The sequence below is a fragment of the Papaver somniferum genome, unplaced genomic scaffold (genome assembly GCF_003573695.1).
Source record: "Papaver somniferum cultivar HN1 unplaced genomic scaffold, ASM357369v1 unplaced-scaffold_133, whole genome shotgun sequence".
NCBI lineage: Eukaryota > Viridiplantae > Streptophyta > Magnoliopsida > Ranunculales > Papaveraceae > Papaver > Papaver somniferum.
The window spans coordinates 3,413,916-3,486,004 of NW_020622492.1; the positions used below are offsets into that span (position 1 = coordinate 3,413,916).

General features: G+C 37.2%; 3 protein-coding genes and 1 pseudogene across 3 annotated transcripts; 2 read left to right on the forward strand and 2 right to left on the reverse strand.

Moving 5' to 3' along the window:
- Positions 1-19,022: 19,022 nt before the first annotated feature.
- On the reverse strand, positions 19,023-19,824 carry LOC113333812 (bromodomain and WD repeat-containing protein 3-like). Its single transcript, XM_026580214.1, has 3 exons — positions 19,627-19,824; positions 19,471-19,536; positions 19,023-19,346 (listed from the first exon to the last, which is right to left on the reverse strand). The coding sequence occupies exons 1-3, from the start codon at positions 19,822-19,824 to the stop codon at positions 19,023-19,025; spliced, it is 588 nt and encodes a 195-aa protein (XP_026435999.1).
- Positions 19,825-23,481: 3,657 nt separating this feature from the next.
- Positions 23,482-25,301, reverse strand: LOC113333495 (40S ribosomal protein S25-2-like). The gene is made up of 4 exons (XM_026579948.1): positions 25,172-25,301; positions 25,002-25,076; positions 24,786-24,920; positions 23,482-23,771 (listed from the first exon to the last, which is right to left on the reverse strand). Exons 1-4 carry the CDS (start codon positions 25,172-25,174, stop codon positions 23,658-23,660), a joined length of 327 nt encoding a protein of 108 aa, XP_026435733.1. The 5' UTR covers positions 25,175-25,301; the 3' UTR covers positions 23,482-23,657.
- Positions 25,302-25,425: 124 nt separating this feature from the next.
- Positions 25,426-26,249, forward strand: LOC113333467 (50S ribosomal protein L31, chloroplastic-like). The gene is made up of 2 exons (XM_026579935.1): positions 25,426-25,550; positions 25,631-26,249. Exons 1-2 carry the CDS (start codon positions 25,482-25,484, stop codon positions 25,985-25,987), a joined length of 426 nt encoding a protein of 141 aa, XP_026435720.1. The 5' UTR covers positions 25,426-25,481; the 3' UTR covers positions 25,988-26,249.
- Positions 26,250-68,500: 42,251 nt separating this feature from the next.
- Positions 68,501-68,600, forward strand: LOC113333826 (annotated as a pseudogene).
- The last annotated feature ends 3,489 nt before the right edge of the window (positions 68,601-72,089 follow it).

Below are 72,089 nucleotides of genomic sequence, written 5' to 3' on the forward strand. Positions count from 1 at the left end.
TCCCTAATCTTATATTATTATTTTTCATGAATCCATGAAGTTACCGAGAATTCATGAGTTTTGCTCAAACAAGGAAAGTTGCTAAAATCAAGGAGTTTTCATGAGTTCATGAAAATAACAAAATATGGAAAAATAATGGAAGAGGCATGGGACCGGCCACGGCTAGGGCACGCCCGGCCAGCCGGTGGGCCCGACCCATGGCGCCTCTTATTATTTTATTATTATTTATTGTTTTCTCCTGTTTTGCGTAGGATTCATCATTTGTCCATATTTTTGAATGCTCGTTTGTGCATCCGGGTGCTCAGTCGTGCATCATTGTCGAGTACGCTTGCACCATTTTTGTGGGGCTTACTCAGTGATGGTTCAGATGCCCGGTTGTTGAGTATTTATTATTAGTTTGTGAAAGTGGAGAATAATTCATGAAACTGAATAATAAAATGAGTAGTTGTTTTATTATCAATTCATAGGATCAGCTGTGGATTCGACCATGAATTCGGAATAATAAAATTACCTATTACCATTCCATGAGATCAGTCGTGGATTCGATCATGAAATCGAAGTAACGAGATAATATAGTTGTTTATTGTCATTCCATGGATCAAGTCGTGGATTCGATCATGAAATCGGAGCAAAAGATAATTGTTTATTTCCATTCCATGGAATCAGGCCGTGGATTCGACCATGGAATAGGATCAAAAATAGATCATTCTGGGAATTCAGTGGTGAATGTCACGACAGAATTAATCTATTGCAGAAAGGATATTAGCCAGTTAAAGTGTCACGACCAGCGTTAATGCTCTCAATCTACGGAGAACCGCCTGAGTCTATACACGGTCTCTCCACATAGTCAGGGAACAGTGAGTGTCACCGACGTCCTGAAGGCGTTAATGCTCTCAATCTACAGAGAACCGCCCAATCGTTCTTCTATGTGAAGGGGGGGGGGGGGTCTCTCTCATGTATTCAGGGAACAGTGAGTGTCACCGAAGTCCTGAAGGCGTTAAGCTCTCAATATACGGAGAACCGCCGAATTATGTTATTCTACACAGAGGGCACGATGAAATGTCAGGGATCGAATGCTCAGCTAGTGGAGGCTTTTCGAAACATATTCATCATGGTCTCGTATATGAATCATCACATGCCTGAAAGCCGTGTCAGAAGCATGCAGTATCATGATTTTATGGTTTTGACCTTTGTCGAAAATCCACTATCAACACCAATATGAATTACGATGCCGGTACCTGTTTCCGGTATTGGTGACTGTTACCAATCAATGCCGGGACTTGACATTTTCTTTACAGATATTGATCCAAATCTGCAGTTTATGCCGGCACCGATACAACAACATCGTACAACGCCGGGACAAACTACCGGCAGTGAGTGTTATTCTGCGACTATGCCGGTACCTGTGAATTTCACAAAAAAACGGCTAGTTTTTTGAAAAATAAGACCGTTGGAACTTCATTCTATATAAAAACCCCTCATTCCTTTGGAAAAATTTACACAGAGCACCCACCAAATAACAAAATCCTTCTCTCAAGAAAGCAAGCCTCAAAAAATAGATCAAGCAAGCATGGTTCAAGCTTCACAAGCGATGGGAGATTCATCAACAAGCTCTATTTTCAAACCAGCATCAAGCTTTACCTGCAAAGTAAGTATACTCAACATTATTAACTATATATGGACAGTTAAAATCTTCTCTACTATGATGTATCACTAGTATAATCTTCTCTTACAGAGTCATCATTGCAGCTGTCAAATTTGCAAGTCACCTTCTCATCTAGCCATGAACTGTCCTTTCATAAGTGTGGAAGTTGTGATGGGACACGCCGGTTTTGGATTGCAAAAACTGATGATGCTGAAAATGGAATAATGTTTCTCAGGTGTTTGAATTACCCAAAGTGCGATGAATTTCAATGGTTTGACAAGGCTGTTGAACTAGCAGAATCAAGAGAAAACCACAAGGGTCAATGCAAGCCTATTGATGGGTGTGATGGGTGCTATATGAAGGGAAAGGAATATGTTGAAAGTGAAGATGAACCAATGAAGATGGTCCTTGACACCGAGATTCCATACGATGTATTCGAAGATATTCGCGAAAGGCTCGAAGGTTCTGCAATTGTTGAAAAGGGATGGCTTACTAAGTAGGAGATCATCTTAAACCAAAAGTGCTCCATTACCATGTTTTAGTATGTTTTAATTTAAAGTTTGAAATCTAATGTAATAGATTATCTAGGAATGAAATAAATAGAGAATTCGTAACCTATTTATAAACAATACCGGCACAGTATATTTATCAAAATCCAATGCCGGAATTATGCAAAACTATGCAAGAGTAAGAAAATCAGAATTCCGACATAGATTCAATAATTTCTTTAATGTCGGCACTACCCATAATCTACACAAAAACTTGGTCATTTTCATTCATTATGCCCGGCATGGTTTTAAAGAATATATTCTGTGCCGGTACAGGTGACGGCATAGAATTATAATTGCTTTTATTGTCGGAACCAATATCGGTGTTGTGGAACTTAAACATTTTAATGCCGGAACTACCCATAATATACACAGAAACTTGGTTATTTTCATCCATTGTACCCGGCATGGTTTTGGAGAAAATTGTTCCGTGCCGGTACAAATGGCGGCATAGTATTTAAATTTATTTTATTGCCGGAACCAATACCGGTGCTGTGGAACTTGAATGCCGGCGCTTCTCGTGTAAAGAAAACTTACAAAGACAAAATTTTACTAGAAATCTAAACATGTTCAACATAAACCAAACAGCTGAATCGTGTTTAAATGTTCTTCATCAAAGTATCATAAAACAAAAGTAAACCAAACAACTAAATAGTTCAACCAAAAACAAGTTAGAAATTGTACAAAACATAACAACCACCATCCAAATAAAGAAACACAACTATAGAGTTTATCACTTGGTCTTTTGCTTCTTGCCAACGGGCGCCCTCCTCGTTTCCCCAAATAAAGCTCTTGCACTTGGGTCTTCAATTTTATCAAGCTTTTCCACGACTTCCTTCATTTATTCAATGGATAGCACCTCTCCTTCGTCGTACTTGCAACCAAGCATCTTCTTCAACTTGCCAAGCCGACGCCGCTAGTTTCATTCATACAACACATAATTAGTATATATATGATAATATAAAATTATGTGTAAATTAAACGACTAAGCAATTAACAATACTTACTAGCAATCCAACGGTCTTATTAAGTTGGGCCATCGTAGGTGGTGCCTCTGTAGGAGTTGGAACGGGAGGGTTTTTATGGGGTGGAACTTCGACGTCGTCCGGGCGCACGACAAAAGGATGTGACCATTCCAAGTAATTATGAATGTAGGTGGGATCGGATTCATCACCATTATTCACAAGCTCCCAATTACTAGCATCTACCAAACGACGTGGTTCCCTATCTCTCCAATGTGTTGGTTCTGTAATTGGATCATACTCTACCCTCAACTTTGTGGAACTTATCATGCACTCAGAACGGTCAAGAGTGTACCTTTCAGTAGAGGTTGTCATGAATCTAGGTAATTATTTATATCCAAGTTACCACATCACACGCGAGGATCAGCCATAATGTATCCCTTTGGGTGGAACAAAGGCACATTGTGTAAAATGCAACGTTATAAAACCTCAAATATTGGTCGTTCTCTCTAGCCTCCCGGTAAGGGTCGAACACAACATCTTTGGTAGTCATCGCGTCCAGAGCTAATCTCATATCTGTCAGTCGACGATTGTTACCGGGCTTCGGATGGCTGTTGAACTGGTATCTCTTGGCTCTAGGCTCCTCGGGGTCATCAATAAGTATAATCTTCAAGAAGAGGTTTTCCTTGAACAATGTCGGGAAATGTTCATAAGCCCATACCTATACAAATATGAAATGATACATATAAAAATCAGTAAAAAAATTTTCTAAGTTCATGATAAGGGTACATGTGAACAATATAAATAAGAACATAAGTTTAAAAACAAAATTACCTGGAGTAGAGTGAAATTCCCGACAAATTAGTTTGTAACCGCCTTAGAGGACCTTCTCATCTCCGTCATCAAATGTGCCATTACCACGGTGCCCCAAGAATAGTTATAGACGTCTTCCAACGGATCCAAGTATTCAAGGTAGTTTGCACTAACCCTGTTGCCACTATTGTTAGGGAATACCCTAGTTCCCAAGATGAATAACAGGTACGCACCGGTTGTATAACGAATCTGTGTGGGGTCCCATCTATCTTTGTCTTTACTCTGCACCGCGTTTTCAAACTTCTTCTTAAGCAGCGTCAGCTTGATGGTCTTTGTCCTACTAGTCTTAGATACATAGAAGCTTTCCACAGAAGTTTTGTAGTCCCAACCAAATAGCTTGTTAGTAAGAGCGTGCAACTTAGACCTTTCTAGCTCCGAAAAATGATCTCCTTCTGCAATTGATTTTCCGGTAACACTCAAGCCTAGAATGTTCTGAGCATCATCAGGGATCAAGGTCATCTCTCCAAATGGGAAGTGCATGGTATCTGATTCACCATGATACCTTTCGACGAAGAAATTGACTGTCACAATATCTGGCTTCACATAATTTTCAACCAAAGGATATAAAACAGAATCTTTTACTAATGATTGGACCTCTTCACATTCCATGAACAAATTCCAATGAAACGCGGCTTAGTTTCGGAAAACACGCACAACCTTCTTATGATCCTACAATTAGGAGATAATACGATTAAGAGATTTTGCATAAATACCAAAAAATACATATGCACGAGATAAAAATTCTTACATAGGTCTGATATATAGTACGAGCCCACGAGTCCTTGTACCAAATAGATACCCCGGATCATAAGAAGCTGCACCCTAAATTCTACCACGATCAAGGTTAGGTATCATGTCATCAATATGAGGAAGGTGCGAACCTTTAACTTTTACTTTGCCCTTGCCTTGTGTCGGTTTGACTTGGCCCACCTTGTTCCACTACTGCTTGGATTTGGGTAGCTAATTCACTTGGTTCAATCTCATTATCTTCCTAAATTTCCTCTTCATCATGCTCATCTTCCTCCCCATATACTCCGGTAGGTTCACGGATTACGAGTTTACTACGGTCACGACCACTCTCCCAAACTTCACCTCTTGTATCAGCCCCCAAACGGATTTTGCAACCTTGGTCTTTCCCTCCAGGAGGCAGAGACTGAGGAGTACCAAGACCGTCCTTCCTTCTTTTCTTAATGACAACATCTTTAGTTTTTCCTTTGTTAGCTTCCTTATCTCTAGCCCTATTTCGAAAGAAGCACGAAATAAATATAAGACAACTAACTTGCATTTCTAATACCGGCATAGATAGACCACATAACGGCATAGAATCATCACTACCGACATACGTTAACAAAGTATCGACTATGCCGTGACCAAAAACCGGCATAGTAAATTAAAACCACCACATGCCGGGAACTAATACCGGCATTGCCATATAATTTTCGAGGATGCCGGTAATTCCTAAAAAGTTCCTGGATACCAAAACACCATTGTCGGCACATACGTTAAATTCAAACACATGCCGTAACATGGTACCGGCATGGAATCTAACCTAAAACCAGTGCCGGTACCCATAACAAAATCCTAAAGTTTTCTGTTTATTAGAAGCTCACTGCCGGCGTAACCGAATAAATTCAAATTAATGTCGTGACTGAATACCGGCATGGTATTCAACCTAATTTCAACGCCGGTACAAAATATTCAGTTTCAGGTTATTCACTAACTATGTGACGGCATAGTATTCATATAAAAATTAATGCCGTGACAGGGTTCCGGTGTGGTCTACATCCTAAATTGAATGCCGTAACGTGGTTCCGGTGTGGTCTTCATCCTAAATCGAATGTCGTTACACGGTCTCGGTGTGGTATTCATACTAAATTGAATGTCGGAAGTTACTGAAACTCAACTATTTGAGTTAGGGGTTTGCAATTTTGACCTAAATCCATAGCTACGAATCGATTGAAACATTAATAAAACGGTTCAAAATCACTGACCTTCTCACTGAAGCCATGTTTACGAGAAGTTGGTTGTCTGAAGCCTCTTGTTCTTCTTGTTCTTGCTCTTCAGCAATCAAAGCAATTCTTTTTTGTTGTTTTTGTTGAGCAATCGATTTTGATTTCGATTGGGCATCTAATTTCTTTCGTGGAGGCATTCTTATGGATTCGGGTAGGTTAATCGACGAAGAAAATTTTGAATTAACGATTAATCGTCGATGAAGAACGGAAGAAGAGGATGAAGAAAAAAAAATTCAAAACCTAACCCTAACCTACGAGTATGTCGGCACACAAATGGGGGATACTGATTTTGTGTTTGATTTTGATTTTAAGTTTTTTATTTTGTGGGGAGGGTATAACAGTCTTTTCATAATGTTTTTTAATTAATCAAAGGGTGTTTTAGTATTTTCGCCCCAAAAATCACCTCTTAACAGACACTTTTGGTTGGGGAAGTAATTCATATCCCCAAATTGATATCTCCCAATTGCGCGTTCAAGAAAATTTACACCCAAGTTATTTGGGTAACTAAAACTCACTATAATCATCATCTTTATCAAGTTATTTCTTTTCAATATTTAATTACAAATCAGGTTCAACAACAACTGCAAGTTCGATTTGTTTCTATGGATATGCATCTGCGCCCCTTCATATTAACACAACAATATCAAACCAAAATTAAAAATTCTTAATATTTAATTGTGAAATAAAATTAGATAATCAAATTTAGGGTTTGCTTAAATAAACCATGATACAATACAAGCATCATTAAAACCCTTGAAAACTTTAACCGGTAATCTTCCCCCAACATAAATCAAAAAACTCATGTTTTTGATGATGTAAATTCAAGTCTATTCCAAATCCCGTTCCTAACTTAAAGATGTTTTAATTAGTCATGGCATTGGCGATATTATGTGCACTAAACTTTGGAAACGAAAATAATCATGTTCTCAATTGCACCTAGTCACTTTTACCAATCCATTTTGATAATATTGATGGTAGTTGTTCGAGTAGTGACAACCGGAAAGCTCGAAATCTCCTTAACATCATGAATCAAATTTAAAAGAAAAGGAAGAGGATGGTGATTAATGGTGGGTTTTGTTTACCCACGTAATTTGGGTTTACAAATATTTTAACTTTTGGATTTAGATTGTAATTAACTTTAATGTGGATTGTATTTAATCAGTGCCAATAATTATATATACTCCCTCCGTTTCAAAATAATAGGCTTATTTATGTGTGAATTTACACACAAGCAAGCCTTTTATTTTAAAACGGAGGGAATATACAACACATTCTCTATATAAAAATAGAGTTTTTTCGAGCGACGTGGTTAATCAGAGCTTCTGGTTGATTCTGGCCCCACCATTTTTGTTTTTATGGTAATTGAAAAAATTCTGGAAAAGAAAATCCAAGAATATATTTTTTGCCCAACAAAATATTTTATAGACAATCACATTCCACAAAAATTATTTCCGAAAACAGCTAAATCTTGAAAAAGCCTTATAAAATTACCAAAAATATATTGAAAAATTAATTATAATATATTTTATTTTAATTTAATCTAACATAGAATTTCACAAACAAATTAAAATAAAATCACATAGAAATATGCACTATTAATCATGATTACATCACAAATTAAATCAATCATACAAAAAAAAGTCCAATGTCCATTGTTCAATTACATTTATTCCAATAAAACTAATTATAATTATAGTTCCAAACTACTAATAAATTCTAAGTCTAATTGCAATTGCAATTTACAATTACAACTCCAAATGAAATTACAAAAACGATTCAGCAATGAAGCTAAATCATGCTTGAGCCAAATATGAGTCAATGCCCAAATTAAAAATAAAAATGTTTAGAATCGTGGATACATACCAATAATTCGAATTTGCCTCTCCTTTGCTAGAACATTTAATTGTTGGTCCTGTAGAATATTAAAGATACAAAATAATTAATAGAAAATCGTGATGATCAATACATGATATACAAAAAGTTTAGAATAGAAAAACAAAAGCTTTAGTAGAAAAATGCAATAATAATAATGATTTTAAAATTAATTTTATTCATTCCTTAAATATAAAGCAAAAAAAGATTCTATTATGAGATGTAGAATATGCCAAATATCTTTTAGACACAAAAATTGCAACAAGTACATGCAAGTATCCAAAAATAGTGGTTATCCGAAGTATAAAAAAAAAAAATTGCACACAAGTGCGGAAATAATATCTATTTTCTTCCGAATATCCTGATTTTATTACTATACTTTTTAATATTGCTTATTCAGAAAAATATTAAATTAAATGCACTAATAAAGATACTTTCAACTACGATTGGAAAAAAAATATACTTCAATAGGTAAATTTGTGATTTTCTTTGCTTGAAGTTGCCAAAAATATTATAATAGATGGATATAATCGGGAAAAATGTAGATATTGCTTAATATTATGTTCAAAATAAAAAGGAAATTCCAGATAATCTTAGATATTAATTAATATTATATCAAAAATAAAATCATTTTATTTTTGGGTTTGGTGTCTCTATATAAAACATTCAAACAAACCCAAACTCCATTTTTAACCAAAACCCTTTTGTTTCCGCATTGCTTTTTAAGATTTTGTTGTTATTTCTTTTCTTTTTCCTGCGATTTAGGATTTTTTGTGACATTTGTCGTTTTATTTTGCAGGTATCCTCGATCATGCACCTGTTATAGTTGTTCCAAAAGAAGCAACATCAAGGTATACCCCTATTAATTCTTACGAATATTTCTGCGATATCAAACCAAACTCCGTATGTTTTAGGCATAAAACATGTTTTGCAACTCTTGCCATTGTTTATTTAAGGTTGTTACTTATTCATCTGTTGCTAAATCATCAGGAAATTAAGTTTTTTTCATCAATTTTATTATCGATCGTGTATACATGATTGTTCTTTGTTTATTTTCCCGTTTCTTATGTTATTACAGATAACTAAATAGATCTTGATTGATGTAAGAAAGATAGAAGGATCTAGCAGTGAAGAAGACTCATCTATTATGATTGCAAAATTTAGTTTTCCCGTTTATAATTATATATCTAGCATATACATTATCTCCGTGCGATAATGGCTGGTAATATGTACATACGTGCATATTCTTCTCATCTATTATTTTGTTAAGTTTTAATGATTTTGCGGTAATAAAAATATGAAGTCATTCTTTCTTTTTTGCAATTCTTGATGATATTTTCAGCGTGTGGAGGACCAAGGGTATAATTTAAGTTGGATTTCATCTGGTGCTAAGTTGTTTTGTATGTTAACCGAATCATCCACGGCTATGGCACTTAGTCGGGCCGTTTTCCCTTTCCCTGGTATATGCTTAATTAGTTGTTTGTTCAATGCTTTGTATCATCGATGTTTGTTGGAAATTTAATTAATTATGAAAAAAATGGAACTGCGGTATTGGTTAAGTTTGCAGAGGGGCATGTATTTGGGTTCGTAGACTGCCGCATTTGCATACTCGTGATTGACTTTCGGAGGGAGGTAGTGTGCGTGGTTTTTTTGTTCTTCCCTTCCACTCATAAGAAAATCCATCATTTTCTTTTGAAAATAAGAATTTTAGCTGTATTTTTTTTCTTTACATATAATTAGATTGAAAAACAAAAAGACCACTCATATAATTGTACCCCCAAAAAAAACAAAAAACTAAAGTTAAAGCTAACTTGTAGGATAGGGTATCTCAAGAGCAACAAAAATTTGAGACGCCACAACCAAATACAAAAACAAAATGCAAGTCCACAAATTAACGCTAGACATGAGAAAAAGATTCACATTAAATTTTCCTAATGTTAGTCTCCTTGTGATTATCTGCAAGATTTTTAGAAATATCTTGCCCCTCTTCCTTTGAAGAGGGAATCATTCTCATTGCATAGAGAGAATCTATCAGGCCTACAGCAGAACCCTTATTAGAATATTTTATAGTTTTTGACGTACTAAGTGCCATTACACTTTCAGTTGCTATTTTAAAGAAGATACAAAATTTATATTGATCATTAAAAGAAAATACCTGATTTGTGGATATCACAAATGAGTCAAGAAATCTTCTTTTGAGAGTTTACAAAAGGGTTTGTTAATCCTGTACAGATAAAAATAATACAACATCATTAGGAGTAAAAATCACCATAAAATAAAATTCGCAGAGAGAAAGAAAAAAGCAAAACAGACGGCTAAAGGATTTTCGATCCCACAAATTAGGAAAGTTGTTTCGTCAACTTTATCAGGAAAAATGAAATTTAGGCAAGTTGCATTTTTTGGGTAAGATAGAATCTGATAAGTATAGAATTTTGGATGTCTAGAAGATACTCAAAATTGGAAAAAAATAGTCCAACCAATTGATATAACTATCCAAAAATAACTATCCAGCTTGTGGCTAGGCTACCAACCAAAAGCTCTGTAAGAATTCCTTCCTTTATCCCAATAAATAATTTATTAATGGATGAAAAAAAGTTATGGAAATAAAACATTACATAAATTAGGTAATCATTGATTTTTATAGCCTGAACTTGCCAAATGTAATCCAAAGTACGCAATATGGGAAAAAGAACAGCTAGCCAAAGATAAAAAAAACTCAAATATATTTAGATATTGATTAGTATTCTTTTCAAAACAAAATCTTTTTATTTATGGGAAGTTTCTTTATATAAATTATTAGAACCTAAGCCAAGCAGCGTCTTCAAAGCCGCTTCTCACTTCCCATAAATAAAACTAATTTATATAAAGAATCTGGTAATTTGCAGGTATCCTTGAAACCTTGGCGCTGCAAATGTCATTCTAATGGGATTCTTAATATATTTTCACGCATGGTACTCTTTCTGTTTTGTGTCGGTTCTCGCTTACTTTTTTTTATATATATTTTGTTTTACCGTTTTGTCATCTGATTTTTAGTTTTGAAGCAATTTTTTTTGTCATCTGATGTTTGTTACTATTTTTTAGCAGGTATCACTAAAAAATGTAATCGATTTCTTCTTCTTTTTTTTCTCTCCAGCTGGTGTTGCTTCATTTTTGGCCGCTGCTGCTATCGGGTATGTAATCTATTAGAAATATTTTGATTTCTGTTGATTTTTAAGCTTTTTGGTTTTTCTCGTTCCACTGTACGTTTATTTTTCTGAAATCTACTGCAAATCAATTCAAGAATTTGGCGTTGTTTTGTAGAATGCAAATAGAAGAAAACTTTGCTTCGCTAGTGGCAGGGACAGAAGAGAGCAAGTAGCGTGTAACTGGTGATAGCAGTCTGTGAAGGAGAGATGGTGATAAAAATGTTATTAGGTGGTAGCAGACCAACAGGCTACAAATGATGTAGGATGTCTAACAACTGGTGGTGCGTAAGAACAGGTAATTTTATCAACGATCCGTAAATATTTTGACTTTTTCTGGGGGGTTTATTCGTGACTATTATGTGAAATTTGCATCGGTAAAAAGTGCATTCGACAAGTTGAAAGAGTATTAGTTGTGCGGGTGATCCATTGTTATATGTTATTGAGGCATGTAAAACAAAAAGGAAAAAAGTCTTTGTGGATTTTATAATGATCGCTGAATATGAGTTTTGATTAGTTTCTTCGCTGGACAAGATTAGGATTATCAATCAACTATTAAACAATAGTCCATAAGAGTATTTAGGGTAGAGTTGTGTAGCAGAATACGGTGTCTTGCAGTGTGTGTAATTGTATAATCTGAATTTACTTTATTTAAGAAATATGGCGGTTCTCAAATCAAGCAAGGATACGAGGTATAGATCGGATCTATTCAGAGAAAATCTGCGAGATATTCAGAGAAAATCTGCGATGGAAATAACTATCCGACATACATTGACATTTCAAATACAACTATGGAACCATCAACATCAAAAATCACCACCATCAGAAAGAATGATTTACAAGATGTATATACCAAAACTATTGTCTATCAACACATTCGTGAAAATACTGGGTCTATAGACCGTATTATTCTTCAAGCAGTGACCTATAGGAATGAGAATCATGAATAGAAGGTTAAAGTGATTTAGGTACTTAATTAGATATTTTCTTTTGTTTTTTCTTAGGAATGAGTTTTGCTTTTATTTTTATTTGGAATACATTTTCTTAAATGGGATTTTTAGAAATCACAAACAATTTCAACTTTGTTATGGTTTCCCTTTTTGTAAATGTTATAGTTCTTATAGTTTCTCTCTTATGCTACCATTTTCAGAACAGAGAATAAATTATTTTACTTGAAACGTTATTGTTAAGTAGTTTTTCGTGTAATAGAAGATATTCTCTGTTATTTATGGACTGAATTGACCTTTAATTTATTAGTTTTGTCCAGAATATTTACAAACTGATCGTAGGGTAATCAATCTTCCCATCATCCTTTACATGGTGTGGGATAATTACCATATGAATTTAGATCTTTGTTGCCGTAAATTTCAAGTAGTAAATCAAGTAGTAAATTAATTTCAATAGCTATATTCTAGATTAGGGTAAAATAAACCACGTGTAAAACGAAATCTTTCTTACCCTAAATAAACCACGTCTGTTTAGAAACTCTAAATAAACAGGAAATATATCTTTTTCGTGTAATGAAGATATCTTTAGAATTTAACCAAAATTTAGATAAAATTAAGGAAACAAAATATGGAGAGAAAAAAAACATTAAACCCGAATTATCCTCTATATATAAAAACCAAGTGTAAGTGATCTTTAGCCCAAAAAAAAAATAATACGATAAAGCTAGAAGAGCTTCGTAATATATATACAAGTACGAGTATCACTACCTACACGCGGTAATCAAAGAGAACAACAAAAAATGGTAGAAAACAACAAATTCACAAAAAGAAGAACAGAGAAGACTTGCGGAACAGTATGAAAAGGCAAAGTAAACTTATCTCTACCTTGAAGAGCTCACATCGACAAAAAAAGAAGAAGAGACATACAAAGACAACAAAGAAACCATAGGCAAAAGGGGTGTGAATCTTCGATTTGATACGAATGGTATGCTTTTATTCAATTAACCAAAAGAAGTTTAATCCCGACTAAATAGTTTAAATTTACCTTGCTTGCTATTTTCAATCAATTTTTTGTTATTTGCAGAGCTAAAAATAAAATAATTTTTTTACTATCAAGAATTTTGAATTGTGCTTTAAAGTTTGTTTTTGTTTAACAATCGATTATAATAAAGATAACTCTGATCAGAACTTATGTAATTTTGTTTATTTTATTTTCTTGCACAATTTGGTTGTGTAATATACTCTCTATATAAAAAGGGCATTAAATATTCCATAAACAATAAACAGACCCTGCATCGCACGGGTGAGAAACTAGTATTTTGAAATTAAAAAGTTTCTCTCTCCAGCACCTTTAGATCGAGGCCCCCACACTATAGATTTGAATTCAAGTCTCATCCCATGCATTTGATTAGGTATATTTATATATTTATTTTATTTAAACGGGGTCATGTTAACTTGTGTACCCATGCACAAATTAAGGAGGGTATAAATGGTATTTTTCGTTATTGTTTTCATACCTCATTATTAAATCTCGATAGAATAATAATTGCATAAATAATAGAAACCGATTTCCATAAATACCCATGGGTTTTATAGAAATTAATTTTGCCATAGTAAATAGTCGAGCACAAAAATATGTATTTATTTTTGCTATTGTCTTCTTCCTGTCTCTTCCTCTTCCTTTAAACTTTCGTTTCTTAGTTTCTCAAGAGATTGTAAAGAAAGCAAATTAGACATACAGTTAATAAAAGGGAGACCATACACACAACTGGTTTTTGTATACAAACGAGATCTTAGAGAATAGGCAGTGGATTTTGTATGTAGGGTTTAACAAATTAGATTTTGTGTTTTTATTTTTACTCTCTATTTTTGTAAATATGGATTCTAATTAAACCCTTATCATATTTTTGCAAATCTGGATTTGTTGTTTTTCAAATTTGGATTCTGATTAAACCCTTGATGATTTTCGTTTTAAATGGTAGTGGTGATATTGACTTTTCAAAAACTAATTAAACCTAAAAATCTATTAATCATTTGACCTATCATGCTCTGATGGATCACGAAAGAACATGTGAATATTGAAATCAATTGTTATAAAAACATGATTTTTGTTTTGTTTGACTGGAGAAACAGTGTAATAACGATTCAAGATAAGAAGATGAAGACGTAATTGACGATGTGTTCTATGCAGTGAAGTTAAATATTTTTTTAAAAAGAGGATAAAACAGGAAATATATTTTCTTTGATATGTTAATTTCATTAACCAAGATATATGTTATTCCAAAAATATTTAGAAATACAAGGTAAAAATAATAATATTTAAAGGGTCGTAACTTGTGTGTCCATGCACAGTTAACAAAATAAATCCGGGAGAGCGGGGTTTTAGGAGGTCTGCTGATCCAGAAACTTATTTTTTTTTGCTGTTTTAACTCTTGTTTTCCGAAACGGTTTTTCAACTTAATATTCCCTAATTAATTCTATTAATTTTTGGTAATTATAATGTTGCCGTTTTATGACTGTCGTGGAAGACTTTCAGTGGGCACTTACTGCGAAATTTATTTTCATTAAAACCGTATTGAATTCTTTTGAGTTATAAAAGAAAAGTTTCTGGAAAAGATGAAGATATTGTTTTTCATCTATTTTGAGTTCTGAACAAGTGTTAGAGTGAGTATTTGTTAGTTCGATTTCTCATAGTGCAAAGAAATCGAATAAGAGAGTTATCAGCTGTTTTATCCCATAGGGTTTTCGACAAAAGTTGACTGCTAGCACAATCAAGAGGCAGAGTCGCGAAACACCTTAAAGATAGCGACCTAGTACGCGACTCAGCTGTTTGAGATTTATTTTTTGTGTGAATTTTTTGTATTGTTTCCAACATTATTTGCCCAAACTTTTGATGACTTTGAAACAAATGAACAATATAGTTTTGAATCCTGATATTTAGAAATACAAGGTAAAAATAATAATATTTAAAGGGTCGTAACTTGTGTGCCCATGCACAGTTAACAAAATAAATCCGGGAAAGCGAGGTCTTGGGAGGTCTGCTGATCCAGAAACTTATTTTTTTGCTGTTTTAACTCTTGATTTCCGAAACGGTTTTTCAACTTAATATTCCTTAATTAATTCTAATTTTTGGTAATTATAATTTTTCCGTTTTATGACTGTTGTGGAGGACTTTCAGTGGGCACTTACGGCGAAATTTATTTTCATTAAAACCGTATTGAATTCTTTTGAGTTATAAAAGAAAAGTTTCTGGAGAAGATGAAGATATTGTTTTTCATCTATTTTGAGTTCTGAACAAGTTTTAGAGTGAGTATTTGTTAGTTCGATTTCTCATAGTGCAAAGAAATCGAATAAGAGAGTTATCAGCTGTTTTATCCCATAGAGTTTTCGATAAAAATTGACTGCTAGCACAATCAAGAGGCAGAGTCGCGAAATAACTTAAAGATAGCGACCTAATACGCGACTCAGCTGTTTGAGATTTATTTTTTGTGTGAATTTTTTGTATTGTTTCCAACATTATTTGCTCAAACTTTTGATGACTTTGAAACAAAAGAACAATATAGTTTTGAATCCTGATACAATCTAATATCCGTTCTCCAAAACAAGTTTGAGAAGATAGAAAGAAGGAAAATGAATAGACAAATAATTGTACAAGGATATATGAAACCCACCTTTCAACAGTGGTATAAAACCAGAAATCCAAGAAATTAATTGAAGGGAAAATCTTGGAAGACATTTCTCAGTTAAAATTCTTTTACCCAAATTACTTTAAGTGATTCCGACAAAAGAATTCACTTAATTTTTTTTTTTTTGAAAATAGAAATCACTTACTTAAATCACTAGTATCTCTATAACTACGGTGACGGTGGTGGTCGCACTGATTTTGATAGCATTTGATAGCATAAATTGCAAAGATGAACTAATAGTTAGTTTGCTTGATGATGATTTTTTATTTGATCTCTTTTAAGACTTTCGAATTTCTCTAGAAATCAAAAAAATGCTTGGGATATCTTCATGGATTTTTTCATACACTCCTTCGATCTCGGACTCAGAGTTTTCAGATGGAAACTCAGAGAAAGAATCTGCACCCCGGTTAAACAGGGGTGCACATAGTCACACTCAAAGTTAGGTCAAAGACAATCAACAATTCACGTTAATTTTGAGTACCAACCCATAAGTTGGACAAATGACCTCAAACTATCTGAAGGCCCCCTGAATACTTGATTGACAAATTTAGCCCCATGAGATAATCAAATTCAGCTGCCCACTTATCTAGAAACGAGAAACAATTAATGTTGTTGAGGTTAAACAGGCTCAGAGATATTTTAGAGCAGTGTTATCCCACGCAGCTGCGTGGGAAAGCAGTATAAGCAAACAGTTTATAGACTGTCGGATCAAATCATGTACTGTTAGATTAAATTTATGTGATCTTTCTCAAAAAGCTACAGATGGCAAATTTAATGTATTAAAAAAAAATCCTTCTAATTTATTTTCAATTCATTTTGTGTCTTTTTATTTCATCGCCAACATCATTTATGAATAAATAAATCTTAGGAAGAGGAAGAAGATGATAGAGTGTTTCACTATTATCTGAAGTTTCAAGAACTCCATATTCTGCTACTGCAACTAGAGAAATAAATGAATGGATCTGCTCAATCCATGTTCTAGTCCTAGAAATTTGTGGTGTTACCATTTTTAAGCTTGCATCATTAATTCACCACCACATAAAATCAGTCTCCATCTTTAAAACTCCGATAACTCCATTTGTTAATCAATCTCCTTTATCAAAGTTCTTAAAATAATAATGATTCACATCCTGAATCAAGGTTTTGAGTTCTTCAAAAAAAAACCATGGGAGGAACCAAATATCTGCAACCGCAAATCCAAAACCCCATTGAAAATCAACTAATTCTGAATGAACCCACGCATTGATTTTCACCATTAAATAACATAAGAGATCGAAAGAATTCTCATCACACCCATTATCAGATTATCAATCTTTTACTTGCATACCTAGCTACCCATCCTTGCGAACCCATCTATCCTAAAAACTCTATCTTAATCCTTTTATTTTGATAATGAAATGAACACAACAATTTCTTAACTCTATTATTGGGGCTTAAAAAGGGTAGGTTTTTTGGGGCTTAATGGGGTCATGAAATAACAACCCATAGAACCCTTTATCTATCCTTTTTTGTAATTTCTAATCTACCCTTAATTTGATTAGTGCTAATTAAATTGATTAATCTAATTAATCAGTCTCAGTGAATCGATTTGACTAATTAAATCATTAATCTTTTACAAATCAAAACTTGATTTTTTTGAGTTTTGAAGAAGGAAAAATGGTGATTTTGGTGAAATTTTTTTGAAAAAATTTGAAGAAAAATGATGGGTAAATGTGTCGACTCAGCCGTAAATACGACTACGCGGTTAGGATATTAGGAACTCCCAGCCCGTGAACATATATAACGGATGGGAGGTTAAGAACTTAGGCCGTTATGCTTCCCAGAATAACCTGAGTCTGTATTACGGCTGGGTTTGCGTAATATTCCCATCCGTAATTAAATTTGAAAATTAAGAAATTTTTTGTTTCAACATGAATTCTTAATACGATTTAAAATTACTAATACTTTCATTAACTAGACCACAATAAAACTCATTACATGTTTAATATATCCCTATTATAAAGTTGATTTTAATAACATCCCTTTCGATGTATCAAGAAATCTTTGATGATGGTCATTTGAGCTTCGAAGTTGAAATTATAACCTTTCCATTTTCTCCATTCCTTGTTAGCTTGAGCTACGACTTCTTCATCAGTCTCACCTCTAAGTCGAAGTTGCTTGCACATACGAAGTAAAGCCATATATTCTTCCACTTTTTTGCGTACGTCTGCAAATCGGAGATACAACTCAACCTCATCGCGGTTGTTAGTGTTACCTGTTTCACTATAAAAATCGTCAAAAATCTTACTCCAATGCGATTGGCTGGGTAAACCACCTTTCCTTCATTCTTCTCCCTTCTTTGTATAGCATAATACAAAAATTTTGCAAAGAGATATGTCTTCTTCCAAAGTAAAGCTGGGTTTATCTTTTGAGTAAATTGCATTGAGTTTGTAGGGGTTTTGATGGAGATTATTGAGGTAGAAAATGTGATTTTGATTTGGAATGGGTGGTTATATGGAGATGGAGTTATTTCAATTTTAAATAAGTGGTTGAACAACTAGAACCTTCTATAGATCAGTCTTCAAACGGATCTATTTTTCAAAATTCAAAAAACTAGCCGATTTAATGTGGTACAAAAGGAAATTATAGGTAGTTACGGCTAAGTCGACCAAGCCATAATTCTGTATAACCTGCAGAGTTTGTGGTCTGTCAGATTTATGGTTGGGATTCCTGGCCGTAAACTAGATTCATTACTTTCTGTCAGAATCACGACTGGGACTCCAAACCGTAAAAAAAGATTACATCCTAGATATGTAGTCATAACCAGGAGCCCTTTTTTTTGGGTTATAGAATAATATACAACTAGGACATTCCCAACCGCAAATTGGTTATGGACGGTTTTCCAAACCGTTGAAGAAAAGACGGCCAGAAAATATAGCCGTAAATAGGACTCATTTTATTTTGAGTAACCAGAGCTTAAAACGGCTAGGTTTTTCCCAACCGTAAAGCAATCACGGCTGCTTTTCCCAGCCGTTTCCTGATTTACAGCCGGGAATTTCTAACCATTTTATTGTTTAATTATATGCATTTTCGTCTAGGTTCTGTGAAGCATCGACCTAGCCAAAAGTGCACAAAAAACTTAACAATGTTGATTTTTTCCTCATTTTTCTTATATTAGACAAATGGAAATACTAACATTCATTCATACATGCAAACCTCCAAATCCATAACCAAACAACGAAAACAGTAAATAGCCAAAGTCTTAGATAATAAAAAATCCATGAAGTAAAATCCTAAAAAGCGAGTAAATAGTCATTCATTCACTTGATTCCTCCTCATCCGAAGACGTGCGCAAAAAAGTATCCAAATCGTCGTCCTCTTTCTCCTGTTCAACAACTTGTTCTACCACTCTAGCCTTTTTACCTCTTTTTCCCCTGCCAACTTGAGTTGAAGTATTTTTACCTCCACCACATCCACCTCGAGCACTTGTTCCACCTCGAGCACATGTTCCAACTCGGCCTCTTTTTTCACCTCGATCACGACCACCTTTTTCACCTCCACCTCGACAGCCTCGACTGCCTCGACCGCCTTTTCCTTGCTTTGATTGAGCTTGCTCACCGAGGGAGTATCTGAGTCGTCGCTAGAAGAATTAGACCTAACCCTCTTATCTCTCCTTAATCGGACCTCTTCATAAACATATAAACCTGCTTTCTCAGGAATTATTATGCCTTTAACTCGATTCCGGAGTAATTTTTTTCAAGGACCGTCAACTTCTCACCCAAATCAATCATACGGCTCATGTCCTTGACCACCCAATTAACTCGTTCAACCTATTTTTTCATATCAAATACACATACTGTAATTATTCATAGATAATTAACAAAAACAACATATACAAACATAATTAGTAGTATACGTACCACCATCTTCTCCCAATCATCTTCTTCATTCATTGATTCCTTTGATTTTAAACTCTCTTTCTCTGCCTTCTTCAAATATCTCTGCGCCTCCGGATCCAAATTTTCCACATAAGGATGAGCCCACTCTTGATACCAGTCCATGTAATTCGCATCCGCTTCGGATGTCCCATGAGAAGCTTCAAGCAATCTTCTACTCATTTGGTTTTCTCTTTCGGAACGAGCATTCCACTAATCAATCAACGATGTTGGTTCATACTTCAATTTGACATCTTTGTCCTTAAACAGTGTCAGTGTAAAACGAGAGTCTTCAAGTACAATTTTCTGGACAATACCAATTTGTCCGAGCGTTCTATGAGGATCCAAAATGACGAACCCAGTTGAATGAAACAAAGGTCCCACATAGGTCGCCACATTAGAAAATTATCTATCACCAACTTCCTCATTTCCATCCTCATCAAGCTTCAAATATGGATCAAACACCACATCATCAATTGTCAAAGCATCCAACTTTTTCCTCATTTCGACCATTTCCGTCTCTTTAGCCTTGTGTTGGGTCCCTTCAAAGGGGTATTTTCCTCCTGTAGGTTTCCCTAGAGGTCATTTTGTATCCCGAGTAGGCCTCAAGGATTTAAAATGGTCGTAAACTCATGACTACGGAAAAAAATATCGATTATAAATAAGATATTACACACAAACCAATATATAAAAGCAAAATAAATAAACATTTGTTATATTAACACAAAACGATACCTGGATAAGAGAAACACATCCTGCAATTTGTGTTTCGTTCCACCTAGTAGCTTTGGAAAGACTTTGATCACACTGGCAAGTAAGGCGGTGGCCCACGAGTACTTGGGTACCTCGTTTGTTACGGATCGAGACTGAGAGTCTTCAACCACTGAAAATAACAAGCATTTACCTTATTTCATGAGAAATCGGGAAAGAATACGGTCCCAAGAGTGTGCAACAAATAAGCTATAGCCGTATGTCTAGCTCTTTCTGCGTCCATCACGATCTCTTCACTATCGGTCTTGCGAGCAGATTCCTCAAACTTCTCCCTCAGACGAACCAAATTAATCTTCCTTGACATATTAATTGTTTCACTAAGTTCACCGGTTGACTAAATGCCCTTTTAGCTCTAGGCACGGCTCCATACCCTATCTCAAACTCTTCTTCCGCTTCATCTTTGCCCCATCCAAGACATAAAGCTCATCAAAAGGAAGAGAATTGTTGAAACCCTCAAACACAGCCTTTCCTTCCAAAGCAAGACCGGTGATTTCCTTTGCATCTTCCGGAGTCATAGTCATCTCGCCGAATGGGAGTAAAAAAGTCATGGTTTCAGTCCAGAATCTTTCTCGAAAACCACAAACTGTCACAACATCATATGTCTTCTACAAAGCATCGATTCCATACCATAACCCCGAAGCTTTTACCAAATCTACCACATCTGGATGCTCATTGTCCAATGGCCAAAACTTTCCTTGTTGGTGCTTTAGTTTAGGGACCGCTTTATTCGGGAACTACAAAAACAAAAAAATTGGTTGTTATAATTAATAATCTATAATAAAATGAAAATAACATATATGTAATTTGATTTATTACCTTTGTGCCACAAAGCCTAGCAGCCCATGAAGACGGCTAACCAATCAAGACGGAACGATCTTTTGGCGTACCCCAAGGTCTCTCATTCCTCTTGGGAGGTAAAGGCACCATAACATCAATTACTTGTCTTGCCGTTTCTTTTAGTGGATACTTCTTCTTTCCCTCCTTCTTGTCTTCCTCAACTACGGATTTACCTTTATCAATAGCGACACCACTAGAAGTGCCAACTTCAGTTCCTCCAGTAAAAACAAGTACACCTTCATTTCTTCCAGCAACTCCAACTTCATTTCCTATAGTAATAACAACTCCAATTTCACTTCCTCCACCAACTCCAACTTCAGTTCCTCCACTAACAGCAACTCCAATCTCACTTCCTCCACCAACTCCAACTTCAGTTCCTCCAGTAACAACACCTCCACCTTCATTTTCTCCAGCAGTCACAAACTTCACTTGCATTCCTTGTGTTTGCACCCAATGGTTTTGCGTGACGAGGTTGAGGAGTCGGGTCACTACGAGGTGTTACTTCTTGTGATCTTTTCTTGTTCTTTTATTTTCTTCCGTTCAAAGACAAACAAGTCCAAAAACCAAAAGTAGATAAGCAAAAACGACTGGGAAATTTTGACAAAACTGAACCATGACAGTCAAAACGGCTAGGAAAATTGGATAGTCCAAGACGCAACAATAATTACGGATGGGAAATTTAGTATTGACCTAGACGAACACCAAATAACGGATAGGAAAACCTATACATGGAAATAAAGCTGGTTTAATATTCAGCACGGTACCACATACTGCTAGGAAATTCCAAGCCGTAATCTATAAACGACTAGGAAACTAAATATAGCAGTCAGGAAACAATGTTACGGATAGAAAGACCGAGACGTAAACTAAACTACCGCTGAAAAAAAATCGAACACAGGAGAATATACGGCTTGGAATAACCTAGTCGTATACAACTTGTTGCGGATAGGATTTCTCCATCTCGTACGCATCGACTATATTACGGTTGGGAGTTCTTAGATATCCCATCCGTAAAACTTAAAAACGGCTGGGAGTTCTTAGATATCCCAACCGTGTAACATATAAACGGCTGGGAAAACAACCGTGACACTTATTTACGGCTGGGAACACAAGAACTCCCACCCGTAAGCATTTTCAGAAACTGTTTTTTCATACCTAAAATTTTCGAAACCAACAGAATAATCAACAAAACGCTTAAATAAAGAGTGGGTTTTGAAATTCATACCTTATTGTTGTCATATCAGGACTCTCGGCGGCCGGTGCATCTCCTTCATTCACTTCTTCTTGATCTTCACTTTCTACCTCATTTGATGAAGTTGGTTTCTCTGCTTCAGGAGGGGGTTGATTCGACGAAGAATGACCTAGATTTTTCTTTGCTTTCATGGTTTTATAGAATGGGTTTAATCGACCACGAATTTTTTTTGAATCGACGATTAATCGTTGATAAACGAAGAGAACTGGAAAAAGAAAAGAAGAAGAAAAACTAGAAAAAGAAGAAGAAGAATGGGAACGAATAGGGGTGGGGGGCGAAGGGTTTTTTTCTTTTTATAAATTTTCCGTTTTTTGTTTTTTCCTAACTAGATTAGGTAGTTAATAGGAGGGTGGAAAGGTAATAAATAAAAATGATTGAGGGTATTTTTGAACTTTTAAAATAACATGATCTCCCCCTGTTCCTTTTGGTCTCCACTTAGTCATTTAAGCCCCCAAAGTGCCACCCGTCCCACCCCTACTGCCCCAATAATAGAGTTCCAATTTTTTTGAGCGAACCCAAAGCCCAAAGAATGCATGCTCGGTGGTGTATAGAATTTAAAATCTCAGAAGACTTGAAGGGGTATGCAAGTACAAACAGTTCAACATGACATAAACATAAAAAATGGAAGGACATAACATTAATTAATAGAAAATAAACTTAAAAGGACTTGGGTCTAATAGGTTAATTTTGCCAGCTGTTGCTTATTAAAGAAAATGACACCAATTCAGTCCAACCTCGCATCATACGATCAAACGGCCTATTAACTGCCTGCTTACACTGCTTTCTAGCTCAGCTATCCCATACTGCCTGCTTATGCTGCTTTCTAGCGCAGCTGCGTGGGATAGCGCTCTATGTTCAAGACATAGTTCTTACGCATATTCACATGTGTAGTGACCAATGTCAAAGACTAGGGGATTTGATAGAAGCCATGAAACCGGAACTTAACCAAGCTTCAGCAACATAGGAGCAGAAGTTAGAGATGTTTGAACAAGGAACATTTAAAATAAAATAATCCCAGAAAACATATTACCTAGTCAGAAAATAGTCTTAATAACAAAAGCAGCAGTAGCTAGAATTCTGCCTATTACAAAACTGCACTGATCCAAAATTTGTCATAAGAATGCATTCCTAAAGGAACAACATAGATAACAAAGAATTAGGTATTGGTTGCCCTTGTGTAAATCCGTTGGCTGGAATGGGCAGATACAAGTCTGACCAAACCTTTGGCCACCAAATCCCTGATAGCTCTCCTTGCAAGCGACCCATTGATCTACATAATAAGAGGAAAAAATGAAGATATTAGCTGGGCAGAAATACGGGAACCAAAACAGATGATTAACAGACAAAAGTGTAAAACAAAATAGTGCTTTATCTAATTCAAGTGAGCACACACATTCCTGCTGTCTAATTGACAACTGTTTCTTCGAAGGTTATTAGTATGCTTAAAAGTGTTTCAACTTTCAAACTATTCCATAACTGTACTTTGAAAACCCCTTAATAATTTGTGGAAAAATGTGCCATGGTTTGCAAACAAAACACCATAATTTTCTAACACAATCACTAATGGCATTTACAAATACATTGCAAATATCAGGAAACCGCTTTAATACAGTGTATCATTTCAAAGATCATAAGAGGTGCTACAACTTATATCATACTGATCAAACTTATTATGCTCAAGGTCACTCTACTCATTTTCTATAACAATATTGACATGTTGACTAGTACTGCCTCAGTTATTTCCAAAAGGTATGATTGTCTTAATCACAATATCTTAGATGAGGAGCTTTCAAGTAAACTTTAAGAAACAATAAAAGCATGTACTGGCCTACCAAAATTGCTCCAAATCTAGTTATGAAATGCACATAAGAGGTGGTAGAAGCTGCTTTAGTTGGTTTTTATACAACCATACTAAAGAACAAAACTTATATCACACTATATTAGTAGCAGTGTCCCTAGTTAAAAAGGGAGAGGGATACTAATGAACCAATTCACAAAAAAAAATAGTTAGGTTACAAAACAATGTTCAAAATACCGGCAACAAGCAGAACAATTCTAAATTCTGGTTTCACAATTCTATCTTTCTATCTTTTTGAATAATAATAGTTCAAACATACCATTGCAGATGATTAGGAATAGACATGTTAAAGGTCCTGAAAGCTAGAATCATAGAACAAACAGTAATATTATATTGTCATTTTCTTTTAAGCATATTATTATTACATTGTCATACTTGAAATACAAATCTTAAGAAACTAAAGAGAAAAAAAAAAAAAAAACTTACTCTCAATCTGTCAGAAATAACAGAGGGAGTGATGAGTTTGTATTTTGGTGCTTCAGAGATAAGCTTGTCATAACTAGCTTGATCAAACAACACCATGTTGTTAACCTTCTCCTTTTGCTTTCCTTTGCTCCACTTCTGTATAAATCACAAAACAACTCATTAGCAAAACACCCATTTTCGAAACCATATTTAAGTTTTGTGGATCATGAAATTGACCTTCTTCTTTTGTTTACCACCACCAGATTTAGCTGGCTTTGAAGATGGTGGGGGAGCTTTCTCCTTCTTTGGTGCCTAAAATAAAAATAAAATAAAAAATCATACGAGTCAGTAACATAAAACCAAGAAGACGAACAAACTGAAAAGATGAACAGATTCACGATACCAACCATTTTCAGTGATGCTGTACTCTGAGAACCAAACCCTAAGGAAGAAATCAGCAGTAGAGGAGAGAAATAAAAACCCTAGAATGAGATTTTCTTTCGTTATAATATAAGGGAGAGGTATATTATGGTTTCCACCGTTGGAATAACTCGTGGCGATAAAACAAGAAACGGATTGGGCTTTGGTCATCTCACTTAAACCCAAGGGTATATTTGTAAATGTAATCATCATCTCACCGATTATCTTGCTGCATATGATAGAGGCCGAGTAGAAAAAAGGGATAAGAAATTAGAGTTCGCGAGACCAGAGAAAAAAATGGCGCTAACCCTAACGAACACCTTCTTGCAGGCTAGAATCTCTCCTTCCACCACTCTCCCATCCAAGGTAATAGAACACATGATTTCAATTTGTAAGTGATGAATTTGATGTTATGTTTTAACTGAAACTAGATGTGAATTTCCCAGGTGAGAGTGGGAAGAGTGAAAGTGGGGAATGCACGAGCACCCCAATGGAGTTGTAGAAAGAAAGAAATACATCCAGAGTTTCATGAAGATGCTAAAATTTATTGTAACAATGAATTGGTATTAACTACAGGAGGAACACAAAAAGAGTATGTGGTTGATGTATGGTCAGGTAATCATCCATTTTATTTAGGTAATAGATCTGGTGTACTTAATGATGCTGATCAAGTTGAGAAATTCAGAAAGAAATATGGTGGTCTTGGTGGACTTGATAGTAAGTTAATGGAAATTCCTAATCTTAAAGGTGAGATCATTCTTCCTACTAAGAAGAAAGCACCTGGTAAAGGCAAGAAGAAATAGGACAATGTGGGGACTGGTACAAATTAGGGTTCTGTTTTTATGAGTATTTGTTGTTGTTGTTTTCTTGGATGATTAAACCTGAATTCATGTTAATTTGATATGTTGAACTGTTGATATGCTCACAAGTATTAGTTCAAATGTTCTCTTTTTGATGAATCAGTTGAGCATGTCGTTGGTATCAACAGCCAACAATGTTTCTGTGCTACCAGAGCGATGTTTGGTTTTATTAATTCTTGTTTAAATGATTTCTTGCATTTCTGAATTGCAGTTTCTTTAGTGATAAAAAAAAGTTAGAACTTTGAACAAATTAATAAGGCTGATTTCATGTCGAATGCAAATAGAATTGCATGTCAATATTTGTCTATAAAACTGTTGTATGGGACATAAACAGCAATTGATGTGTAAATTTTAGGTAGGTGTTTTTAGTTTCCTTCATTTTCTTCTGCCGTTTGTTTTCTTCACTTGTTCACAACATGAATACCAGGCATGTTAGTTTGGTACAATTCAAGGGAGACCCAGAAAGTCCATAATTTTGATACAATTCAAGGGAGACCCAGAAAGTCCATAATGTTATTGTTGAGTGTTGGTTAACTAGCCTGGTATACCTAGAATGTAGCTAGAACTTCATTCCTTGAATGTGTCTTGTATCTTTGTAAATTGGACCAGTTAGCAAGGTTAAGCTTGTTTCTCTTCAGCAGTAGTTTCCATCATATTTATGGGTAGTGACTGACACTGGTGAGGTGTGATCTTTACCTTGTCAGATTCTTGTCAGTTTCAAGTTAACTCATCATGAGTACAGTACTGAGATGGACTTCATTCCTTGAATATATCTTGAATCTTTGTAATTTTTGTTTCATTGGATCACTTCTCAAGGTTTCGTAAATTTGTTTCTCTCGGGCAGTAGTTTTGAATTGAAAGAGCATTTTTTCGCTATGCAGACATGTTTTCCACACAGAATTCATTCATCATTGGCTACTAGCAAACACACAAGGAGCCCTCTTTTTTTGATTGTTTATTACTGGAAAACTTTGTTTGGTACCCATTCAGCATACATACATGGATCCGCTGGTTAAGGATCATGACAGGATCCTATGAAATATTGACTTGTAATAAAGAAAGTTAGATTTTGGTTAAAAGAAAACATCAAGTAAACTGCAACAAATCCCTAGTGGTATTTTAGTTGTAGAAAATCTATCATCCTTGCATGTAAGGAAAGTATTGTATTCAACAAGAGATTCATGAAAGTAAGGAAGGATTGAGCAATATAAAAACACAAAGATGTACGTGGTTCAGCATAATTACCTACGTCGACGGATTAAAGGATGAATCTTATTATTTCTCGTGGTTACACAATGACGGTAATGCTTAGTAAATCACTCAAGAATAGCTACACTTAGTCTCTTTCCTTGCATGCTTATTTACAGAACTTGCCTCTTCCCCGATACCTCACTTGGTATTCAAAGGCAAAGGTATGCACAGCGAGATTACAATGTTAAACTGTCCTATCGACATTCGGTATTCCTGGTCGAGTCATCCCAGATCGACTGTACGCGATACTTCGTACCTGTCACTCTATTTTGCAGAACTTGATGTATAGTTCCCCATGCATTTTTCTTTGTTGTCCCGATCTGATCATTAAGTGTCTTGCAAGTCTTCTGACATTGGGCCCACTTTGTTCTGACTCTTCTGGTGCTTCATGTGTTCTTCATCAGTAGCATTAATTCGTTGTCCCTTAGATTCAAACTTGACCGTCGATCCTTCATATGACTTCCACGTTTCGTCCTACTACTCAGATGTGGTAGATTATTAGGTTACTGCGCCTCCTCATTCGGAATCGTTCCATTGCTTCGCCAACGCTTTTTGTTCAATGTCTTCATTTTCAAGGGTGTCGCCACATATCTCTTCTGATAATTTACCACTATGTTTTGCCCTTTTCTTTCACTCGTGTGTCTAACGCGATGGAAAGAAACTGCTCGACCTTCTGTCACCGTTGACACGTCGTCTCAACTGCTGCCACGCTTCACACTATCTAGAATTCATGACAACCTACTCTTCCAGCCGGTTTGACTTCTCCTCGACTGTTTCACCCATTTAAATAAATGGGCTCAGCAGTAACTCGTTATTCTCTCTCTACAATTCACTCCTCCATTAAAGTTCGACATTCTCTACGACTTTTGTTTTTTTGCTTTCTTGATTCTCTTACTTTGTTTTCCCGTTGTTGTTAATGTTGCTGCAATCTTCATCTTCCTTCATTATCACTGCCATCATCACTTTATCATCATCATCATCCCGTTATCATCTTCATCATCAACGACAACCAGTTCTTCCATGACTGAAAAGAGGTGTGTAAGTTATGTGTCTTCCGATGAAGATAATTTTGCGATTGATTCCTTGTTTTCTACCATTGATCCGTCACTTCATGATCAGAACATGCTTGATTATCTTTTTTCTGATGATTTTGTGTTACCTGATTGTAGGGGTGGGAAGAAGTTTTCAAGTATTCCAACCTGATAGATTCTCAGTTCATTTATCAACTCAAGAAGGAGTTTAATCTTCACGACTTCGAGATCGAGCTTCTGTTGGGTCAGAAAGGTATTCTGAAGAAGGACAAGGTGTTCTGAAGAAAGGTGTTCTGTTGGGTCAGAAAGGTGTTTCCCCATTCCTCCGACACTATCATTATTTCCAAGGGCCAACTCGAGGTTAGGCTTCCTATGCCTTTGTACCATCCTCCCGATGAGGTTATGTCTCAGCTCCGACCTACACGTGCTCTAGGTCGATGGAATGGAAACTTCTTTCATATTTCTACCGAATGGGAGAAGCGTGGTAATGGTTCTTGCATTAAGACTGACCACTCGACCTATGATCCTTCTCATCAATCGAAGTATACTTCGGCAAGCTTTTGTGGTTATGTAGGTTCAGGTTCGTCAAACTCGGAAACGGACTGACGGGGCTGGTAAGCGTGAGAAGGAGATGGTAAAGGAAACAAATACGACTCGTTTCTTAATTCTTTTACGTACATGTACTTGCCCCTATTTTTTTCCTTGACTGACTCCGACTGAGATTCTCCTTTGCAGAGAATGAGGGTTGATGGCGAAGGTGTTGACAAGAATGGTGGTGATGCTAGTGTTAAAGGTAGTGAAGATCCAGATACTCATAGTACTTTGTCAGAGTTACTGAAGGGAAAGACAGGTACCCATTCTGATGTTATTTCTATTGCTGAAGGTGATAAATGTGTTAAAGCTGGTAGTGGTGTTAAAGGTGGCGGTTCTGGTAAGGATGGGCCCCAAAATAGTTCGTCAAGGGTTTGTTCTTTGAGAAAGAAAGTCATCTCTCCCGAACTGGAAGTTCATGTGGTTTCGTCGGACGATGACGACGATCAATATCTGGACCAGTATGCCAAGCTCAATGATGAGAAGGGTTCTGATGGTGACGAAAACCAATATGGAAGTGGTTCTGATGGTGATGAAGACGACAAGGCTCTTAAGGAAGATCAGAAAGTTGAGGTACCCATTGGGAAGGACAGAGTTGAGAACATCATTCGGGATCCCTCGGATTCTCAGACCAAAGATGAAGGTGATAGTTCAGTGCTATCACTCCCGGGCCTTGCCTATGACTCCCTTGGTGCTCTAGCCTCCTCCATATTTGGCTCGATGCCCGAGTCTGAAATAGTAAAGGCGATTCTTATGTATCGTCATGCTTTGGAGAAGTCCTTTGACACCCTTATAAGTTTACCATCTTTTCCAAATACTTACCACGGTCACTATTTATCGGTCTAACTGTTTTATGATAATGACACGGGAGATTAACCATCACCTCCTTTGCGCCGCTAGTCGTGAGAAGCTTCGGAAAGAGAACTCGCGATTGAATTCTCAGGTTCGGGAGGAGCAGTCCCGATGTCAGGAGCTCAATAAGCAAGTGAATGGATTGAAAGGTACTTCCCATCCATCTTATCTATTTATTTGGCCGATGACCTAGATTTTAGAGCCTGAGTCTCTAGCATTCTATTATAGATGATGTGAGTCGTCTAGATGGGGAATCCGCCGAAGAATACCACCCTTTGAAACTTGAGGTTAGTGTTAGAGCACTGCTCGGTCGAACTGGCAAGTGTTCCTATTTACATCTTATTGTCAAGTTTAGTTCCCAAAACTATAAGTCTTGATTTCTAGTCTACTTATAGCTAAGTCTCGGATTAGGATAGTAAGTGTGGTTGAACATTATACTTCACGGTGTTCATCGATTTAAGACGAAGAACTACTAAGGGGAGCTTGTGGAACTTCATCAACAAATGGTATGTGGATACTTGAACTCATCTGTCACTCAAAAGTCTATATACTCTATCTCCTATTTGAGACAAAAGTTGTATATCTATATAGACTTCGATTATACACATTTGATATTTCGAGCTCAGTTTAACTCACTTACATATTTCTCGAAATATGTGTTAGTAAGCTTTTTCTTTAACCAAGTTCGTCTTGTATTCTTGACGAAAGTCAAAAGATGATCATGTGAAAATAGCCTACTAACATCTTACATGATTTGTGTGAGACAATCATTTGATGTAGACTTGGAATATTTTGTATTGATCATTCGATCACTTGAAAATTGCTTTGAAGCTAATAGTTTGTGTGAGTCAACTATTGTCGTCTTCTAAGGATGTTTCAATGATTGAAATGGGAGTTTAGAACAATTAACCATGATTAGATATAGTTCAATATGCGTACTTGTATGCTAATTGTTACATGTTATTCCTAGTCCGGGAACCATAGTATGCATACCCGTATGCGTACTGGTTGGTTTAATGAAAGTCCGGGAACTTAGTATGCATACCCGTATGCGTACTGGTGTAAAGTTCATGTCCATAAATTCAACTGAGTTTGGAGGTATGCGTACCCGTTCGCAAACTGGTGAACTCAAACTAAGTCTGGCCACTTAGGTATGCGTACAATTTGCATACTGGAGTAGGTTATGTTCTGAAATTGGTGTTTTCATGAACTAATACATTTATATATTAAGGAATGCAATCTTTTGCAAACCGTGGCTATAATGTTCATGAATTTATTCGAGTGAATCAAAATCGATTTTTCTTCAAGTGTGTCTTGTATACTTCTATGAGAATATAAACGATTGAACAACTCTAGAACTAGTTTCATTTGAGTAATTTGAACTAGTTATGGTTAAGATGAATAAGGTTGATATGAAAGTGTTCATATGGCCATCAGTTAATTGTTGAGCCAACAAGGTGTACACGTTTAGGTACGGTTACTCATATCTAAATGAAGTCACTTTTCATTTATGTGTAACAAGCTAAGTTCGATCTAACGGTTGAAAGATATTATCTTGAGTCTAATCGGGTTTTCATCTAACGGTGAATATTGAATGCTTTTTTACCAAGGTAACATTGATTGCAAACCCTGATTTGAAGACTATATAAGAGAGAACTCTAGAAACTGGGAAACCTAATCCCCACACCTCTTGTGTGATACTAGTTGCGACTAGAGTCGATTCTCCTTTAACCTTAGGTTTTTTCCCAAACCCTGTAGGTTAACGACTTGAAGACTTCATTGGGATTGTGAAGCCAGACCTAACTATTTTCTCTGTATTTGTGTATTTTGATCTTGCTTTATTCTATCGTATTGAGTATTATCTTCTCTAAGATTTGCTCGAGATTCAATCTTCGATAGGCAGGATAAAAGTAGTCACAAACATCTTCGTCTCATCGTTTGTGAGTCCACAATATCTTGTTTCGCTAACATACGATTAATATTATTGTAAGGTGATTGATATTACTAGGAAGTTCTTCGGGAATTTAACTCCGGTGTATCAATTGGTTCCTGTTCACCTTGATTTATCAAAAGACGGAACAGTACTCATAGGTATTTCTGTGGGAGACAGACTTATCTATTCAATAGACTTTTATGTGTGAGACAAATTGGTTTATCAAGTCTTCAACTTTGGTTCGTAGCAACTCTTAGTTGTGGGTGAGATCATCTAATGGAATTAAGCGCGACGAGTCCTGTTGGGATTTAGAGGCGTAAGGAACTCGACTATACCTTGATCAGTATGAGATTGGTTAGGGCTCAACTACATTCCAGTCAGAAGTTAACTTGGAGTAGGCTAGTGTCTGTAGCGGCTTAATATAGCGTGGTGTCTGGACTAGGTCCCGGGGTTTTTCTGCATTTGCGGTTTCCTCATTGACAAAATTTCTGGTGTCTGTGTTATTTCTTTTTTGCACTATATTTGTTTATATAATTGAAATAACACAGGTTGTGCGTAGTTTAATCAATTCGATAATCCAACCTTTGGTTGTTGGTATAAATTAATTGACACTTGAAAATTGGTCTTTGGTACCGTTCAAGTTGTTTCACATAATAATTAGGCTTGCGGATTTCTATCTGTTTGATTTCTTGATTACATTGTGAAACAGAGATACAACTCTTGGATATATTTCCATTGATTGAGTCTGACTGTCTAGTTGATTCTCTTGGAATTATATTGGAGTTTTTCCATACATATTGCCTAAAAGAAATATTGGGTGAGGTTGTTAGACCCCCGCCTTTTCAATTGGTATCAGAGCAGGAAAACACGTTTAAGACCTTATAAGTCTGTGTTTGTAGCGATATGACTCTATGAAAAGAAGTGTTATCTCAGTAAACGTACCACCAGTCTTCGATGACTTGAATTACTTATGGTGGAAAATTGTTATGCGTGCCTTTCTTCAAGCGCGTGATTTTCAATCATCGGTTTATGTTGTTAATGGCTATGATCCTCCAATGGTTACAGTAGACGGTGTCACTATTGCAAAGGATATTAGTAGATATGAACCTAAGTAGATTCTCGCTGCAAAGTAAAATTATGACGGTTTAAGTGCTATCATTCATGCCATTACCCCAGATCTTCAGCACCATGTGACTACGTGCACTCGGTCTAAAGATGCGTGGGATATCTTAGAAACTGTATTCGAATGGAATACCTCTGAAAAGGAATCTAGGCTTCAAAACATAAATTCTGATTGGGAAAACCTTCATATGGCTGATGCAGATTCATTTGATGAGTTTAATCATAAGTGTCTGAAATTGTTAATGCATCTTTTGCGTTAGATAAGACTATTCCTGAAAAAGACATTGTGATGAAAATTCATAGATCGTTGCCAGCCAAATACGATTCTAAGAAACATGCCATCGTTGAAGGAAATAACCTTAATACTTTATCCAGAAATACGCTGGTTGGGAAGTTAAAGATCTTTGATCATGAGCATACATCCAAATCTGGGAAGGATATTGCTTTCGAAGCACCAAAGAACACTAAATTACTTTTTTTTATGGGAAGTTTGTCGCAAGAGCGCCTCTTACACCTCTGCTCAAGACAGGCGGTGGGGTTCGGCCAATTGCAGTTGGGACCATTTGGCGGCGACTGGTCTCAAAGCTTTTTGCTACCGCTGTCTGTCGACAGATGACCGAATATTTGGGTTACTTTCAATTTGATGTCGGGGTTTCGTGCGGGGGTGAGGCCATTTTTCATTCAGTCAACATACTGCTGGAATGCAAAGGCAACAACAATACCACATCCATGGTCTTGGTGGATTTTAGCAACGCTTTCAACCTGGTTAATAGAAGCGCGATGATAGTTGAGGCTCGACAGCATTTCCCTGCTATTTCCAGATGGATAGAGTTCTGCTACTCCAATCCGGCACGTCTATACTACGATGATCATACACTTTCTTATTAACAGGGAGTGCAGCAAGGTGACCTATTAGGGCCACTACTATTCGCTTTAACTCTTCACCCTCTCGTGCATAAGATTCATAGTTGTTGCAAACTCGATCTACAGGCGTGGTATCTAGACGATGGTACCCTTATCGGTGATACTATGGAAGTATCCAAAGCCCTAAAACTTATCCAGGCTGAAGGTCCCGACAGAGGGTTACATCTCAACACTTCCAAGACAGAACCCTTCTGGCCTACATGCGACCCTCGCAGTGATATAACAGGCATATTTCCTGCCAACATAGGGAGACTGACTACTGGGGTTAAATTACTGGGCTCCCTTGTTAGTTTTGATCTACAGTACTGTCGCCAACTTGTGTTAGACCGCATACATAAGTCCATTCAACTTATGTCAGGGGTATGCAAATTACGAGACCCGCAGTGTGAATTGCTCCTTCTTCGTAGTTGTACTGGCGCTTCTCGCCTATATTTCTCTATGCGTACCACATCCCCAGAAGCAATTCAGCAGGTGCAGACAGTTTTTGATTCACACCTTTTTCAATATCTGCAACAACTCATCACAGGCTACGAACCAGGCTTTGGGCATCTGCAACAACGCCTAACATCTTTACCTCTTAGGGATGGTGGGCTGGGCATCTACTGTATGTCAGACACAAGTAATTATGCATTCCTTGCTTCATGTGCACAAACCAAATCCCTACAGGATAAAATTCTCAGTAATACCAACACGCCTGAGCTTTGCTCCACTTTTCAACTAGCGTTGGACCTATACATCCAAAAATGTGGGTTGTCGTCTTCCTTCAGCATCGACGATACTGCCCCTCATCTTATGAATACCCTGGCAGTTAACTACTTCGAGGCTGTTAAGAAAGGTATGCCTTCATCTTTTCACATGACTGAACGAGATGCGGTTTTATGGCAATGTAACAAAATTAAACACGCACAAGATTATGTATTGGCATGTCCTATTAGTGGCCTCAATCAAAGTATTGGTCCACCTCAGTTTAGCTCAGTCTTGTGCTATCGATTGGGTATTCCACTTTTCGAAGCTGGAAGCCGCTGCTCTAGTTGTGGTAGAGACATGGATATTTTCGATCACGCCTTACATTGTGCTAGCGATATAGGAATTAAATTTCGCCATGACATCGCTCAGGATACCTTAATGGATGCATGCAGTAGAGCTGGTGTTCCTGCTAGAAAGGAAGTAGAGTTGGGTTTCCTCTCGGACGTTGGCTCCAGTTTGAGACCTGCAGATATTCTCATTTGCAACTGGGAAGGTGGCAAAGATACTTGTTTTGATGTCACCGGTGTGTCTCCTTTCACAGGTGGAGGGGTACGCGCTTTCAAACAAGGGCAGTTTATTTCTAACATTGTCTCTCGTAAGCACAACAAGTATTTGGATAAGTGCAGCTCACATTGGTACAATTTTAATATCCTTGCATTTTCCACTCTTGGTGAGCTAGGTCCGGATATGGGACCTTTCTTAAGAGATTGAAGAATTGCATTGCGCGTCATGATTTTAATTCTAAAGTTGGAAACTATTTGTTTCACATAATAGGGCTTGTTATTCAAAAAGGTGTTGGTCCCAGCTTGTGGCAAGGGTACCAACTAACTCTTTGTAATTCTTATTCAATATTAAAATAAAGAGAATGTAATAAATTTATTCGGAAAAAAAAAGTCAAAAATTGTATTAATCAAAAAAATATTTACAAGATAGTTTAAGAGAAAAAAGGTCACAACAACCCGAAAAACTCTCAAAACTATTTAAATCGAAAATAACACTACACCAAATTTTGGGATTAGAAACAGAACCAAACCGTTACGAATCGGGGTTGTAACGGCCCTCGCCTGTTTCAGAAGGGCGTATTACAATTTTTTCGCAACGACAATGGGTATGTTACGAATTTTTTGTCGCAACGGAATTCGTAACAGAGCTGAGCCGTCACGAAATGCCACGTGGTAACAACTGAGAGCCGTTACGACTTTTTTGTAACAACGCAGTCGTAACATGTAGGAGCCGTTACTACGTGGCAGTTTAGTAACAAGCTAGAACCGTTACGACTCAGAAAGTTGAAACAGGTTTTAGCCGTTACGAACTTTTTTGTAACATCAAAAAATTACTGCCAGGCAACATTGACCTGGTCAAAATTGGTCAATGTTCATTTTCCGCCAGAAATAAGCCGGAATTCTAAATGCAATACCCTGCATACACCTTTCAATACATTCATCATCCACACCCAACAATCTATTCATATCACATTCATATCACATTCATATAAAAAATAATTAAATTTTTTGTAAGTACCAAATTTTACTGAAATTTCTCTAAGTACCAATTTTTTTTTTTTGTTAAGTATCAGATTTATAAGGGAATACATGGAAGGTTCCAAATTTCTAATGGAACACAGAAACTCACTAACTGTCTACAAAACTTGAATAACTGCAACTTACAAATCTTGAAGCTGCTTTGTTCTCCACCATTTCTGATCAAATAGAGCATCATTCGATTAACCACAACTAAGATATATATCCTTTGCAGGCTTGGTTTGTTAAAAGCTTGGGCATCAAAAAACTCGATGTAAGCAGTAGGAAATCCTGCATAATACAACAGGTTACATTATTATGACAAGTAAACTGGAAGAAATAATGTGCAAAATACGCAGCAAGTAAATGCAAACAAGCATAGGTGTAACAACAGATAGAAAATTTACTAACCACTGGAAAAGGTTGGAAACAAGATTCTCATTCTAGCCCATCCACTTTGAGATCAGATACTAGAAGCTTCTCATAAAAATTATCGTCAGCTGAGCCAGGCAACTCGCAAAGTCTGCAATTACAAAGTCAATTACAAATAAAATGCAGAAAATGAGTGCTAAAACTACAGGACAATGAGTCAATAACATAAATATAGTAAATAATTGAACAAGACAATGAGTTGCCAAATCAGTGATACAAAAGTCAATAGATATAAAACTTAGAGAAATAAGCTATAGTTCAATTTATACTTACTCCATCTGATGCCAACCCAACTGTAGTTCACTTCCTACCAGAGCAATACCTCGCAAGTATAAACTGAGTGTCAAATCCACAAATTTAAACTTAATAGTACAAAATTTAACCAAGTGAAGTACTTACTAGGGATTGATATTTCCCCGGCTGGCTACTACTGCTTCAACTGACCTTGTGTGAAGTCCCTGTGCATTCACATATAAGATAACACAAACCACCTACAAATATATATGATGAACTGACTGAAAATATCTGTTCATAAGCCGTTTTGTGTTCACATATATAGAAAAAAGTTACATTGGACCAAAAGAAGTTGCTTCAGGTAAAGCTCTTCTTATGCACAGCTGCATAAGAGTATGCGCATCAGTCAACATACTTACAAAAGTGTGAACTACCAAAAAAATCAAAAAAAAGATTCTTCTTATGCACAGTTGCATAAGAGTATGCGCATCAGTCAGCATACGTACAAAAGTGTGAACTACCAAAAAAATCAAAAAAAAGATCATTTATATGTACAACTGAATAAGAGTATGCGCATCAGTCAGTATACATACAAAAGTTTGAACTTCACAAGTATAACAAAAAGATCCATTTAAGTAGAGGCAGATATTACGTGATGTTCAAAAAGGCTGAGATCTATTACCTTAGAAAGAAACAGATGGTGTGTCTTTTTTCGAGAGGCACATATTTGGATGAAGCACATATCCTCCAATTCCAACATCTATGAAGGTCGCTGCATACTTGTTAGCTCTCACAGTGTTTGCATCTGGCTTAAGAATACCATCGATACACACCTTGGCAAGATGTATAGGTATAGGATCTCCATGAAACTGATTAGATAAAGAACCAGTACATAGCTCACCAGTTGCAACTACTTCACCCTCGTAGTCCAGTAATGAACAAAGCGGAAAACCACATACTCTTGATGAAGCTGATGATTGAGTATTCCCAATAGGTGAACTTGTCGCAGCTGGTGATACAGTATTCCCAACAGGTGAACTTGTCGCAGCATGTAAACCTATTTGAGTTGAAGCAGAAACACCGCATGGAGTATGCGAGGCTACATCTCTTGAGGTGCTGGGCACGTTCGATCCAACTAATACTGGAATTGCAGATTTAATTTCATCCACTACGTGGAACAATTTCACAAATCCATCAATCAGAACACCCACCTTGCCACCTATTTCTTCCACCATCTCACCAAGACAACCCTCCTTCGCTTTCAGTTCAACCTTGTGACGCGCTGGAGAAGAAAGATTGATTTGCGTACGAGATATAGGACCAACAACACGAACCCGTCCTCTAGAATCCGCCCCAAAAGCCTTGGTCATTGCACAAGGTTGTTCTACTGGAAGACCTGCATCCAGTTTTTCTTTGATCTCATCTTGGGAATTTTTGAGCTTCTCCTGTAGTGTTGAGCATAACAACCGATTAAATTTCAATATCTTAACTACCTAGTACATAGTTTTAAAAGAGTTAAAATAATTGTAAAGTAAAATGACTCACAACGAATGGCGCCGCGCTAGGTAAAATAGAACCACCTTCTTGTGTATGAGCTTTAAGCCACACATCCTCAGGAGTGATCACTGCACCAGGATTTGCGGCCTCCTAAGTTTACAAATACAATGTGAATCATATACTTGTTCATAAGAGGTGGAGGTAAGTTGTCGATATAATCGAGTTTCAGGTAAGTTGTGAATATAACAAAGTTTGAGGTAAGTTGCAAATATAAGTACAAGTTCAGCTCTCACCATAGCATGAGTTTTGTGACCAGTACAATGTGTGTAGCCATATTGTTCTCTTTTCCTCTTATGGTCAATTCTACTTTGCGCTGCCTTTTCTTCTCTTTCATTTTCGTAAAATTTATCCAATCCTCTGATTTGACGTTTGGTGAAACATTTAGAATCCTTTCTTCATGAGTAGGGAGCAAATCGTAGCAGGCAGAGCGCAACTTAGACTTGAATCTCCTCCATGGACCAGCAACCGTCTTTAGAACATTTTCCTTTAATGTCCCAGGTACACCAAATTCATCCTGGAAAGACATGACAAATTAATGCCTTACTTATGCAAAAATCATAAAAGAAGTTAGGTATTGTACCTTAAGGGTTTTCCAAATATCCTCCTTATACTTTTGAGGCACAACATTCCAGCTTTTGTATGAATTAGGCACATGTGTACGATCCAAAGCGCCTTTCCGGTGACCTAATGTTGTTGCGTTCCTGGAAATTGGTTGTCCATATTCATTGACCTCTACTTCTGCCATACCCTGTGTAATTCAAACATCAAAATAGGTAAAACCAAACAAAGCTAAAAGAGAGCATCCACGTACACCAAAGATAGCTACTTAACACCTCAAAAATAAGTGATCAGACAAATAAAACCAAACAATTCATGAAAATAGAGCATTCATGGTATATATTGTTGGGTAAGGTAAAACACATCGCGACTGTTTCAGTTCAAAATACAGAATCAGTAATGAGCAGCTTTCTCAAATTCTCATTGTCAGTCAGAACTGACTGAAAAGATATAGGAACTTCAAATTTATCTACTGCAGACGTTAATCGCTATCGTGAGTGCAACACCACGGACCATCCCTCTTCAGTAAGATCCTTCGAGTAGAACACTTGAGTAGCTTCAGATGCAAGGATAAACGGCTCATCCACCACTGTATTTATGCTTCTCATTTTCGACAAGTTGACCTTTACAACCTTGGAAACTGCATCAACTTTGAAAGCATTCTTATCTCCAACACTAACCCAATCACAATAAAAAATAGTTTCTTCAAAGTCAATATAGTTCAAGTTGATGATCTCTTTAATTACGCCATAATAAGTTATTTCTGCTTCTTCGGTCGACTTCGCATGAATCCTTGTAACAACGTTCATTGACACACCGTTGTTCTGTGATACATTCTTCACCCCAGAACTGAGTTTGCTAAAAGTAAACCCATTGACTTGGTACTTCTTATATGATTGTGCCTTGAAGAGTGGTCCTTGCAGGAGTCTCCAAAGTGTTGAATCAGTTTCTTTGTCCTTTAATAACTGTAATAAAGCATGGCAGGGTCAGTATCACAACCAAAACCATAAAAAGTTGCACTCAAACCACTAGTGAAAACTTTACAGTAACATATTACCTCGTTGCGTAATCATAGATGAAAACTCTTTGAGCTCTGACCATTAGACTTGTCACAGTTAACATAAACATCATACTTCCTACAGCGAAATACCAATTCAAAGACTATCAAAGTTAAGTTTCTCATAACTAATTACAAAGATGACATCATGGCATCACTTCATCGATACGCAATTAAGTTAAGTTATGGGTATTTTCATTTATGCTAAAATGAACTAAAATGCACTAAGTCATAACTATGTTACTAGGCTCTAACACGGATATTTTCATTTATGCTGAGGAGGACTAAAAAAAATTCAGAATTGAATGAGGCATAAATAAAATTTACCTTTGCCAATCATCTATTCCAACATACTTAGACAGGATCCAGTTGCGGCATTGTTCAAATTGTGCTTGAGTAAGAGTAATCGGGGTTGCAGTACTTAGAGGCATCTCATCAGCATCATTACAGTCATCATCCAAAAAATCCTGTCGAGTATGTTTATGAGTACCATCACCATCATCAGATATGTCCTCCATAAGGTATAGCTCGCAACGCATACCCTCTTACAATGCACCCCTCAATGTACCTTTTATGCGCACCAATCCTTTAAATCCTTTCATTAACCTACACAGAAAAGTTAAAAGATCAGAAAAGTTCAAAGTTCAGGAAAGTTAAAAGATCATTAACCTACAAAATCTCAACTAAAAAATTAAACAAGAACATTAGGGGCTGGAAACTCTAAAAAGCCCTAAAATATCTAAAGAGCTCTGAAAAATCTAAAGAGATCTAAAACAACTATAAAAAGCTCTGAAAAAACTTTAAGTTAATTATATTTCGTATAGTAACTACTAGCCAGGGGATTCGTTAAAGCCAACTGAAAGTAACTTAATTCTTTATAATGAATGATACTAACAAAATTCCATACAATAATGTAGATTATCTTTGGATGTTTCCTAAAAGCCCTAAAAACACTAAAGAGCCCTCAAAGAGATATGAGAAACTCTAAAAAGCTCAGGAAGACTCCAAAAAACTTTGGAAAGATTAAATTTAATAATACTCCGTAGCATACAAGCTAGGAGATTCGATAAAGAATGATAATAGCAAATCCCTATAATAGTGAAGATCAACTTTGAATGTTCTCTAAAAAGCGTTGAAAACTCTAAAAAACCCTGAAAATTCTAAAAAGCGCTAAAATATCTAAAGAGCTCTGAAAAATCTAAAGAGCTTAAAAAACTTTAAAAAGCTCTGAAAAATCTTTAAGTTAATTATATTTCGTAGCACTAGTATCTACTAGCCAGGGGATTCGTTAAAAGCCAACGGAAAGTAACTTAATTCTTTATAATGAATGATACTAACAAAATTCCCTACAATAATGAAGATTATCTTTGGATGTTTCCTAAAAACCTAAAAACACTAAAGAGCCCTGAAAGAGCTCTGAGAAACTCAAAAAACCTCAGGAAGACTCCAATAAGCTTTGAAAAGCTTAAATTTAATAATACTCCGTAACACTGGGATCTACAAGCTAGGAGATTCTTTAAAGAATGATAATAATAAATCCCTACAATAGTGAAGATCAAATTTGAATGTTCTCTAAAAAGCCTTGAAAACTCTAAACAAACCCTGAAAACTCTAAAAAGCCCTAAAATATCTAAAGAGCTCTGAAAAATCTAAAGAACTCTGAAAAACTCTAAAAAGCTCTGAAAAAGCTTTAAGTTAATTATATTTCGTATAGTATCTACTAGCCAGGGGATTCGTTAAAGCCAACTGAAAGTAACTTAATTCTTTACAATGAATGATACTAACAAAATTCCCTACAATAATGAAGATTATCTTGGGATGTTTCCTAAAAACCCTATAAACACTAAAGAGCCCTGAAAGAGCTCTGAGAAACTCTAAAAATCTCAGGAAGACTCCAAAAAGCTTTTAAAAGCTTAAATTTAATAATACTCCGTAGCACTGGGATCTACAAGCTAGGAGATTCGATAAAGAATGATAATAACAAATCCCTCAAATAGTGAAGATCAACTTTGAATGTTCTCTATAAAGCGTTGGAAACTCTAAAGAACCGTGAAAACTCTAAAAAGCCCTGAAAAATCTAAAGAGCTCTACAAAGCTCTGAAAAAGCTTCAAGTTATTTATATCTCGTAGCACTAGTATCTACTAGCCAGGGGATTCGTTAAAGCCAACTGAAGTAACTTAATTCTTTATAATGAATGATACTAACAAAATTCCCTACAATAATGAAGATTATCTTTGGATTAAAAAACCTATAAACACTAAAGAGCCCTGAAAGAGCTCTGAGAAACTCTAAAAAGCTCAGGAAGACTCCAAAAATCTTTGAAAAGCTTAAATTTAATAATACTCCGTAGCACTGGGATCTACAAGCTAGGAGATTCGATAAAGAATGATAATAACAAATCCCTCAAATAGTGAAGATCAACTTTGAATGTTCTCTATAAAGCGTTGGAAACTCTAAAGAACCGTGAAAAATCTAAAAAGCCCTGAAAAATCTAAAGAGCTCTACAAAGCTCTGAAAAAGCTTCAAGTTATTTATATCTCGTAGCACTAGTATCTACTAGCCAGGGGATTCGTTAAAGCCAACTGAAAGTAACTTAATTCTTTATAATGAATGATACTAACAAAATTCCCTACAATAATGAAGATTATCTTTGGATGCTTCCTAAAAACCCTAAAAACACTAAAGAGCCATGAAAGAGTTATGAAAAACATTAAAAAGCTCAGGAAGACTCTAAAAAGCTTTGAAAAGATTAAATTTAATAATACTCCGTAGCACTGGGATCTACAAGCTAGGAGATTCGATAAAGAAGGATAATAGCAAATACCTACAATAGTGAAGATCAACTTTGAATGTTCTCTAAAAAGCCTTGAAAACTCTAAACAAACCTTGAAAACTCTAAAAGCCCTAAAATATCTAAAGAGCTCTGAAAAATCTAAAGAGATCTAAAAAACTCTAAAAAGCTATGAAAAAGCTTTAAGTTAATTATATTTCGTATAGTAACTACTAGTCAGGGGATTCATTAAAGCCAACTGAAAGTAAGTTAATTCTTTATAATGAATGATACTGACAAAATTCCCTACAATAATGAAGATTATCTTTGGATGTTTCCTAAAAACCCTAAAAGCACTAAAGAGCACTGAAAGAGCTATGAAAAATATTAAACAGCTCAGGAAGACTCCAAAAAGCTTTGAAAAGATTAAATTTAATAATACTCCGTAGAACGGGGATCTACAAGCTAGGAGATTCGATAAAGAATGATAATAGCAAATCCCTACAATAGTGAAGATTAACTTTGAATGTTCTCTAAAAAGCCTTGAAAACTCTAAAAAACCCTGAAAACTCTAAAAAGCCCTAAAATATCTAAAGAGCTCTGAAAAATCTAAAGATATCTGAGAAACTCTAAAAAGCTCTGAAAAAGCTTTAAGTTAATTATATTTTGTAGCACTAGTATCTACTAGCCAGGGGATTCGTTAAAGCCAACTGAAAATAACTTAATTCTTTATAATTAATGATACTAACAAAATTTCCTACAATAATGAAGATTATCTTTGGATGTTTCCTAAAAACCCTAATAACACTAAAGAGCCCTGAAAGAGCTCTAAGAAACTCTAAAAAGCTCAGGAAGACTCAAATAAGCTTTGAAAAGCTTAAATTTAATAATACTCTGTAGCACTGGGATCTACAAGTTAGGAGATTCGTTAAAGAATGATAATAACAAATCCATACAATAGTGAAGATCAACTTTTAATGTTGTCTAAAAACCCTTGAAAACTCTAAACAAACCCTGAAAACTCTAAAAAGCCCTAAAATATCTAAAGATCTCTGAAAAATCTAAAGAGATCTAAAAAACTCTGAAAAAGCTTTAAGTTAATTATATTTTGTATAGTAACTACTAGCCAAGGGATTTGTTAAAGCCAACTGAAAGTAACTCAATTCTTTATAATGAATGATACTAACAAAATTCCCTACAATAATGAAGATTATCTTAGGATGTTTCCTAAAAACCCTAAAAACACTAAAGAGCCCTGAAAGAGCTATGAGAAATTCTAAAAAGCTCAGGAAGACTCCAAAAAACTTTGAAAAGCTTAAATTTAATAATACTTTGTAGCACTGGGATCTACAAGCTAGGATATTCGATAAAGAATGATATTAACAAATCCCTCCAATAGTGAAGATCAACTTTGGATGTTCTCTAAAAACCCTTGAAAACTCTAAAAAACCCTGAAAACTCTAAAAAGCCCTAAAATATCTAAAGAGCTCTGAAAAATCTAAAGAGATCTAAAAAACTCTGAAAAAGCTTTAAGTTAATTATATTTCGTATAGTAACTACTAGCCATGGGATTCGTTAAAGCCAACTGAAAGTTACTTAATTCTTTATAATGTATGATACCAACAAAATTCCCTACAATAATGAAGATTATCTTTGGATGTTTCCTAAAAACCCTATAAACACTAAAGATCCCTGAAAGAGCTCTGAGAAACTCTAAAAAGCTCATGAAGACTCCAAAAAGCTTTGAAAAGATTAAATTTAACAATATTCCGCAGCACTGGATCTACAAGCTAGGAGATTCGATAAAGAATGATAATAGCAAATCCCTATAATAGTGAAGATCAACTTTGAATGTTCTCTAAAAAGCGTTGAAAACTCTAAAAAACCGCAAAAACTTTAAAAACCCCTGAAAAATCTAAAGAGCTCTAAAAAACTCTAAAAAGCTCTGAAAAAGCTTCCAGTTAATTATATTTCGTAGCACTAGTATCCACTAGCCAGAGGATTAGTTAAAGCCAACTGAAAGTAACTTAATTCTTTATAATAAATGATACTAACAAAATTCCCTACAATAATGAAGATTATCTTTGGATGTTTCCTAAAAACCCTAGAAACACTAAAGAACCCTGAAAGAGCTATGAAAAACTCTAAAAAGCTCAGGAAGACTCCAAAAAGCTTTGAAAAGATTAAATTTAATAATACTCCGTAGCACTGGGATCTACAAGTTAGGAGATTCGATAAAGAATGATAATAGCAAATCCCTACAATAGTGAAGATCAACTTTGAATGTTCTCTAAAAAGCCTTGAAAACTCTAAACAAACCTTGAAAACTCTAAAAAGCCCTAAAATATCTAAAGAGCTCTGAAAAATCTAAAGAGATCTAAAAAACTCTAAAAAGCTCTGAATAAGCTTTATGTTAATTATATTTCGTATAATAACTACTAGCCAGGGGATTCGTTAAAGCTAACTGAAAGTAACTTAATTCTTTATAATGAATGATACTAACAAAATTCCTTACAATAATGAAGATTATCTTTGGATGTTTCCTAAAAACCCTAAAAACACTAAAGAGCCCTGAAAGAGCTATGAAAAACATTAAAAAGCTCAGGAAGACTCCAAAAAGCTTTGAAAAGATTAAATTTAATAATACTCCGTAGCCCTGAGATCTACAAGCTAGGAGATTCGATAAAGAATGATAATAGCAAATCCCTACAATAGTGAAGATCAACTTCGAATGTTCTCTAAAAAGCCTTGAAAAGTCTAAAAAACCATGAAAACTCTAAAAAGCCCTAAAATATCTAAAGAGCTCTGAAAAATCTAAAGAGATCTAAAAAACTCAAAAAATCTTTGAAAAAGCTTTAAGTTAATTATATTTCGTATAGTAACTACTAGCTATGGGATTCGTTAAAGCCAACTGAAAGTAACTTAATTCTTTATAATGAATGATACTAGAAAATTCCCTACAATAATGAAGATTATCTTTGGATGTTTCCTAAAAACTCTAAAAACACTAAAGAGCCCTGAAAGAGCTATGAGAAACTTTAAAAAGCTCAGGAAGACTCCAAAAAGATTTGAAAAGATTAAATTTAATAATACTCCGTAGCACTGGGATCTACAAGCTAGGAGATTCGATAAAGAATGATAATAGCAAATCCCTATAATAGTGAAGATCAACTTTGAATGTTCTCTAAAAAGCGTTGAAAACTCTAAAAAACCCTGAAAACTCTAAAAAGCCCTGAAAAATCTAAAGAGCTCTACTCTAAAAAAACCTTCAAATTAATTATATTTCGTAGCACTAGTATCTACTAGCCAGGGGATTCGTTAAAGCCAACGGAAAGTAACTTAATTCTTTATAATGAATGATACTAACAAAATTTCCTACAATATTGAAGATTATCTTTGGATGTTTCCTAAAAACCTAAAAACACTAAAGAGTCTTAAAAGACCTCTGAGAAACTCTAAAAAGCTCAGGAAGACTCCAAAAAACTTTGAAAAGATTAAATTTAATAATACTATGTAGCACTAGGATCTACAAGCTAGGAGATTCGATAAAGAATGATAATAGCAGATCCCTATAATAGTGAAGATCAACTTTGAATGTTCTCTAAAATGCGTTGAAAACTCTAAAAAACCCTGAAAACTCTAAAAAGCCCTAAAATATCTAAAGAGTTCTGAAAAATCTAAAGAGCTCTAAAAAAACTTTAAAAAGCTCTGAAAAGCTTTAAGTTAATTATGTTTCGTAGCACTAGTATCTACTATCCAGGGGATTCGTTAAAGCCAACAGAAAGTAACTTAATTCTTTATAATGAATGATACTAACAAAATTTCCTACAATAATGAAGATTATCTTTGGATGTTTCCTAAAAACCTAAAAACACTAAAGATCCCTGAAAGAGCTCCGAGAAACTCTAAAAACCTCAAGAAGACTCCAATAATTTTTGAAAAGCTTAAATTTAATAATATTCTGTAGCACTGGGATATACAAGCTAGGAGATTCGTTAAAGAATGATAATTACAATAGTGAAGATCAACTTTGAATGTTGTCTAAAAAGCCTTGAAAACTCTAAACAAACCCTGAAAACTCTAAAAAGCCCTAAAATATCTAAAGAGCTCTGAAAAATCTAAAGAGATCTAAAGAACTCTAAAAAGCTCTGAAAAAGCTTTAAGTTAATTATATTTCGTATAGTAACTACTAGCCAGGGGATTCGTTAAAGCCAACTGAAAATAACTTAATTCTTTATAATGAATGATACTAACAAAATTTCCTACAATAATGAAGATTATTTTTTGATGTTTCCTAAAAACCCTAAAAACACTAAAGAGCCCTGAATGAGCTATGAAAAACTCTAAAAACCCAATCCAAACTGAAATCATATTGGTAATTAGTAATATCAACTAACCCCAAACTTTCGATTTAGAAATTTTAAATGGAGCACTTGCTGGTAGGCTGCTGGTATTGGTGCTGATTGATCAAATGATGATGTGAGCCCTGCTATGGATGCTAATTTGGAAGCCAGATTTGCAGCATCCAGTTCCACTGAATCAAGGATAAATTGCTAACCATTGATGGTGAAGTAGAGAGATTTGGAACCCAGATTTGCAGAGACGTGGTTCTGACACGAACTAAGTCTTTACAAAATGACATGCTTCTGGTAGCTGTAATTTTTCTACGACATTCCACCATACAATGTTGGAAGTCTCCTCTTGGGCTTCTGGCATAACATATTTTATATGAGAGTCATACAATTTCTTACATAATATATATAATTAAGTGAAACCAAATCAACAATGAAATACTGCAAGGATATGAGTCACTGACTATTAGCTATTCAAGATCATAAAAGGCAAAGCTCTTCTTGCATATGAATAACTAAGGAAACTGAGAATCATCAACTTAATTCCAAAAAGAAAATGAAGACACATCATAACTTTCTAAGACTCAAAACAAATTTGGACAACTCATTTTCTACTTCCTCTTAAGATTTTAATTCTTAAGTAACATGAAATCCATGGCAAATTAAGTATAGGCTGTGATCTTCCCTCCCTCCTCATTTCATTTCAAGTAATCTTATGAGAAAATGTAATAATCCATCCAAGGGTTTGTCGGATATTAACATTGAAAAAATAATAATCATAGCGACATCATTCTGACCTATAGATGAAGAATTTATTTACATTAAGCAAGCTACAATAAATAAATAAGGGAACACAAATATAATTAACTCACTCAGATGGTCTCTCTAGCATCCTGCAACTTTCAACTATTTATCATAAAGAGTTGAAGGCGGAAATTTAGAGGACAATACTTACTCACTTGAATAGAAGAGTTTCTACTATCTTTGACTTTTTTTCTTTCGATTTTGGTTTGGATATCCGCCAAATAATAATCATAGTGACATCATTCTGACATATGGATGGAGCATTATTTTACATTAAGCAAGCTACAATAAATAAATAAGGGAACATAAATATAATTAACTCATTCAAGTGGTCTCCCTAGCATCCTCCAACTTTCAAGTATTTATCATAAAGAGTTGAAGGCGGTAATTTAGAGGACAATACTTGCTCACTTGAATAAAAGAGTTTCTACTATCTTTGACTTTTTTTCAGGATCTGCTTACTGGAAAAACAAAAAATGATGAGCAATGAGAAAATAAGGATATGTATATATAATGACGTAAGAAACCAAACCATCATTTTGTTAACCGCTTGCGTAGAATTTCGGGTGATTTGATGTGATTTGATATGATTTGATTTTCCTATACATGCCTTTTCTGTTTTCTCACCACGCAAGCAAGAAATTTCAGGTATCCATTTCTCTTTGTCTCTCTCATACTCGCAATTGCAATTCCGTTTCCATGCGTCATCTGTTAATGTCAATCTTCGTTACTATTGTTTTGGTCTTTGTTGATTGTTTTCATTTATTTTATGTGTAGTCGTTTTTCAGAGATAGTCACACGGTCACAGGTATATCAACGAATAAGTCAGTAACTTTCATTTCGTGGTGACAATAACCCAATCCCGAGCCGTTACGGCACGGGTCATACTCTAGTCATTCTTACAAAAATAAATGGTTTTTGTCTAATCTGACGGTTACACACAAGCCTTTTTAAGAGATCAATGGTAGCAATTGCTTTCAAAATGGGAAGGATAAATCGTGTCTCAGAACTACACCCCTTTCAAAATGGTAGCATTGCCTGTTTTTGTTGTTGCAGATTTATGAGCACCACAGAATTATAGTTCAGAGTGAAGCGTCAGTCTCAGGTAAGTGTCAATTGAATTCCATTCCGTTTGAATTGAATTATTCAACTTTCAACTGTTTGTTATAATGCACATCAGTTTTGGATTATGGGAACCCATTTTAATCAAAAATGAATAGTCACATACCAAGGTAATAATGCTTACCAATCCCCTTTTCCCTATCATCAGCTGACCTTATGATTATATAGGAACCCATTTTCATAAGGACCTTCAAACTCAATCTTTTCAAGCATTTGTATAACTTATTAATCTCTTTTATGTCAACCATACATTTTGTTTACATAGCCATTTTATCGAGAAGTTTGTTATGTCTTTCTTCAACCATAATTAAAATGGTAAATATAAATCTAAAGTGAAAACTATAAATGTAATACTGTAATACAATCAGCTTTCCGGGTAAAGCTAAACCATGAAAGGAGAAGAAGTCCCAACTAAATCTAAACCAAACTGCGAGTACATTTTGTTGTTAAAATGGTCAGAGGAACTGATGTTGAGCATTAATCTTAGTATCTTAGTCTAACTTATTTCATTTTAATATTCTTTTGATTTTATAGATTGTCATTATTCATCTTTTGATCTCATATGTTTTTTCAAAAGATTTGATTTGATTTTCCTATACATGCCTTTTCTGTTTTCCCACCACGCAAGCAAGAAATTTCAGGTACCTGTTTCTCTTTGTCTCTCTCATACTCGCAACTGCAATTCCGTTTCCATGCGTCATCTGTTAATGTCAATCTTTGTTAATATTGTTTTGGTCTTTGTTGGTTGTTTTCATTTAGTTTTTTCCTAGACTCACTTTGGGAAGCATTTGTTTTGTACTAAAACACCTTTTCCGACAAAGTATTCTTCAGATCTGAGTACCTCTGAACACTGAGGAATCTCAGCGAGAATTGAAGGAAGCAAATTTTTTTAAGCATTTAATACCCCATTTTTCGAAAAGATCTGATACCCTTTTTAATTGTTTTCAACATTTAAGGTTGTTTTCTCCAAGGGTGTCATAAAAATTTAATACCCGTCTTTCAAAACGTCATTTCAACACTTTTTCTGCAAAAGCTGCTTCGCCGTTTTCTGTGTCAGAGCATTAATTGCTACTTTTGACAAAGGCACCCAAGTAGCAGATTTTTGTCATTTTTTCTGTGACCACAGGATAACAAAAGCATAAGACATGCAGAAACCAAGTGATGTACCAACAAGCTCACGACCAACAGTCACGTGAGGCAGATCTCAAAAGCCGTCTCAAGCAAACCAAAGAACCGAAGTATAGGACGGCCAAAGTGAAATAGCAAGAAGAACGATCGCTAACAAACCACCTATTCTGGCTGAAGGGATGGGGAAAACATCGGGAGCTCAACCACTTTATGGCATGCCGTTATTGGAGCATCCCACTAACATGAAGCCACCTGCGGCCAACGCAGGGTTACCCAGAACCTCAGCTCCTATGGGACGAGGATTGGGAAACTTAACCCCAATACAGATAGATCCAGACGCACCGGTCATAGAAGAAGGAGCATATAACTCTGAGGATCCGGCCGACAGCACTCCGCAGGGTGGAGGAATCCACATTGAAGAATAAATGGCAGCACAAGTAGCAGCTTTGCTACTACGAAACAAGGAACACGAGGATGCCATGCACGTGATGGCCCGGGAGAACCAAAACCTAAAAGATAAGTTGGATGTACAGATCGAAGGTTCCCAAACTCACCCTCTGTTAAAGAGGCGTGAAAACGGAGCTATCTCAGGAATACGAAGGGTGGATCCCAACCCACCTAAGGGAGCTAGGAGAGCGCATCATGATCCAGACGAAATGGATCCAACATATAAGCCCTCTCAATCCTATTATGATGAGGCATTTTCCATAGATGCTCACAATGTGAACATGGCAATGGAGCAAATGGAGAAAATGCGGAAGGAGATACAAGGACTAAAAACAGGTCACGCGGGCGCAAGACTGAAAGAAGTACTGCAAGAAGCGACAACATCTCCGTTGTCTTTTCGCATTTTAAGGGAACCCATCCCTCCGAAGTGTCCGGTACCTATGTTCCAGGCATACAATGGTACCTCTGATCTCGCGGCCCACCTACGATACTACACTCGTGTCATTGCCCATCGGGAAATAGATGAGATAGTACTTTGTAGGTACTTCCCTGCAAGCTTGACGGGATCCGCATTGACATGGTATGACAACTTACCAGCAAACTCAATTGACTCCTTTGAGCAATTGTATATGGTCTTCTTGGAGACGTACATGTATAACAAATCAACCAATGCAGGGTTATATAGGCTATTTGGTTTAGCTATCGGACCCCGGGAAACATTGATGCAGTACACAGACAGGTGGCAGAAGATGTGTGTTTTGGGGTAAAAACTGATTCTACTGTTTTTGGTAATTTGGGGTGTGTTGATGAGAAACGAGTTCAAAAATTAAACAAATGCACTGCACGTGAATTCTTTTAGGTTCTAGAGATCAATTTGTAAGACTCTGGCCTAAACCAAGAAATGGTTGTTCCACATTCAATTCGGTCACAAAGTGAAGGAGAAAGGTTGATCTCAGGGAGGGAAGCGAAGAAGGTGTTGATATTGTGGAGGTGTTGGTTATTTATGACTTATATCAAAATGTTGAACTGGATTGCACAATGTAAGCTATCAGTTCTGGGTGTTTTCTGGATACTGTGACAACACTTAGTTTCTCTGTGTTTTGAAAATAGGTGAAGGACCTATTTATACAAGTCATTTGAGCGCAATCCTCATCTCGTAGGAAGTGGAGGAAGTTGAGTGATGGAGTAGTGGGGTCGTGTAGGTGATTGTCAGAGGATCACGCCTTTTCCCACTTCCCTCATCATCGTTAACCATCCATGCCTCTTGACACGTTCTTGTAATGGGCGCGTTGCACGCCGCACGCTGTAAACCGCCAGACTAATACCCCAGTAAGTATCCCCTAGTTTGTGACATGTTTGATGTCTCGAATGAGTGGGTCGAGTCGTGGGACCCTCCACAAGAAATAACTAACTAAGTTATTTATGGAATTGATATTCATGAAATATCGTGTATGCTCGATGCATGTAATGCATCGCTTTTAGACAAGCATCTCAAAACAATCGATATGTATGAAGCATCGTCGTTTTAAAGCTTGATTGAACAAGTCGCGGATTAAGCGTCTTAAAGTGGCAGCACGTCCAACCATCTTCGAGTGATCGTTTGGAGGCCGCATGGGCGGGCCACCATCTGGTCGATCACTCCCTGTGGCAGAGTGGCGGACGGTAATCATTGAGACGCTTCATTGATCGCTAACTTTTAATCCAAGCCGTCCGACCAAGATGGCAAATTTGGACGGACGAGATGATTTATGGCACATATTTGCTGCCATTGATGAGTTTTAGGGTTCTTTAGAGGTGTGCAACATCCCCTCTTTGGCTTGATCGATTCCAAGCAGGGGCTCTAATCTTGGAGGGACCGACCAAGCATACGTGGAGACTGCCCACCGGCGAGCATGTCTACACCTCTCTGTCCCACAAAGATTCGATCTAGGCCACTCAATTTGACCGGCAAATATGAGTGGTCGTGATCGATTTTCGACAGAAGTACATTGCCGCAAAGGTTTAAAAGCCATGTGGCATGCCACCTTTGGGTGTGTGTTTCGAGGCGCCAGACTCTAGTCTGCATAGGTCGGCCGATCACACGGAAAGGTGGGCCGACGGTAATCATGTTGACACCCATGGGACCTCTTGAGTCTATATCTACACCCTCCGTTTATACTGGTGAAGATGGATGGTCATGATCGAACTATGACAGATGTGTGTTGCCGCAAACCCTAATTAAGTTTTGAAACAGTCACGCACATGTGACTTTGGCCAAACGGTTTGACAAGCCGTGATCCTCCTTTGGGGAGATCGATCACGTGGGGCCCATGTTGGGCTGACGGTGAACGCATGTGCACCTTCCTATGGTCCTAAATGCGATCTAATCCATCCAAATAGGTTGGCTAAGTTGGATGGTTGTGATCAATTTAAGACATTTTTGGAATTCCGCGACCCTTAGAAGCATCACGCCTACCATGGTTTGAGCAATCGTTTCATTGTTCCATCTCCTTGCCGTGCGGAACCGATTGGGTGAAGGAAAAGTGGGCCCTCCAACGTGTACGTTAGCGCTTCTCTGATTATTCATGAGATGATCTAAGCCGTCCAACCAGGCTGGTGAAGTTTGACGGTTGTGATGGTTTTAAGACTGCATTGAACAGTCTATGTTCGTTCGAGATTCTCCCAAAATAATGCGGTCACACCTCTTTAGGTTGGTGTTTGACGGCGTTAGGGAAGTATGTGTAGTGTTCGACCGGTTGGGGTATTAGTGGGCCCGCCGGTGGTCACTATAGTGATTGCCTAGTTCTGCTAGGAATATGCCATGCTTATTAAATCGCGCGGCTAAACTGTGTGGCCGTGATTGCTTCTGAGACTGACATTAACAGTCAGACTTTCCTTAAGGATAAATGTGTGTTCTAACTTTAATTAAAAGTGTGTGAACGTATTGATCTATTTGTCAGAAAGATGTAACTTATATGAGTATTTTTGTGCAGATCACAATACTAGCACTTCGGGAGATTCATGTTACTCTGCTGAGAGTGAGCATTGATCGTCATGTCATGTCATTATTGAGAGTTCGGCTGGGAACATAGCACGGAAAAATATCAGGCGAGTCATGCATTAGTTAATAATGCTAGCATAAAATAGAATTCACAGAATACTTGGGATTACTACTATGCGCACCATTATGAATGAATTCATATATATATACTGAATTGTTAGTGTGTAAGTAAAGAGGTTTGAGCACTCGTCACTTTCAAATGGCTTTTATTCCTTTGAAGGATGAACACACATTTAAATATGGGGTTTCACAATTTTGACCTTGCACTAAAAACCACCATCAACATTAAGTCCACTGCTTAGCACGTAATAATGACATTGTTGCAGGGTACGCAATAGATGATGACGGACAAGAACAAATTTGGTAAACAAGGCATAGAAAGATTACCATGAAACGCTTTCTCAACTCTCGTAATAAGTACAAGTACTGATGCACTGTTAATCCGGCCATGTAGTATTGATGTTTACAGGCAGCTGTCTTCCTCCGTGCATGTCGTCCGTGTATTCTCTTGCGGCAGTTGATATTCTGTGTTGATCTCCCATCATTGCAGCAGGGAAGCGGTCGTTACTTGAATTTGGAACAACAACCTCGCATCCCCAGTCATGCTGACTAGGACTCAGATTTGGCTTGAACGTGTTCCTTCTTTGACTATCCAACGGTCCCTTCCTGGTTCTTAATTAGGGTTTCGACAGGAAGTATGAGTTAGTTGGCGTTGAATCCTCTCTTATCGGATGAATCTCGTTACAACTTTCCAGTCTCGTTTTATGGTTTCTGTCATGTATATATACAGGGACACCCTTATCATGTCGAGATAAAAATTCTCTTGCTGAAACTCTTGCCTTCATTATGTCAGATAGGAGTGGATCATCTTCTTCGACTCAGCCAGACTCTTCTGCTAAACGCAAGCGACTTGTATCTAGAGTATGATTTCAAACATTTTCTGATTTTGAAGTAATAGTTCTTCTTTTTCCTTCGACATCTAATCATTGTTTTCTTTCAGAGCAGCCGAACCCTAAGCCTTGCGACAGTTCTCCTGTTTAAATCATGCGTGTCAAGAAGATTATACCGGTATATTATCTGTTGGTGAATATGTATCCATATGCCATAGCTAGTTGGTGACGTAACCTTCCCCTTTTTTTTTTTTTTTGTAGAGGTATCCTTCTGGGACATGTGTAACAGTGGTCGTTGACGATGATTTAACCACTCCTCTCCCTTCAAGCTCAAACACGTCTGCCGCTGATATGGAAGACGCTAATTTGGGCATCTCTTCCTACGAGTACCCCAATGCAGGATCACGTTTCGATGTTCATATGAGATTTTTATCTTCTTGTTACCGGGCTTTCGGCGGTTTTCTAGTGAGGAAGGGTCCATACCCTTGTTTACAAAAATATGGAAGAGATATGGCCATATTGCAACCAGGAATGTGGTGCGACATTGCTCATATGCTTTGGTTACCACAGTGAACTGTCTCCTACCCATGATTGCCGAGATGGAGAGTACATCCATTCGTGATGTTGCTGAATCAACCATTAAAAAGTGGGAAGACATGATATCTACCTGTGAATCCATGGAGTTCAACATTGGCTGGTTGCGACAGCATCTTGATATTGTCAAAGTTGATCGAGCTGGTATCATCGCTAATGTCGTTCCTGCTACGAAAGTTATCTTGGAAGAGGAAAAAGCTCTGGCTGCAGAATCTGAGAAGGTGGAACAGGCGATCCAAAATTTGAAGAGTATGACTGAAAGGTATCAAGAGAGGTTGTAAATGATGCTTTCAAGGAACTGCAACTTGTTGGAATGCCTCTTCTGAGTCGTACTTTTGTCTTGAATAAGTAGGCACAATGATGTTTGAATCGTTTTTCTTTTTTTTGGGGGGGTTTTGAACCTTGCTTTGGAAAATAAATCGCATTGGATTTTGTTAAGTGAATGGAGTTTACATCAACATGTTTTCATTAATGGATAATTTAATAACTGAAATGTGAGAAGAGTGACAATGCCTGATTGTTGCGTTGCAAGGCGGCAAGAGATAGGACAATGGTCATGAATAGTACCCCTTGAGCCATTTTCCGTTGATGACTGTTTCGAATTTACCTCCATCCTCTTTAATAATCTTGTAGTATCCAGTGTTGTAAGCTTTGGTGATCACATAGGGACCTTCCCATTTTGGAGAGAATTTTGATGCGGACATGTCTTGTTGAATGTGCTTGGCAGTTTTCAAAAATAAATCTCCCACTCTGAAAACTCGTGGTTTCACAGCTTTGTCGTACGCTTTGGAGATCCTTCTCCTGTATGTTTGAGTACGTTCCTCTGCTTTATCTCTCCTGGAGTCTAGGGTGTCTAACTCGGCAATCCTGGAGCTCGATGCTTCGGATTCATACCAATGGACCCCACTTGCTGCTGCAATTCTGGATGATGCAATTTTTATCTCTGCCGGGAGAATCGCGTCCACACCATAGACGAGTGAGTAAGGAGAAACGCCAGTAGAACTCCTAGGTGCCGTCTGATACGCCCACAATGCCATTGGTAGTTGTTCGTGCCATTTCCTGGGATGATCATGCACTGTTCCACTGAGAATCCGAATTAAGGTTTTGTTGGTGCTTTCGGCTTGCCCGTTCCCCTGGGGATAGTAGATGGTGGATAAGACCTGCTTAATTCCATATTCTTCTAGCAGCTCTCGTACCTGTTTTTTGGAGAAAGGAGTGCCATTATCAGTAATGATATGTTTAGGCATGCCAAACCGATAAATTATGTGTTACTTGATGAACGCCGCGATTGTTGCTCCAGTAGTCCCCCGTAGAGGAATGGATTCAACCCACTTGGTAAAATATTCCGTTACGGTTATGATATACTCGTGTTGTTTTGACGATGGCGGGTTGATATTCACGATGATGTCAAGTCCCCAACTGTAAAACGGCCACGGACTACTCACTGAGTGTAAAGGAGTAGAAGGTGCATGAATAAGATTTCTGTGAATTTGACATTCTATGAATCTTTGAAAAAACGCAGCGGCATCGTCTTCCATGGTCGTCCAGTTGTATTTCTCGTGTATCTGGAGAAATAGCTTTTTCTTTCCCTAGTGTTCGCCTTCGTGCATTTCTTTCATCAGAATCGGGACTTTCACTTCGGCCAGGCACCGTAATAGGTCGCCTCCAAAGCTTTTGCAGTACAAGATTCCTTCATGAAATACAAATCTCTTGGATCGTTGCTTCATTTTGGTTACGTCCATCTTGATTGCAGAGAGCACTCCGTCATGAAGGTAATTGACATACGACTCTCGCCAGTCCCTAGTGTGGTTCACGTTGAAAACCTCCAATTGGTGTGGAGGTATTTGACAATTGGAGCAAGCCCCTTGAAGTGATCGAGATTGAATCTCCATATCTGGCCAGTAGAAGCCAATGCGTTGAATACATCGGTAAAGAGTCACTACCAACGTTTGTCCATAAATTTCGTTATGAATGAGGTTAAGTTGTAGTTGCGCTTCCTCGTCTCCAAGACATCTTGACAGAGACCCATCCGGATTCCGGTGGTACAACACTCCATAAAGCATAAAAAAGCTTTACAGGGTTTTGAGACCGACCTTTCCTTGGGAGAGTGGACGGTTTAGCTCTTGAACGATTGGATTCCTCCAGTCGTCAGTTTCAACATCTTTAGATTCTGCAAGCTATGTCGACGCTACATTCCGTCTCCTCACAATCAAAGTTTCTTCCAAACCTAAAAATTGCAGCTTCGAGGCCAATGTGGCTAGGAAATCGGCGTGTTTGTTGTTATTGCGACCAATATGGGTTATGGTCACATCGGAAAAGTAGTTCAATAGCTTTTGCGCCTCGGATCCATAAGGGTCCAGCGTTACTTCCTTGAGTGAGTAAACCCCATTCATATGATTGACCAGCAGCTTAGAGTCACCTCTTACTTCCAGGCGTGAGGCTCCTGCTTGTTTGGCTAATGACAATCCTATGAGGAAAGCTTCGTATTCTGCTGAATTTTTGGTGCATTGAAAGTCCAACTTGAAAGAATGTGAAAAGACCTCGCCCGTTGGAGACACTAGAACTATGCCCACTCCTCCAGTATTGTTTCTCAGTGTAGAAGAACCGTCGAAATACAATAGCCACGCTTCCTCTTCGATAAAATAAATTTCGGGAAAGTCTCTGGGAAGGTCTTCATGCAGCGCGGTGGTTCCTTCTCCTGGGAATGCTGCTAGAAGATCTACCACCGCTTGCCTTTGATAGCTCTTGGAGGAGCTCATGTTATATCAAACTCTGACGTTTGAAGCAGCCATTTGGCCGGTCTGCCTATCAAGGCTGGTTTCGAGAGTAAGAACTTGATAGGGTCAGCTCTGGATATTAACACCACTTTGTTCGAAAATAGATAATGTCTGAATTTTTGCACAGCGTGAACTAGGGATAAGCATGCTTTCTCTGCTTTGGGGTACCTGAGTTCAGCATCTCTCAATGTACGAATGAAGTAGTATATAGGATGTTCAATCCCCTCATCATCTTCCTGAGCAAGGAGGGCCCCGACAGCAGTGTCGCTAGAAGCAGTGTAGAGGCATAACGCTCTTCCTTGCATGGGAGATTTCATAACGGCGGGTGACGACAATATTTACTGGATCTTCCGAAATGCTTCTTGTTGCTTTGTACTCCAAATGAAGCTTGCTCCCTTCCTCAATAGGGGAGTGAATACAGCGATAAGTTGGGCCAAACCAGGTATAAAACGTCGGATATAGTTTACCTTGCCCATGAAGCTTTGGAGTTCTTTCACAGTTCGTAAGGGAGGCATCGTAAGGATAGCTTGGGTCTTGGTTGGATCGACTTTGATTCCTTCAGAGGTGACTTGGAATCCCAAAATTTTTTCGGAAGAGACTCCGAAAGCGCATTTCAGAGGGTTCATCTTCAATTTGTACTCGCGACATCTTTCAAACACTTTCCGTAGGACGTCTGTATGGCTACACGATATTTTGACTTGACCACTACGTCATCCACATAGTCTTCGACTTGCTTGTGTATCATATCGTGAGAAATTGCAGTCATGGCGCGTTGATAGGTAGCACCAGCATTCTTCAAACCGAAAGGCATCACAGTATAGTAAAAGTTTCGGAGAGGAGTTCGAAAAGTTGTCTTACTTGCATCGTGTTCATACATTTTTATCTGGTTGTAGCCGTTGTACCCATCCATGAAAGAGAACATGCCATGTACGTTGGTAGCATCTACTAGCATGTCAATGTTGGGAAGGGTAAAATCGTCTTTGGGACATCACTTTTTCAAATCTCTGAAATCAACACATCATCTAATTTGGACGCTTTTCTTCTTTACAGGAACTACGTTGGCTAACCAGGCAGGATGGTGAATGGGATTGATGAAGCCAGCAGTCAACAACTTCTGAATCTCAGTTTTGATCTGCTCCTCCATGTCATGTCTAAATTTCCTTGGAGATTGTTTGATCGTTTTAGATCCAGACTTTATATGTAGATGATGGGTGACCAGTTTTTCATCCAAGCCGGGCATTTCCTCATACATCCATGCAAATATGTCTTGATATTCTTTGAGAAGGTTTACGATCTTTGCGCGTTCGTCCTCATGTAAAGTAGAACTGATGGAGATAGGTCATGGAGATTCTTCATCACCGATATTGATGATTTCGAGTTCATCGGTTGTGGAGTCGGTGCCGTCCTGCAGCTGTCGCGGGGCATCCGGTACTTCTTCTTGTAGCTTGTCGTGTGATTGCATTCTATTGGGCGGGGAGACTGGGTGATAGCCTCCCCTGCTAATTGCTAACATCGGCGATGATATGCGGTTTTACCTTGTTGGTCCCGGCTCGCCATAAAGGTCCGCTCCCTCTTAGTATGAAGATGAGTTGAGCCTTCGTTCGATGGAGAAGAGGTAGCGCTTCTTGTTAGCGGAGGCATACCGCAAAACTTGGCCTTCATTGATACGAGTCGGTCTTCCCCCTCGATCGACGTCCACGTGGGGAGTGGAGTGCAGTGAACCTTGTTCGATGATCCTTGTGGATTCTCCTTTGATTCGAACAGCTCCACGCCACAAATCGGTGCATAAGGAGATAATGACGCAGGTATGCGAACAACTTCTTCATTCAGTATGGCTTTTACGCATTGGTGATAGGTCGAGGGGACGATCTTATTATCGTGAAGCCATGGTATTCCCAGTATCATATGGTAGTCTGGTTATTTCTCTATTACTTCGAATTTTACTTTCGACTAGATAGGTCCTACTGATATATTCAGATTAACATACCCGTACGTATTGGTTTGGTTTCCTTCGAAGTCCGTCATCATGGTAGGCTGCCATGTGATTTTGTCTGGTCGAACCCTGGTCGTCCTGAGAGTTTTAAGAGTAATGACATTCGAGGATGCTCTGGTGTCGATAAGAGCTCTTTTGAATTCTGAGCCCTTTATGCGTGCAATAACATGCAAGGCTCTGTTGTGAGCCTCCTCTGCCATCATGTCGTCTTCGGTAAATGTGACATTGTTTATGGACACCTCCGATGTTTCCAAGGATTGATTGCGCGAAGGGGACAAACGTGCCTCCAGAGCTATTTGATTGATTGCATCAAACGTTTCCACTCGTTGGTCCTTTGAAAGGTGCAGGAGTTCACACAGATTTTCCACTAAATAAGTCGCTTCCTGGTCCACTGCCCGTCTGTTGGTGGTGAAACTATTGATTTGAGGACCGTCATCGGTTGAAGAGTTGGTCCTCATCGTTGGAATCTCCGGATCGGGGAAGCCGCTTAAATCCGATGTGAGCCTGACGAGGAAGTTGAGGATGTTCTCTATCGTCTCTTTCATCAAGTCCATGTTCCTCGTGTGGATTTCCTGTACTCGAGCCAATTCTATCAGGGTCGGAATTTCTCCATTGGCTATGCGATCAGTATTGGAAGGATGAACATCACCATTTGAAGGGTCCCGCTCGGAGTTTGAAGTTCAATTGATCCTAAGACCAACCATTCTTGAGAAAATTGTATTACATTGAAATTTTATCTTGCAACCGAGAGATTAATCTCCCACTGTGGTCGCCAGTTGTTTTGGGGTAAAAAATGATTCTACTGGTTTTGGTAATTTGGGATGTGTTGATGAGAAACGAGTTCAAACCCTAAACAAATGCACTGCACGGGAATGCTTTTAGGTTAGAGAGATCAATCTGTAAGACTCTGGCCTAAACCAAGAAATGGTCGTTCCAGATTCAATTCGGTCACAAAGTGAGGGAGAAGGGTTGATCTCAGGGAGAGAAGCGAAGAAGGTGTTGAGATTGTTGAGGTGTTGGTTGTTTATGACTTGTATCAGAATGTTGAACTGGCTTGCGCAATGTAAGCTATCAGTTCTGGGTGTTTTCTGGATACTGTGACAACACTTGGTTTCTCTGTGTTTTGAAAATAGGTGAATGACCTATTTATACAAGTCATTTGAGCGCAATCCTCATATCGTAGGAAGTGGAGGAAGTTGAGTGATGGAGTAGTGGGGTCGTGTAGATGATTGTGAAGGATATTAATTGATGTGATTTGTAGATAGTAGTAATAGTGGTTCGATTCTCAGACTTGTGAAGGATATTAATTAGACTTAAATTCTAATATTAAAATATGAAACTCACTAAAAATTATAGCAAACTCAATCAAAGATGATATCAATACTAAAAGAAACACTGAGGCTAAGATTCCACTATTTTCCAAGTTCAAAGTGATTAAACCAATACTTATATTTATGCAATTTTCTTGTTTAATTTGATTCTAAAATATTGCAACAAGTAGATTTTCAAAAGTAATAATTGTAAATACCAAGTATGAAGCATCAAAAGTCTTAAAACTAAGCATACTCTATCAAAATAGATCACAATCACTCAAATAAAAATCATATTCAATAATAGTTCAAGGAAAATAATCATATAATTATTGCAAATAAAAAGATAAAATAGAATATACCATTTTTTGTTGGAAAAATAGCTTCCTCTATCGCCTCAGCAATGGGGTTTATCTCCTCATATTAATCATGATCTCAAAATATGTGTTTTTTGCTCAAAAGAAGATTAAAATAGTGAAAAGTCTGTTTGCAACAGTGTATTGGTGTTGCAAAACAGCTGTTACAATGGAACTGTTATTAAAAAACTGTTGCTTTGTCGCTAATTTTAAGACCCTAGAATACGACTTCCCTGCACAGCTTAATGTTCTTCAGTTGTTAAACAACGACACTGTTCTGCGACTGTTTACTGTGCGTCAATGTTCTTCGCGTTCTTCTTCTTCAGCGGCAGCAGCAGCAGAAACAGAGTTTGGTAAAGCTCTGATTTCTTCTTCTCTGGCTCTCCTTAGGTTCCCAAACTCTCGACACCTCTTCTATATGACCCAAGACATCTATTTATATCAAAAAAACCGATTAAATCTCTCCCAAATCTTCCAAAATCTCTTTCCTTCTCTTCACGGCCAAGTTGCGGCAATTTCTTGTTTTAGAATTTCTACGCGTTTCTGAGCTTTCCTTTTTATTCTAAACTCTTCCTTAGATAGATACAAATCTTTGGGAAGGTTTCCAGCGCTTTAATCTCTCTAAAATTCCTTAAAACAGGTCACACACGTGACTTTCCATATTTTCCGTTGTGAGAAAAATCCGTTGATTGAGCCCAGTCTAATCGATTTAAACACCCATATCAGATTCCTAGACCCATAAGGAGTCTATCCTATGAAAATCAGAGGTTTAATCGACCTCAAACTCCTCCAAATCACGATTGCCAAAATTGTTCTTCACTGCACTATTTTCCCGCCAAAACCTGGTTTTTGAAATGTTGAAGATGGTTGCCCCTTCTCCAGAGTAGGGGTGCAATTAGCAACTGCCTGAAAATGGGATTCCCCTCAGTAATTAGGTTACCCCTTATCCAAAGTGAGAGTCTGAATAGCAAATGTCCTCCGGGTGCTTTCCGACAACTTTTCGAGCCAATTTTTTCCAAAAATGTTTATTGGCCAAAAATACCTACAAATAAATAAAACACCATAACAAGTACAAAAATGAGCCCTAACAATATATAGAATCGAGACAAATCGGACAAAAAAATATGTCTATCAAATACCCCCAAACCTATTATTTTCTAGTCCTCGAGCAAAAATAAAATAAAAATAAAATCCTAACTCACTGTGGTAGGCATCATCGATTGCATTTAGCGTATGCAATAAGCCTTTAAACCCCTAGGTGTCCCTAGTGGCGGAGTGTTGTCTCGGGAGGGCTTACCAGAGGTTTACCCACAAAACCTTTATACTCCAGACCCTAGTTATCTACACAGAACCTTGGAGGGAACTAAAGAATCTCCTTGGTTGGCATACTTATTGACTACATGAGGAAGTACCCTGATGCGAAATTCCAATTGTTGTACACGAGTTTGCACTCAAGCATACTAAAATTCATATGAAGTGACAGAGCTCTACTCAGATAGTCGCACTATGGACATCAATATCCGGAGTCAAAACTAATCACATGGATAGATCAAGAAGATGGATATAGAAAAACACAGATGGTTTTGATGTTTACTAGGTGAACGGTGTTTCTCATATCTGTCTGAAGGCCTCCACCAAAATGAACCTATCCTAATGGACTGAGATACCGGTCTGACTAATATCAATATACTGGCATATACAAGGGTACCAGTGATCGATAATCCTAACTCTAGGTCAACACAACTGGCATATACAAGGGTTCCAGTGGTCGACTTTATTGAATTTATTCCAGTTGGTCTGATGGTCTGGTCTTTTTTTTTTTGTATCTCAATCACTCTAATTCACCTTAGCATTGGTAACAACTTGAATCGTGAGCCCCTCCTGATCACTTAGAGAAACATAATTTAAAAACAAAACAAAATAAAAACAGAAGTGAAAAGGACTCAACGAGATATGGTGAAACTATCATGTTATTTCTAACACCTGAGCTCTGTGCTTTTATGAATAGACTCTTTAGATGTTGCCATCTAGTCAGATTGGTTCTTCAACTCCTACAACCAAAATGCTTCCATCCACTTAGATTGGTTAGTGCCATCCTTAATAGGGATAAATTTCTAGGCTCTGGAGTTTATTTATTGCAACGAAAAGGTAACAAAAAGTTCTACCCCACCCCCAAACTTAAATCTAACATTGTCCTCAATGTTTCTAATCAAAGAACAATACCAAAAATATAAGTAACATGAGGAAATAGTAAAGAGAGAAGTCGGAAAGATAGTACCTGGGTGAAGTGTAACCAAAAACCTACAAAAATATTATACACCATACAAAATCGCCTCGATGGTCAATCAAGGTAAACAGGGTCCTCCAGAGGGACCTCCTCAACATCACCTGTTGGAAAAGGCTCTAAAAAGGGCTTCAATCGCTGACCGTTAACCTTCGAAGAACTACTACCATCTGGTGTCTCAATCTCAACAGCGTCATGAGGAAAAGCAGTACGGACCACAAAAGGACCGGTCCACCGAGAGTGCAACTTCCCGGGGAATAGATGCAAACGAGTGTCATACAGAAGAACTTTTTGACCTGGATAAAATGACTTTCGTAAAATATTCCTATCATGCACAAGTTTCATTTTTTTCTTATACTCCTTAGCACTATCGTATGCATATCTACGAATCTCGTCCAACTCATTGAGCTGGAGATTTCTTTGAGCTGCTGCCTTGCCAAACACTAAACGATAAGGTTACATTCCAATGGGTGTCTTAAATGCAGTACGATAAGCCCATAAGGCATCAGTAATCCTCGACGACCAGTCTTTCCTATTTGGATTAACTGTTTTCTCTAGAATACGTTTAATTTCCCTATTGGAAACCTCTACCTGACCACTAGTCTGAGGGTGATATGGGGTTGCTACTTTATGGGTAATACCGTATTGTTTCATTAAAAGAGCAAACGGTCTATTACAAAAGTGTGAACCTCCATCACTAATTATAGCTCGCGGCGTACCAAAACGTGTAAGTATATTCTCTTTCAAAAACTGGACTACGACCCTGTGGTCATTCGTTTTACACGGAACCGCCTCAACCCACTTAGACACATAGTCTACAACGACAAGTATGTAAAGATAACCAAACGAAATAGTAAATGGACCCATAAAATCAATGACCCACACATCAAAGACCTCAATCACTAAAATAGGGTTCGAAGGCATCATATTTGTACGGGAAATGGTTCCTAACTTCTGGCAACGCTCACAAGAAACACAATGACTATGGAAATCCTTAAACAACAAAGGCCAGTAAAATCCACACTGCAAAATCTTAGCAGCAGTCTTCTTAGCACTAAAATTACCCCCACATGCATGTTCATGACAAAAGGAGATAATACTAGACTGGTCACTCTCAGATACACATCTCCTGATAATCTGGTCCGGTCAATACTTAAACAGATAAGGATCGTCCCAAAAGAAATGCTTAACCTCGTCTAAAAACCTAGAACGATCTTGCTTACCCCAATGTTGAGGGGTTTGACCAGTAACAAGATAATTCACTATATTTGCATACCAAGGTGATTGGGAAACAGAGAACAATTGTTCATCAGGAAAGCTATCCCTTATAGGAAGGGAATCACTAACAACTAGCCTAGACAAGTGGTATGCTACTACATTTTTTGCACCCTTTTTGTCTCTAATGTCTGGGGAAAATTCATGTAACAATAGGATCCATCTAATCAATCTAGGTTTGGTATCCTTCTTAGATAAAAGGTATTTTAAAGCAGCATGATCTGTATAGATTATGATCTTAGAACCTAATAGGTAGGACCTAAACTTATCCAAGGCAAACATGATGACTAAAAGTTCCTTCTCGGTAGTTGTGTAGTTCATTTGGGAATCATTCAGAGTTTTGCTAGCATAATAAATCACATGAAGTAATTTGTTTTCTCGTTGTCCTAAAACGATGCCTATAGCATAATATGAAGAATCACACATAATCTCAAAGGGTAGGTTCCAGTTAGGTGCCTGGACTATCGGGGCAGTAGTGAGTAAAGTTTTAAGCTTCTCAAAAGCCTCTAAACAAGCATCATCAAAGAAAAACTTAACATCTTTTGCAAGCAAATTGCAAAGAGGTCTAGAAATCAAGCTAAAATCCTTAATGAATCGACGGTAAAAACCTACATGCCCTAGGAATGATCTAATATCTTTTACGGTTTTTGGGACCTGTAAAGTCTTAATAAGGTCAACTTTGGCTTTGTCTACCTCTATACCCTTTGAAGAGACGATGTGCCCTAATACAATTCCTGATTTAACCATGAAATGGCATTTTTCCCAATTAAGCACTAATTTTTTTTCCTTACACCTAGTCAACACTAATGTCAAATGATGCAAGCACTCAATCGAAAGATGAACCAAACACTGAAAAATCATCTTAAAGACCTCTAAGAACCGTTCTACCATATCAGAAAATATGCTCATCATACAACGCTGAAAAGTTGCAGGGTCATTACATAGCCCGAAAGGCATGCGTCTATACGCAAAGGTACTAAAAGGACAGGTAAAAGTGGTTTTCTCTTGGTCTTCTGGGGCAATAACGATCTGATTATAACCGGAGTAGCCATCTAAGAAGCAATAGTGACTATGTCCAGCTAATCGCTCTAGCATTTGGTCGATAAAAGGAAGGGGAAAGTGATCCTTCCTTGTGACCTTGTTCAATTTCCTATAGTCAATACACACACGCCATCCCGTGGTCACTCGGGTTGGGATTAATTCATTATTATCATTCTGGACTACAGTGATACCTGATTTCTTGGGGACAACCTGAACAGGGCTGACCCACTTACTGTCTGAAATTGGGTAAATAATACCCGCATCTAACAACTTAAGCACCTCTTTTCGAACTACCTCTTTCATGTTAGGGTTCAGTCGATGTTGCGTCTCCCTAGAAGGTTTGGAGTCTTCCTCTAAATGAATCTGATGCATACACACAGTAGGACTTATACCCTTAATGTCTGTTATAGTCCACCCTAAAGCTTCCTTATTGTCTTGAAGTACATTTACTAGCTTACTTTCCTGATCACTATCCAAATTGGAAGCTACAATCACTGGTAAAGTCTCAGATGGGCCTAACAACACATACTTTAGAGTATCGGGTAGTGGTTTAAGGTCCAACTTTGGGGGCTCTTCTAAAGAAGGAATTAGGGTAGTCTCAGAAACTGGTAACGGTTCGAACCTAGCTTTCCATCTATCAGTGTCTAACACAGGGGTAGAATCTAATAGAGCATTCACCTGTTCAATAGTGCTATCGTCGTCAAAATCTAAACCAAAATGGGATAGACAACTTTCTAATGGGTCTTCAGACAAGATGTTTGGTAATTACTCCTGAACTAAGGCTTCTATCATGTTCACCTCCTCAACACATGTGTCATCTAGATCATGAGGTTGCTTACTGACATTAAAAATTTTCATCTCCATAGTCATATTACCAAAAGATAAACTCATCACACCATTTCGACAGTTAATGATCGCATTAGACGTAGCTAAAAATGGGTGACCTAAAATCACAGGTATCTGGTTCTCTGGGTCAGGGACAGGTTGGGTATCTAGGACCACGAAATCCACTGGATAAATAAACTTGTCGACCTCAATAAGAACATCCTCGATAACACCTCGAGGGATTTTAACAGACCTATCAGCTAACTGCAGTGTCATATGAGTAGGTTTCATTTCACCAAGTCCTAGTTGTATGTATACATGGAATGGCAGTAAGTTCACACTGGCTCCTAAGTCAAGTATAGCTTTTTCTACCCGGAAGTTACCTATTGTGCAAGCAATAGTAGGAGAACCTGGGTCTTTGTACTTTGGAGTTGTGGTGTTTTGAATGATTGAACTTACGTGACTAGCTAAAAAGGATTTCTTATGGACGCTAAGTTTTCGCTTTCGCGTACACATATCCTTAAGGAACTTGGCATAAGCAGGAATTTGGCTAATTGCATCTAATAAGGGAAGTTTTATGGTAACTTTCTTAAAAACCTCAACTATGTCATTAAAGTTCGATTCCTTCTTTGTTGGTACTAATAGCTGAGGAAATGGGGCTCTAGGCCTAAAATCAGACCTTTCAGGAACCGAATTCACATCATCAGAAACTTTATCAGTCTCTTCAGCTACTGGTTCTGAGAGGTGAGATCCTGAGGGGTGAACTACAGTTTGTTCACTATCGGGCATGGTTACCTTATTGTCTACAACTATACCACTTCTAAGGGTTCTAACAACATTCAATTGATTCGATGGTTTTGCACCTAATTCATGAACTCCTCTAGGGTTGGGTTGTGTTTGACTATGAAACTTACCTTTTTCTCTCAAAGAATCACTTATCAGACCAACCTGGGTTTTTAACTCGGAAATAGCCTGACTATTTTCTTGTTCTATCCTGTTACTAGCTTGTAGACTTTGTTCTACGGATAACTGGAATTTTGCAGTGTGCTGAGTTAACAAGGCGAGATATTCCTCTAAACTTAGAATTTTCTTATCTGACTTATTATGAAACTGAGCTAGTCCTGAAGGATTCTTAGTATATCCAAAACCTGGGGGAGTATTAGAATTACTAAATTGACCTTGACTTTGTCCCTTAGACCACGAAAGGTTCGGATGGTTTCTCCAACCAGGATTATAGGTTTCTGAATATGGGTCAATCTTTTGACGGTTATCAAATCTAATGTTATTATAAAGAGCATTGGTATGCTCTTCAATATTCTTGCCTTCCCAAAAAGGCTCCACTCTACCACTAGTCTGGCCCACTTCTAAGGCTTCTAACGTTTTTGCTATAGCAACAATTTTGACATCTGATTCATAGCCTCCTTCCACCCTATTAACGTTTCCTCTACTTAAAAGAATTGTTTACTGGGATGCCCTACTATTTTCCCCTTGCTGGGTTTTTTCGGCGATTTCATTAAAAATTTCATCGCCGCATCAACAGTTTGGTTTTCAAATCCACCAGTGCATAGAGACTCAACCATGGTCGTTGTGGAATAATCTAAACCCTCATAAAGGATCTGAACTAGCCTAACCTTTTCTAAACCATGATGAGGACACTGGGATAATAAATCATTGAACCTTTCCAAATACCTATATAAATATTCTCCCTCTTGTTGTGAAAATGTGCATATTTGCGTCCTAATAGACGATGTTTTGTGCCTAGGGAAAAACTTATTGAAAAAGGCAGATGTAAGTTGCTCATATGTCTCAATTGACTCGGAGTCCAAACTATACAGCCACGACTTGGCCTTATCTTTCAGGGAAAATGGGAATAACCTAAGTATCAAAGCATCATCATCTAAGCCTCTAATTCTTAGAGTACTAAAAATTTCCTCAAAATCCCTAACATGGTAATAAGGGTTTTCATTTTCTTTCCCTAAAAAGATTGGGAGCATCTATAAGGTCCCAGGTTTTAGTTCATAGGGTGCCTCCGTTTCAACTAACTTAATACACGAAGGACGGGTAGTCCTAGTTGGATTCAACAAAGCTTTCAAAGTTGCCATTTATGGCGCTATCGGAGCAACAAGGATTCTCTCCTTAGTCAAAGAACGTTCAAAAATAGACTCTTCAAAATCCGGACTTTCTAGATTAAGGTAATCGAGACGCTTCGAACTACTAGGTTTCTCTTTAACAAATATACCTAGTGCGTCTCTTTTACGTTCAGACATACAGTAGAATTTTCTAAATTGGAAGGTTAAGTAAACATAGATCAAGGCCGACTCAACCAAATCAAACTTATTGATTTCTAGCAAACAAAAAGCATGATGGCTCCACTTAGATTGTTTCTAGACCAGCTTTTAATCCTTCGAACGAGAATTCTTTACAATTTAAGCAAACCCCTATGGAATCAATCCGAGTTAACGTAAGTTGAATAGAGGCGAGGGAAGCTCGGTGGAGATTTGATACCCAAGGCCTCACCGGTATTACAAGACGGCGCAGTCACGCATTCAACTTAGAGAAACCATCAAGAACTTCGAAGTATGCTTAAAAGAGTAACCAATATTTTTCGAATGACTTTCCTGTTAAGCTCGTTACCCTATCGGTCTCGTTCTAGTCAAAATTTTAGGCTTAGGTTCACGTAGGTTACGTTTTCCTAAAGCAGGCAAGAAGAGAACGGTGATGAAATCCGAACCCTTATCTTGTATGGAAAGGCCTTGCCCTTTAATAGAAAAATAAATGTCCGTATTCAATCCTCAACATATATGCATACGAAGGAGTCCAGTAACTCGCTGACAGGGGATTCGCGAGTGTTTAGAATCTTACCTCCCGTTCCAGACGGGGGATGAATCGGTTGTAGTCGACTCACGCCAGTGACTCCGATGTCTAGTGTACGAACCCAAGGTGGAGAGACAATATCGTAATTGTCCTCCTTCTCTGCAAACAGTTTATATTTAAAGTACCCTTCCGTAGGGTAATCAAAAAAATGTCGCAAAGTCCAAAAGTCCAAAAAAATAAAGAAAAATTACAAAAATAATAAACCCTAATACATGTTGTTTTTTTAATAAAATAAACAAAACCTAAACTAAAATTGTCTTCTTTTCTGTTCTTTTTGCTTTAATCTTTAGCTCCAAGTCTTTATGAAATCACCAAACTCCTTGGCTCAATTTTCTTTATGATCCAGAACCTGTAGACACAAGATAAATACCCAAAAACATAAAAAAAGGACAAAAATAATAATAAAAATAAATAAAAATAAGATAAAATAAATCTAAAACCCTAAAAACAAGTCCGCGTCGGCGGCGCCAAAAATTGATATGATTTGTAGATAGTGGTAAAAGTGGTTCGATTCTCAGACTTGTGAAGGATATTAATTAGACTTAAATTCTAATATTAAAATAGGAAACTCACTAAAAATTATAGAAAACTCAATGAAAGATGATATCAATACTAAAAGAAACACTGAGGCTAAGATTCCACTATTTTCCAAGTTCAAAGTTATTAAACCAATACTTATATTTATGCAATTTTCTTGTTTAATTTGATTCTAAAATATTGCAACAAGTAGATTTTCAAAAGTAATAATTGTAAATACCAAGCATGAAGCATCAAAAGTCTTAAAACTAAGCATACTCCATCAAAATAGATCACAATCACTAAAAATCATGTTCACTCATAATTCAAGGCAAATAATCATATAATTATTGCAAATAAAAAGATAAAATAGAATATACCACTTTTTGTTGGAAAAATAGCTTCCTCTATCGCCTCGGCAATGGGGTTTAGCTCCTCATATTAATCATGATCTCAAAATATGTGTTTGTTGCTCAAAAGATGATTAAAATAGTGAAAAGTAATAACACAGACTGTTTGCAACAGTGTATTGGTGTTGCAAAAAAGCTGTTACAATGGAACTGTTATAGAAAAACTGTTGCTTTGTCGCTGATTTTAAGACCCTAGAATACGACTGCCCTGCACAGCTTAATGTTCTTCAGCTGTTAAACAACGACACTATTCTGCGACTGTTTCCCGTGCGTAATTGTTCTCCGCGTTCTTCTTTTTCTTCAGCAGCAACAGCAGAAACAGAGTTTGGTAAAGCTCTGATTTCTTCTTCTCTGGCTCTCCTTAGGTTCCCAAACTCTCGACACCTCTTCTATATGACCTAACACATCTATTTATATCAAAAATACTGATTAAATCTCTCCCAAATCTTCCAAAATCTCTTTCCTTCTCTTCACGGCCAAGTTGTGACAATTTCTTGTTTTATGATTTCTACGTGTTTCTGAGCTTTCCTTTTTATTCTAAACTCTTCCTTAGATAGATACAAATCTTTGGGAAGGTTTACAGCGCTTTAACCTATCTAAAATTCCCTAAAACAGGTCACACACACGTGACTTCCCATATTTTCTGTTGTGAGAAAAATCCGTTGATTGAGCCCAGTCTAATCGATTTAAACACCCATATCAGATTCCTAGACCCATAAGGAGCCTATCCTATGAAAATCAGAGGTTTAATCGACCTCAAACTCCTCCAAATCACGATTTCCAAAACTGTTCTTCACTGCACTATTTTCCCGCCAAAACCTGGTTTTTGAAATGTTGAAGATGGTTTCCCCTTATCCATAGTAGGGGTGCGATTAGCAACTGCCTGGAAATGGGATGCTCCTTAGTAATTAGGTTACCCCTTATCCAAAGTGAGAGTCTGAATAGCAAATGTCCTCCGGGTGCTTTCCGACAACTTTTCGAGCCAATTTTTTCCAAAAATGTTTATTGGCCAAAAAAACCTACAAATAAATAAAACGCCATAATAAGTACAAAAATGAGCCCTAACAATATATAGAATCGAGACAAATCGGACACAAAAATGTGTCTATCAATTGTCACACGATCACGCCTTTTCCCACTTCCCTCATCATCGTTAACCATCCATGCCTCCTGACACGTTCTTGTAATGGGCGCGTTGCACGCCGCACGCTATAAACCGCCAGACCAATACCCCAGTAATTTTCCCCCAGTTTGTGACATGTTTGATTTCTCGAATGAGTGGGTCGAGTCGTGGGACCCGCCACAAGAAATAGCATACGGTGCTATCAGGTTAAATAACTAAGTTATTTATGGAATTGATATTCATGAAATATCGTGTATGCTCTATGCATGTAATGCGTCGCATTTAGGCAAGCATCTCAAAACAA

Coding starts and splice junctions, on each gene's coding strand:
- LOC113333467 (XM_026579935.1), top strand. CDS start 25,482: ATGGCGCTAACCCTAACGAACACCTTCTTGCAGGCTAGAATCTCTCCT. Junction 25,551..25,630: donor CCACCACTCTCCCATCCAAG/GTAATAGAACAC, acceptor TGAATTTCCCAG/GTGAGAGTGGGAAGAGTGAA.
- LOC113333812 (XM_026580214.1), bottom strand. CDS start 19,824: ATGAGTAGAAGATTGCTTGAAGCTTCTCATGGGACATCCGAAGCGGAT. Junction 19,537..19,626: donor ATGATTGGGAGAAGATGGTG/GTACGTATACTA, acceptor ATGAAAAAATAG/GTTGAACGAGTTAATTGGGT. Junction 19,347..19,470: donor ATTTGGGTGAGAAGTTGACG/GTCCTTGAAAAA, acceptor TAATTCTTCTAG/CGACGACTCAGATACTCCCT.
- LOC113333495 (XM_026579948.1), bottom strand. Junction 24,921..25,001: donor GTGGTAAACAAAAGAAGAAG/GTCAATTTCATG, acceptor TGATTTATACAG/AAGTGGAGCAAAGGAAAGCA. Junction 23,772..24,785: donor TTATTTCTGACAGATTGAGA/GTAAGTTTTTTT, acceptor CTTATTATGTAG/ATCAATGGGTCGCTTGCAAG.